General features: G+C 47.4%; 2 protein-coding genes across 8 annotated transcripts in view; one reads left to right on the top strand and one right to left on the bottom strand.

Moving 5' to 3' along the window:
- The window catches only part of ANGEL2 (angel homolog 2), a 20,226-nt gene extending 6,008 nt beyond the window's left edge, over window positions 1–14,218 (top strand). For all 5 annotated transcript variants that reach the window (XM_075530232.1, XM_075530218.1, XM_075530223.1 and 2 more), the window contains 7 exons: window positions 1,205–1,461; window positions 2,733–2,802; window positions 4,520–4,941; window positions 6,480–6,606; window positions 6,998–7,055; window positions 12,042–12,205; window positions 13,926–14,218. In XM_075530232.1, the coding sequence (XP_075386347.1) occupies window positions 1,205–1,461; window positions 2,733–2,802; window positions 4,520–4,941; window positions 6,480–6,606; window positions 6,998–7,055; window positions 12,042–12,205; window positions 13,926–14,077 (1,250 nt within the window). In that variant the 3' untranslated portion in view covers window positions 14,078–14,218. The remainder of the gene's footprint in view (window positions 1–1,204; window positions 1,462–2,732; window positions 2,803–4,519; window positions 4,942–6,479; window positions 6,607–6,997; window positions 7,056–12,041; window positions 12,206–13,925) is intronic.
- Window positions 14,219–17,502: 3,284 nt separating this feature from the next.
- VASH2 (vasohibin 2) lies at window positions 17,503–63,132 on the bottom strand. Of its 3 annotated transcripts, XM_075530200.1 has the most exons (10): window positions 62,980–63,132; window positions 61,897–62,397; window positions 54,537–54,625; window positions 48,784–48,840; window positions 48,164–48,238; window positions 40,272–40,653; window positions 37,396–37,511; window positions 34,856–34,912; window positions 34,053–34,163; window positions 17,504–20,502 (listed from the first exon to the last, which is right to left on the bottom strand). In XM_075530200.1, the coding sequence occupies exons 2-10, from the start codon at window positions 62,170–62,172 to the stop codon at window positions 20,430–20,432; spliced, it is 1,236 nt and encodes a 411-aa protein (XP_075386315.1). In that variant the 5' UTR covers window positions 62,173–62,397; window positions 62,980–63,132; the 3' UTR covers window positions 17,504–20,429. The 3 variants fall into 3 exon arrangements, with proteins under 3 accessions (XP_075386325.1, XP_075386315.1, XP_075386322.1); XM_075530207.1 differs by lacking the exons at window positions 34,053–34,163; window positions 34,856–34,912; XM_075530210.1 differs by lacking the exons at window positions 48,784–48,840; window positions 54,537–54,625; window positions 62,980–63,132 and having other exon boundaries at window positions 17,503–20,502; window positions 61,897–62,118.
- Window positions 63,133–71,031: the final 7,899 nt, after the last annotated feature.

Below are 71,031 nucleotides of genomic sequence, written 5' to 3'. Positions count from 1 at the left end.
TTTTTAATTGGTGGGATTTTAGGCATGATAGTCCAATCAATGAAGACTTCCTTGCAGGATGGAAGGAGAGTTTCTGAGGTTGAGATTTTTTTTTTAATGTAGCATAATGATTGCCAGATCTATTTCTTGTTTTTCTTCATCTGTTAAGCTCACAAACCAATAAAACTAGTTACTTTCCAGTTAGTTTGGACTCATGGCGACTAGATGCATAGAGTAGAACTGTACTGCCTAGGATCTGTAAGGCTTTGACCTTGCAGAGCACAGCCAGGTGTTTCTGATCTGCCCCTAGGTGGGTTTGAACTGCCAGCTTTCTAGCTCATCATGGAGTGGGCTTAACTATTTACACCACCCAGGGAGTTTCTAAGATAATAGACTCTAGATTTTCTAAAAGATCCTCTCCCCCACCCCACCCCCATGTCCTCCATAGTGGGGTAAGAATATATGTTATATGGTGGTCATTTCTAAATCAAGGACTGCCCGTAATTTCAAAAACTCATGGCTTTTGAATCTCTTCTATCAATGTGCAGGGTACATAATGCATTTGTAGACGATAAACTATCACATATTCTTTGCTGCTGCATACTAGGTGGATTACCAGATGTTATTGTTTACTACCATCTGTGACTGTGCCACATTTAATGTTTTTGCTTCCGTATGCATTAAAAGGACTCATTGTGTTTGTTTTATTTGCATTGTTTCATGTTCATGTTTTAGATAATAAATGATTTCATAGGTTGTAATTATATACCATTCATGTCTAAACCAGAATTCTAAGCTAAGAGTTATTTCTGGAACCTAGTTAACCATTTCAGGATCTTACTAATAGAATTAGATATAATGTGAAATTAGTTTACTGAAGAATGAACTGTGATGCACAAATGTAAAGTTGCTAACCATGTCTGTAGCAAAGCTACTTTTCAATCATGGAGAAATATGAAACCACTACCCCTTATGTTTCATTGACATAAACTCTCAAGGCTCCAGATTGACTTGCCTCATGGTTTGTCAGTATATTGCCAAACCAGCTATGGAACCAGCTGGAAGAACTTCAGTGAAATTTGGTACCATATTGTCCCTTCCTAGGGAAGAGAATTCTGTTCATTGCCTTTAGGAACTTTTTTAAAGGAAGGGAAACAATCTGTATACAGGAAAATATATGATCTACTTTTTCTCATTCTTTATTTTATTTAATCTATTTTGACAGGCACAATAGAACGACATTGGGAATATATATATAGCCATAATAAAGAAAACACGAAGATCCTAGGAGACCAAAATGGCGACCCCAATTGTGAAGACAGTGAGAACAAGTTTGACTTTTCAGTGATATCCTACAATATACTGTCACAAGACTTATTGGAAGACAATTCACACCTCTACAAGCACTGCCGACAGCCATTATTACACTGGAGCTTTAGGTTCCCCAATATTCTGAGAGAAATTAAACACTTTGATGCAGATGTAAGTGCCTAATACTACTAAAACTCTTCAGGCAAGAGAAGTTTGGGTCACATACTTGTTTGATCTTTACGCATGTGGGATAAGAACGAAAGGTGTAGTCTGTGCGATCACGAGGTGTCTAAAGGATGAAGTATCAGGCATCAAAGAACAAAAAATCATATTGTGAATGAGGGGAAGTGTGGGGTGGGGACCCAAAGCCCATCTGTAGGCAACTGGACACCCCCTTATGGAAGGGTCGTGGGAAGGAGACTAGCCAGTCAGGGTGCAGTGTAACAATGATGAGACATACAACTTTCCTCTAGTTCCTAAATGCTTCCTCACCCCTCCACTATCATGATCCCAATTTTACCTTACAAATTTGGCTAGACCAGAGAATGTACACTGGTAAGAGCTGGAACAGGGAATCCTGGATGGATGATCCCTTCAGGACCAGTGGTGAGAGTGGAGTTACCGGGAGGGTGGGGTAGAGAGGGGAAACCGATTACAAGGTTCTACATATAACCTCCTCCCTGGGGGACGGACAACAGAGAAGTGAATGAAGGGAGATGTTGGACAGTGTAGAATATGACAAAGTATAAATTATCAAGGGTTCATGAGGGAGGCGGGGAAATGAGCTGATGCCAGGGGCTTACCTAGAGAGCAGATGTTTTGAGAATGATGAGAGTAATGAATGTACAAATGTGCTTTATACAATTGATGTATGTATAACAGTTGTATGAGCCCCCAATAAAATGATTTTTTTTAAAAAGAAGGAAAGGTGTTTAAAAAAGCGATGGGGCAAGTGTCATGGCTTCCAGCATATCATTTGCTGTTGATACCATCTGACTTTTCAAAAAGGACCCCAAAAAATTTAAGTATTAATTTTGAAATAAGAACTGGAAACATTAAGTATCCAATAAATGTTCTTTGATTGGAATTTGGTGTTTAATAATTCGTGTAAAATTTCAATATGGGTAATGGCCTATAGAGAAATCCACCCCTTAAAGAAAGGCCTGGGGAAATAGTTTCATGCACTTGGGAACAATGTCCAGCCTGTCAGTGACAATTGTTTACTTTGTAAATATTCCTTTTTGGGTATGAAGTGAGCACTATCATTGAATGTGTTTGGAATCATCAAATTTGGAAATGTGAGTTTGATCTCTCTGTCAATAGTTAAAAAAAAAAGGAAACCATGCCCATTTTCATAATTTTTGAAATTTCTGAAGCCTGCTTTTTAAAGGTTAACTCCATTTTTTATTAATTCAAGTCATTCCCCCCCACTCCACCCCCAGGTACTTTGTTTGCAAGAAGTTCAAGAAGACCATTATGGAACAGAGATCAGGCCAAGTTTGGAATCACTGGGTAATTTTTCTTTTTGCCAGATTTAACTTCTAAGATTTACATGTATTAAAGCTAACAGAGATTTGTGTCCTCCCTTCAAAAACATCTTAGTAAAAAAATTAATACCTATTGATGTATTTCAAGTGGAAATTTTTCTGTTGCTATGTTATTTTTATTCAAATGTAAAGGGGTGTGAGAATCTCTCAGTAGGTTCCTTTCCAAGGTGATGCTAGACCTTTTAATATTCTGAACGCCATGAGGTCAGCTACCATTCTGTTTAGTTACCCATTTAACACCAGTGCCTACCAGTGCCTAATGGATAGAAGTTAAAAGCCTGTTGTAAGAACAGATCTAGGAAATAGGTTACTTGTGGTTACATAGTTTGAGAAATGCTGCCTACGTTGCCACTTCTTACTCATTCAGCAAATGTTTCTTGAGTGCCTACTATCTAACCATCCTCTGGAGCAGGCAGCAGGAGTGCTGCAGTGGGCCAGAGAGTTAAAAATCCTTGCCCTTGTAGTGCATATATTCTAGTGGAGAAAGACTCACAGTAAATAAGTAAATTGTATGTTATAATGATGGTTTTCTGCAGAAGAGTGAGAATAGGGAAGGCTTATATTTTAAACAAAAGGACTCACTGAGAACGTGGTGACGGAACAAGTCGTGTAGAAAGCATCCCAACAGTGGAAATCACAAGGGGAAAGGCCTTAAGGTGAGAGGCATGTCAGCAGGTCAACGTGCTTCGAATGGAGTGAGAGGAGAAGAGGGGCTGGAAGGTGAGGGGGAGATTGAAATAAGGCCTCACCGCCATCGGTGTGGCTGGGTTTTATTAGGATGGAAATGGGAGAGTGATAATGCACATTAAAGATGAGAAGCTTGCCCCAACCTTGTTACCATGCAACACAATGTTTTGGAGAAAATGCTTCGCTGAACATATTAGGTGAGTTATGTTTTGACATGTATGTGTCCATGTGCTTATATGTGTGTGTATGAAAATCCAAAAACTCGGGGCCATCGAGTGGATTCTGTACCAGAGTGACTCTATTTAGGGTTTCTGAGGTTGTAAATCTTTGTGGGAATAGACAGCTTCAACTTTGCTCCCAAGGAATGACTGATGAGTTTGAACCACCAGCCGTATTTGACAGTGTCAGCAAAGATCCCTTAGATGTGTGTGTGTATAGATCAGAATATACTGGGTTGTTGTTAGGTGTCATTCCAGTTGTTTGCAACTCACAGCGACCCCATGTACAACAGAATGAACCACTCCCCATTGTTGCAGCCACAATGTCAACTCATCTCATCAAGGGTCTTCCCCTTTTCCAGTGCCTCACTACTTTCCCAAGCATGATGTTCCCTTCTGGGACCTTGTTTCTCCGACAACATGTCTGAAGTGTATGACATGAATTCTTACCATCCTAGCATCTTAGAGCACTCTGGTGGCACTTCTCCGAGATAATAGTTCAATTTGCCCTTGTGGCAGTCCATGGTGCTTTCCGTATTCTTGGTCAGCACTATAATTCAAGTGCATCGGATCTTCTCTGGTCTTCCTTATTCATTGTCCAACTTTCACATGCATAGGAGGTGATTGGATATGCCATGGCTTGGGTCAGGTGCACCTTAATCCTCAAAGAAAACATCCCCTGGCTCTTCCAACACGTTTAAAGAGGTCCTGTGCAGTAGATTGTTCCAAAGCAGTTAGATGAAGGTAGATTCTCTTCAATTTCTTTCTTTCTTTTAGGTTATCACTGTGAATACAAGATGCGGACAGGAAGGAAACCCGATGGCTGTGCCATTTGCTTTAAACAGTCCAAATTTTCGCTCTTATCAGTGAACCCAGTGGAGTTCTACCGCCCTGACATTCCTCTATTGGACAGAGACAATGTTGGATTAGTGTTGCTCTTGCAACCCAGAATCCCATCTGCTGCCTCTCCTGCCATCTGCATAGCTAACACACATCTGCTGTATAACCCAAGGCGAGGAGATATTAAGCTGACCCAGTTGGCAATGCTACTGGCAGAGATTTCCAGTGTTGCCCACCAGAAAGATGGCAGCTTCTGCCCTATAGTGATGTGTGGTGACTTTAATTCTGTTCCTGGTTCTCCACTCTACAGCTTCATAAAAGAAGGAAAATTGAATTATGCAGGACTTGCTATAGGAAAGGTAAGTACTCCATTATTAGAGGGTGGACGAAGTTACTTTATTTATTGTTAGGATAGTCATTTTATGGCTGTTCAAAAACTGAAGCCTATCCTGTAGCCTCAGATTACTCAGGTAAAAAGATTATCTACAATTACTAAAATAATCTCTCCATAGCAACATGCAGCTTAGAGGAATAAGTAGACTGTAAAATAATAATAATAATACCAGTAATAATAACAATGCGAATTACAAATGGGAGAGAAGAAAATTGAAATACATGGCTGCTTCACAAATAAGGGCCAGTCCTTGCAGAACTTTTCAGTGTGTTGATATTTTAGTAACGGTAAATGAATATTGTATAATTTTTCTTTTACGTAACATGAGGGGTTACCCCCCCAAAAAAAACCCATGGATGTGATGGGATAGTTCATTTGGAGTTCATTCCACCAGGTGAGATTGTTAATCAATCTATTTAGAGGTTCTGAAAAGATTGTGTAACTGTGTGCGACAAAAAAGACCTGATTTGTGGCAAACGGGGAACTGGTTGGTTTTGCCATCATGACAGTGCACCTGCTCACACAGCCATCTCTGTGCCAGTTTTTGGCCAAAAAAAAGTACACTTCTCTTGCCCCACGCACCTGACTCACTTGACCTCAGTCCATGCGACTTCTTTTTGTTTCTGCAAATGAAGAGGGGCAAGAAAGGGTAGCGATTTGACAAGGTAGAAGAGGTGAAGAAAAAAACAAGGGAGGTACTGTCAACCATCCAAACGGATGAGTTTGAAAAATGTTTCCAAAAAAGGAATAACAGATTTGACAAATGTATTAAGTGTAATGGAGAGTATTTGAAGGTTTTTTTTTTTAATTTAAATACACAACTTTGAGGGAAATTTTTCTTCTGGAGGTGTGCCCCCCATATATTTATTTCTTTAGCTTGATATACTTGCTTATTTAAAATTTTTTATTGTGATTTCCTTTGCTTACTTAGAGCATGTGATCTGTATATGTAACCGTTATAAGCTCTCTACCTGTGGACTTATGAGTAAAAAAAAGATTTTGTAATAGTTGATCTTAGTATTTTATATGTGGAATCAGTAATGCAGGAGAGGAAGCCTGGTAGCATGAAGGACTGGTTTGGACCCACTGGTCCTCCAGAGGAGAAAGCTGTGGTAATCTGCTCTTAAAACATTCAACATCAAGCCCATTTCCATTGAGTTGATTCTGACTGAATGACCCTGTAGAGCAGTTCTGCTCTGTCCTGTAGGGTCACCGTGGTGGCAATGGTTAGCTGTAGATTGCAAGAGCCAAAAGGAGAGCACTGGTCCAGAGCTCATGGTCGCACATTCGCGTGTCCAAAATAAAGAAACCAGTGACATTTTCATGGGAGTGCTTTCTGAACTATATTTCAATAAGATGTTATGAACACACATAGTCTTGTAATAGAATGAATAAAGGGTAATATTCATCATACTTGGAAGACCTCTTATTTAAGATAAGCTTTTCAATACGTAAGATCTTTGCAGTCTCTTCACTTAAGATCCCTGTTGAAATTTTGTTTAGGTATCTGGCCAGGAACAGTCTTCACGGGGACAAAGAATTTTATCTATTCCAATTTGGCCCCCAAACCTAGGTATCTCACAGAACTGTGTGTATGAGGTACAGCAGGTACCAAAAGTGGAAAAGACAGGTAAGTGTTTGCAGTATGTTTTGGCAGTCTTCTCAGTAAGAGTGGTCCATTTGAAGACCACATGGTGTCTTTAAAAGGGTAACATTGCAGGGTTGCATATTCATATAAATATATAATTTCCATGTTCCTTTTTTTAATGCTGTAAGTTTACCTTTCTTTTTAAAGGTGAACTTTTAAAATGATTGGTCATTGATGAATTATTTGCATGTGGCTGGGGAAAATGTTTGCGTTTCAGTTTTGCTTTCCTAGTTCTGGAGACGATAGGGGTTCCAGGATGAAGTATCTGAGTAGGCCTCCATGTAAACTACAAATGCCATAGACAAGAACACTATCCCTGTAAGCTAGAGTCAAACTGCGCCAGCAGTCCTAATAGGTCTCTCTGTTTCCACAGATGACAGTCTGACCCAAGCACAGCCTGAGAAAACAGACATCATCGTGGCAGCTGGGAAGTGAGTTCTGACTTTAGCTGAGCTTACAAAAGCACTTCTCAAAGATCACTTGGATTAAAAAAAAAGAAAGAAAATTATTATAGTCTATGCTTGCACTTATACCGCATAAACCTGAGTTCAAAGCCTACTTTGCCACTTTTTAACTGCAGGGACTGTGTGTGTGAGATTCCATTTCCTCATCTGTCATTGGGGTTGCTGTGGGGATTAGATGAGGTAAAGCAAATGTTGGATTCATGATGAATGTTTAAGCATTGTGATTAAAAGGACTAGACAGCTAATATACTTTGAAGTTTATTTCCATCACATTTTAAATTAAAGGTCAAGATCATTTAACAAAAAAGTATCTTCCACATATCAGGAAGGTTATTTACCTGTTCTGATTGATTAGATCTCAAAACAATTTGAGAATTGATTCAAAAGAATGTCCCAATAAAAAAGAAAAATGATCGTTTTCACTTATCTTGTGTACTATAGGAAGAGATCATCAAGTGTACGGTTAAAACTGTATGGATTTCTTATTTAGAAAATGGGTGCTTGGAGTGAGTTTTGTTTCAGAAAGGAATGATGAGGGGGCTTCAGAAAGTTCATGGAGAAATTCCTCTATCTTCTAGTTCTCTTATTCAACAAACTTTTTGAGGTCCTCATTTAATACAAGTTGGAAAAAGAAATCTCATCTATTTGAGGGATTCCAGAAATATCTTGCTTAAATATTCTAGCCTTTTATAATTCTCATTTTTTTGTCTTCAACATTTTATTTTTAATCATTTTATTAGGGTTCCATACAACTCTTATCACAATCCATACATCAGTTGTGAAAAGCACATTTGTATATTCATTGCCCTCATCATTCTCAAAACATCCGCTCTCCACCCAAGCCCCTGGCATCAGCTCATTTTCCCCCTCCCTCCCCGCTCCCCCCTCCCTCATGAACCCTTCATAATTTACAAATTATTATTATTATTATTTTTACAAATTATTATTTTGTCATATCTTGCGCTGTCTGACGTCTCCCATCACCCACTTTTCTGTTGTCCATCCCCCAGGGAGGAGGTTATATGTAGATCCTTGTAATTGGTTCCCCATTTCCCCTCCACCCTCCCGGTATCGCCACTCTCACTTGTCCTAAAGGAATCTTCTGTCCTGGATTCCCTGTGTTTCCAGTTCCTATCTGTACCAGAGTACATCCTCTGGTCTAGCCAGATTTGCAAGGTAGAACTGGATCATGATAGTGGGGTGGAAGGAAGCATTTAAGAACTAGAGGAAAGTTGTATGTTTCATCGTTGCTGCACTGCACCCTGACTGGCTCGTCTCCTCCCCGAAACCCTTCTGTAAGGGGATGTCCAGTGGCCTTCATATGGGCTTTGGGTCTCCACCCCACACTCCCTGCCTCATTCACAATAATAGGATTTTTTGTTCTGATGATACCTGATCCCTTCAACACCTCGTCATTGCATAGGCTGATGTGCTTCTTCCATGCTGGCTTTGTTGCTTCTGAGCTAGATGGCCACTTGTTTACCTTCAAGCCTTAAGACCCCAGATGCTATATCTTTTAATAGCCAGGCACCATCAGCTTTCTTTGCCACATTTGCTTATGCACCCGCTTTGTCTTTAGCAGTTGTGTCGGGAAGGTGAGCATCATGAAATGCCAGTTTAATAGAACAAAGTATTCTTGCGTTGACAGAGTACTTGTGTGGAGGCCCTGCTACCTTAATACTAAATCTATACATATATGCACATAGAACTATTTCCCCATCCTCATATATAAATATATGTACATATGTACATGCCTGTATCTAGACCTCTATAAATGCCCTTTGCCTCCCAGCTCTTTCCCCTATTTCCTTTGACTTTCCTCTTGTCCCACTATCATGCTCAGTCTTCATTTCCGTTTCAGTAATTCCTCTTGGTTACATTACCCTTCATATCACGCCCTATCAGGCCTCCAACACCCTCCTCACCACCAATTTGGATCCCTTGTTGTTCTCTCATCCCTGGGATTAACACCACTACATTTCTCCACACCCACCCCCTCCCTTGTCCCCCCAAACTGTTGGTCCCATTGTTTTCTCCTCCAGATTGTTCATCCAGCCTTTCTTATTTAGACAGACCTGTGGAGATAATAACATGCACAAAAACAAGACAGAGCAAAACCAAGCAACAATATACAACAAACCAATGACCAAAAAAACACAACATGAAAGAAAAGCTTATAGTTAGTTCAAGGACTGTTGGCCTTTAGAAGTGTTTCCAGTCCAGTCTGTTGGGGCACCACACCCTGGCCCCAAAGTCCATCTTCAGCATTTCCTGGGGACCTTGCTACTCTGTTCCCTTGCTGTTCTGTTGCATCCCCTCCCTGTTTTGCCTCAGTGTGGCGGGTGCAGTTCCCACACTGTGTCTCCAGCATTGTCCCCTGTAGGGCTATGGGTCAGTGAGGGACTGATTTTTTTTTAACATTTATATTTAGGGGAGAAAAATTAGAACCGTCACATTTATTTGCTCTCTCTTTTATCTTAATTTATATATTTTTATTTTGAGAAAACATTCCTAATGTTTCCCAATAATTAAGGAAGCAATGTTTTAGAATTTTAAAAAACAATTTATGATTAAAATTTTCAAGTGTGAAAAAAACTTACCTGAATAATAATAAAGACTAACAAATACTTTGTTTTAAATAAATCATAAATCATTTAATAGGATATAAGATACTGTTAAAAAGAATGATTGTGTGTATAAATTATATCTCCAAAATGAAAGTGGCTAATAATAGTTTCTGAACCCATATTACGTCATTTAATAATACTGTAAAGATAAATCCTTATTCATGAAAAGACCCTCACAGTACTTTTAGGGTAATCCCCTCGTTCAGTACCATATGAACTCTTTACAGGCAATGACATCATCTGTATTGGTGTGTACTGAGGCCTAGTCAATACCTGGAACCTAGCTGATGGTTGGTTTTAGTAGATATCTGTTGGATGAATAAAAATAAAGACTTCAGAGGCTCTTAAGTGTGCGATAATAAAGATCACACAGTATTCTAACCCCCCCTCCCTTTTATTCCATGTATTCATTCCAACTCACTGCCAGGTCAACTCAGACTCATAGAGACCCGCTAGCACAGAAGAACTGCCCCAGTGGGATCCAAGGCTTTCCGTATTTATGCGAGCAGAGCATCCCATCTTTGTCCTGCTGTGTGTTCGTGTCTTCACACTGCTAACGTTATGGTTGTAACCCGACACAAGCACGCACCACCACCAGGTTTTCCTTTTATGACATACAAGTTAGGGTGAAGTTAGGGAGTGTTACCTTGTGTACCAAAGAAACCTTCCGCAAACCAAACAGCCATGGGGTTGATTTGACTCGTGGTGTAAATCAGCCTGTTTTAAGATGCAGCACAAAGTTAGGTCTGCTGTTGTGGTGGGAGCCCTGGTGGTGCAGTGCGTAAGCACTCGGCCGCTACCAGAGAGGTGCATGGTTTGAACCCACCAGCAGTTCCATGGGAGGAAAGCGTGGCGGTCTGCTCTCATAGAGGTGACAGCCTTGGAAACCGCATGGGGCAGTTCTTTCTCTTCCATAGGCTCTGTGAAATGAACTGGCATGTCACTAAAGACTCCGCATCTACTCCAGTTTGACGCTTTCCTTTTTGTTGACAGTTTCTTTGTTTCTCATCTTTTAATGACCTTTTTAATTTTAAATTTCATTGGGGGCTCGTACAACTCTTGATCACAGTCCATACATACGTCCATTGTGTCAAGCACATTTGTACATTTGTTGCCATCATCATTCTCAAAACATTTACTTTCTACTTGAGCCCTTGGTGTGAGGGTATGAGAACATTTTCCCCCTCCCTCCCCCACCCTCCTTCCCTCTTGAACCCTTGATAATTTATAAATTATTATTTTGTCATATCTTACCCTTCTGACGTCTCCCTTCACCCACTTTTCTGCTGTCCATCCCCCAGGAAGCAGGTTATATGTAGATCCTTGTAATCAGTTCCCCTCTTCCACTCGGTTCCCTCGTTCCACTCTACCCTCCCGGTATCGCCACTCTCACCACTGGTCCTGAAGGCATCATCCATCCTGGATTCCCTGTGTTTCCAGTTCCTGTCTGTACCAGTGTACATCCTCTGGTCTAGCCAGATTTGTAAGGTAGAATTGGATCATGAAAGTGGGGTAGAAGGAAGCATTTAGGAACTATAGGAAAGTTGTATGTTTCATTGTTGCTACACTGCACCCTGACTGGCTCGTCTCCTCCCTGCGACTCTTCTGTAAGGGGATTCTCAGTTGCCTACAGATGGGCTTTGGGTCCCCAATCTGCACTCTCCCTCATTCACAATGATTTGATTTTTCTTTGATGTCTGGTACCTGATCCCTTTGACACCTCGTGATCACACACGCTGATGTGCTTCTTCCATGTGGGCTTTGTTGCTTCTGAGCTAGATGGCCACTTGTTTACCTTCAAGCCTTGAAGAGCCCAGGCGCTCTGTGTCAGTTTACATTTTGTACCTATGTGGAATTCTACCCTGTTCCTTGGGTCATTATGAGTGAGAATTGACAGCACAGGACGAGGATGACACATTGCAACAGGAATAGGCCCAGAAAAATACAGCCCCTCCGACACCAAGGGTCTGGTGGATTCCAAATTGAATTCCTGAGGGCAAGTTTTTCTTTTTGGAAAAGAACACATGTAAATTGTTTTATAATGCGTGCTCCATAGAAGGAGAGGCTCATGAAGTGTGCTTTAAGTAATGACAATCCCATCAGTGTATTCGCTTTTGAGATTCCTCCTCACACTTGCATTCTAGCTGTGTTGTTCACGGATTTTGAATACCATCAGCATGACCACTTTGCGTTATGTTTGCACCAAGCGTGTCCTTGTGTCTAGTCTTAGTCTGGAAATGAACTGGAAAAAGCCCCCAGTAGGAGAAACTGTAGAGCTCATGAAGCTCAGTGGGTAGGCAGTAAGCACTTTTTCTTTTTCATTTAGGTTATCTTCAGATTTGCAGCACCATTTCAGCTTGTCGTCTGTTTACTCACATTACTTTCCTGACACTGGAATTCCAGAAGTGACCACTTGTCATTCCCGAAGTGCCATCACTGTGGATTACATTTTCTACTCTGCACAAAAGGAAGACGTTGGTGGGGAACCAGGTGCGTGCTGCCGCTAGTGATAGGTAGCACTGCCGTTTGCACTCCGTGAGCCTGAGAACTGCCCTGTTAGGCTTCCTAGACCGTTGTGGGAGCATATTGCCGGGTCTCTGCTGCAGGGCCACCCGCTGGTGGCTGCGTGCACAACTGTTGTGCTCCTTAGCACAGTAGTTAAATTCTGGCGGCTGAAGCTAAAAGAGGAGGCTTGTAGATGAAAGTGTTTTTATTTTCCACTTGGCAGACAGGTAATGGATTTGAATAAATCAGCGAATTGCTTGTGTCTGAGGAGGAGGCAGTGAACCCATCAGAGCACATTAACCCCCGGTATGAGGTCCTTAGCTTTTCCCCTCCAGGTTCTGCATAGGTCTTTTCATGCTGCCCTTGGTTTTACTTTCCGTGAATTCCCAGAAGCTTGCTGCCCTCGTTGTAAGGCCTTGTGTATGCTGCCGACAACTCGGACTTTAGTTGACCCTGCTGTGTTGGATCTTCCTGAAGACAAGCCTTTAATAGGACGACGTGTTTGCAAAAAGCAAAAGTGAAAACATGTTTCCTTGAAAGATTCAGTGAAAATCAGGTTTCAAACATTAACCAAAGGATTTAAAGTGGAGAAGTCAAGTTTAAAATAACTGAAAGGAAAAAATTCAGCATTTTCCCCCTTTTCCATTTGATTTTTCTTCCTTTTTTCTCCATTAACTAGATGACTTTACAAAATACGCTGCCTGCTTTACATTTGAAGTAAGTTCTGATAGTTGTCGTGCTGATAAAGTTCACTAGATGGCAGGAGAGATTCATGAACCAGCATTTGAATTCTCAACATTTGAGAAAATATAATTTTTTACACTTAGGAGCCCTGGTAGCACATGGGTTAAGTATATGACTGTTACCCATAAGGTCAGTAGTTCAAATCCACCAGCTGCTTCACAGGAGAAAGAGGAAGGGCTCTGCTCCCATAAAGATTCACTGTCTAGGAAACCCTAAAGAGCACGTCTCCCTTATCTGTAGGGTCAGGATGAATTGAAATACACTTGATGACAGTGATTGAGGGCTTATCCTTCCCTCTACTTCTGTGAGCATGATCGTTGAGCCCAGATTATCAGAGTTTATTCTCCATCACCTTGTAAGTTTGCTACTCAGCTGTAGCTGGATTTACCTGGTTTCATGCAGCGACAAAAGGGCTAATGGATAAATTGCTTCTGTAATTAGCAATTTTAAATTATTCTTCCCATGCTGGCATGTTATATTGTTATTTCTTTCTAAAGATTATTTTCAGACCTTGAAATAGAAAAAATATTTGATCAGGAAAATCATTGGAAATTGCTTAGTTGAGATTTTCGTTAAAACATCAGATTATTGGGAGTATGGGAGGGAAGGTTGGGAAATGGGGAGCTAATAACAATGAGCCTAAGAAGAAAATGTTCTGAACTGATTGTCGTGATGACTGTACAACTCTTTTAAATAGGACTGAACAGCTGAAGTGTATGGTATGTGAATTATATATCAGCAAAACTGTTTTTCAAAAATCACTACTAGAATCTTCCATAAAAATACCCTCAGTTTTATTCTAAAAAGTTTCAAACTTCCATTTTTTTCTAAAAAGTCTCATACTAGTCTTCTGGAGCGTTTCAAGTTCTTTATCGTTGTTGCTTAGAAAACAGTCTGTCAATTAAAATACAATAAGCTTCTGACAATCTTGTTAACTATGTGTGTGCTTGTTTTCATACAGGAACCGAAGTTGCTTTGGTTGGTGGCTTGAAACTGCTCGCGAGACTGTCACTTCTTACAGAACAAGACTTGTGGACTGTTAATGGACTTCCAAATGAAAATAACTCTTCCGATCATCTGCCTTTATTGGCGAAGTTCAGACTTGACCTCTGACTCTTCTTTCATTACCTACATAATTTTCTGTCTTTTTTTTTCAAAGACTGTACAGTTGTAAAGCATTCGCATGTTATTTTTGTGTTGAGGTGTTCCTGAAGAGGTTAGGTTAAATACTTAAAGCAGGTACTTTTTTTTTTTTCATAAAGAAAAAATATTTTGATTGTAAAAAATGTATTTTTTTTACTTCAAATTATATTTATTTGGTTGAGAAGATTGAACAGCAAAACACACAGCAACCGTTTCTGCATGTACAACGGAGAAACACTGACGACGTTCTTCAGGTTGTGCGGCCGCTCTTTTTGAGCCCTTCACTAACACAGATTCACTGCCCTCTGAGGTTCCTCTCGAAGCTTTCCAAGTTGCTGTCAATTTGATTCCACATAATTCTTAAAAGTGCATAATGCTCAAGGATGACCTTTTCTAACTTGTTAAGCTAAGCTATCATTATGTAATGTTTTTATTGTAAATCGTAGTAAAATTGACCGTGAGTTTTAAGTGGTATTCTTAAGTCCTCTTAGTAAAAAATTCCGTGTTTTGGCCAACTTTTGAGTGGATCTAAGTATCTTTCTGAGTTTTTGTCCGCCAGTGAGCGAGCCTGGTCGAGCCCATCAGTTCATCTCAGAAGTCACTGTATCAAGTGTCTGACTGTCCTAGTGAGTTGTGAAGGGACATGAAAATGTAAAAGTTGAACACAACGATTAATCCATTGTCTGACTCGCCTGCACCATTTGCTCTGCCTGCATTTTTTTGGGGGGGGGCCAAATAGGCGGGAGGTGTGGGCCATGGTGACTAGTGGTAACTAGTGAGTGGCACTTTACACAGCTCCCTTCTGCAGCTGAAGCGCGCCTGAGAGGGCAGAGATGCCAGGTTACACATGTTTCCCTAGCAATTTTATTCTTTTTCTATCAGCTTCAAAATAAGATCACTAGATTAGGGGAGTGTTGAACTTAACTGAAACCAATTCTATAGACATCTGTTTTATTAGGAAAATTGCCTTTGGAACAAAGTGGCAGCTATAAGATGATTTGTTATGTCTCAACAATGGTTCCGAAGCCTGCAAAGCTCTGGCAGGGAGGTAGTGACTTAGAGACGGATTACTCTGAAGTAGCGATTCCAATTCCTGGTTTCAGTGACTTGGCTTCTAGAATGTTTATATGCTTTCACAATGTTGCACCAGTGTGAGGAGATGGTGCTGGCACTTGTTACAAGAGCACTTAAAAGCAGGTCTAATTAGCTTGCAGTTAGTTCACTCTATGTTAAGTGTTTGAAACAAAAATTTGAAAACAGTAAAAAATTCCTCTATTTTAGGGATTGGGATTAAAAAATTATGGGAATTTCTAAGTTTACATGGAATTGTACAAGTTTTCACAATGTCTTTTCTTAGGAGAATGCAACATTTTAAGTGAGAAAGCTAATAGTTCATAGGGATTTTTAAAGTTTTTGTACCAAAGAATTTAAAATTATTTTTTAATGAAATTAAGACCCCAAGGATTGCATTGGGTGGATAAGAATTTGCCTAGTAAAGGTTGGAATAATTGAGTATTTTGAAAACTTTCTCACAATTTGATTTTTATTTACAGTATTAACTTATAGCCCTATGCTTTTAAACAATTTCTAGTAATGGTAGAATATTCTTATATGTCGTTCTAGTCATCAAATTCTAAGAGGTGGCCTAATTATCCTTCTTAGTGTCGGGAAAAGAAACATGGCACTCATTTGATTAATCATTGCTTTGGGATGTGTGAATTTATCAACAATATAGAGAACATTGCTCACAAATTAATGTCCCTCAAAATCTGTATGAAATTATTTTATATCCTAATATATGTGCTTTTAGGCCTTTTTGAATGTGTGTGTGCTTCACTTTGTGCTAGGAGAATGAAATGTTTAGGGACTGTAGGCCAAGAGAACAAGGTAGCATTTTCATAGGTTTTCCAAGCTCCATTAGAAATATTAATTCACCTGTCTACCTTTTTTGGTCAGCAAAGTTGGTAGCTCTGCTGGAGCTTTGTGTATGCCTTCCAAATGCCATTATAGCTCATCTCCACATTGTTTTTAAAGTGCCGGAACATACAGTTGGAATAGTGGAGTAACGCAACTCTGACTTGACCTTTTGATATTAAAAGTGTGGTCTTGTTTTAGAAGTTAGCAACTGTGTTATCATCCTTTGCCTTGTTAAAAAAAAATTAAAGTTACAGACTGAGAGAATTCAGAGTTTGGAAAACGGGATTTAAGTTATTAGCGGTTTGTATTATAAACTACCTAATAAGTTGTGGGATTAGTACGCTTGTACCGAAAGGTGTTGTGGCAGGTGTGCTTAGAGGTAAGCTGGCTTACTGCTTCTTCTAAAGTATTCTAATACCCACTTCGGCCTTTATTTTAAAAGGTAATGAGGAGACTTGATCAGACTCCTGTCTTGTCTCGTCTCCATTTTCCACGTCTCTTGCCCATCTTCATTCCCAGTCCCTCTTTCAGGTACCCACGCTGTTGATGACCCACGGGACGGGTCAACTAGGCACAATTTATATGACAGAAAACCGAGAGTAAATACATGAAAGTTGTATATGGCATTTGTTCCAGGGCTGAGGGACATGCAGTTCCCTACATGCTACCGTTTACCATTTGTGCTTCCTGTTTGCCTGATTGTTGTGTGTTAACCTAACAATGGAGGCCTAAAGGTGTGGTGGTTAAATATTGCGCTGCTCAAAACCACTTGCAGTTCCATGGGAGAAAGACTGGGCTTTATGCTCCCCTCTACAGTTACAGTCTGTGAAAACCACAAGCCTCCACTATGAGTTTGCATGGCCTGGCAGGCCGTTGGAGCACCTAACAAAATGACTGTTGTTGGTTCAGGAATCTAAGTAAAAGTAGCACTCAGTGACTTCTGGCAGAAAATATTAGTGAACAATTAACAGCAAAATGTTTACAATTAGGGTAGCAAATAGTGTTAAAATATGAAACTAGCATGCTTTCAATCAACGTTCCAGTGTCCTCATTCCCCACTCAATTCTCAAATCACCATGTTTAATATCTCTCTTGCTGTCATCGAGTAGATGCATAGTGACCCTGTAAGACAGGATAGAACTGCCCTAGTGGGTTTCGAAGATTAACTTCACAGGTGTAGAAAGCCTGGTCTTTCTTGGGGCAGCTACTGGTTTCGAGCTGCTGACCTTACAGTTAGCAGCCCAGTGTGAAACCGCTATGCCACCAGGGCTCCTGATGTTTAATACGGAATCTGAAAATTGTGAAGGGAGACCAGTGTGGTGAGAGAATAATAGATTGGTTTACTGAAGCAAGTGTGTAATGGGAGGACGAGGGAAAACGCACACCAGGGGACACTTTTAGAAGAAAAACAAATGGATAGTAAGCTTCAAGATGATTTTATTAAAGTCCATGCTGTATATAAACATACAAGCAAAGAGAAAAACATTAACTTGAAACATGCACGTATGTGACGTTCTCTAAAATACCATTGTACAAGTTTTCATTTACTTAGAAAAATACCACTAAAACAATCACAGTTTTTCTTAAAGATTTAACAAAAAAAAAAAAATGTACTGGCTGGGACAGAGTCCGAGAGAGTAAACAAATAAAGAATTGTGTGTCAAAAAAACTGTACAAGATTGTACATAAAACTATAGGTTACAAAAACCTCAAGTTTAATAATACTGAAGTAAAATTCCCAAAGTTCTATTTACCAATATCTAGTAATAAAACCTTATGAAATAATTGACTTAGAAAAAGTGAAATGCTCATGATTTCAGTATATAGAAAATACTAAATACCACTTTCTGAAATAAAGTGTACTCAAAACAGCACAACACAGTCTAAAATCCAGGTTTTTGTCAATCATTTAAACTTTGCATATATTGCCATAATAGCTTAAGCATAAATTTCTCTTGCATTTTTAACTTATTTAAAAGTATATTTCAAATCAGCTTCAGTTTTCTCTCTTCAATGATAGTCTTTAAAAAAATCAATATTTGGGGGAGTAAAATAGCTCATTTTGGTTTTTGTCTAAATAGTTCTTTAATCAAATGCACTAGAATTTATAGGTTTGGTACCTTTCCTTTAGCTTTTTAAAAATTAACATTCTGTAGGAAATCAAAATAGACAATGAAGAGCATTTTAAATGAATTTTGACATTTCTACGATTAACCTTTGCATTAGGAAATGAATTTTAAAGTCAAGAAATGATCATGGAAGAAGTTAGGTGTCTAAGTGGATCATGAAGCCAGCTGAGTTTTAAGGCTTACATATCAGCACACCAGAAACAGTTTTTATTCCTAATCTATCTTTCCTTTTTTAAGGGAAACAGCTGTACAACTACTCTTGACATCCTACATTTTAGAAGGAACAAGATTTAAGTAACATATAGCCAGTCCGATTCCAAGTTCTTAATATGGCTGCAAAGTAGTCTCCTTGCTGGATATAATAAAGCTTCAGATTGATAAACAAGGCATTTATCTACACAGAAGATGACTCAATCATTTTAGAATGAGAACGAAATGATTTACGGACTATGCGTTACGTCTAAGTGCATGTGGCATCTCTGGGTTTGTCTTGTGAAGGCAGACAATGGGAACTCATTTTTAGTTGTACCAACAGATGATAGAGTCTTGCAGAAAGTAAGATCAAGATTTTTAACGTGTACTTCGTTTTAACATAAGTGAGGTGTACACAAGCTCAGTTCTATTTGTGAAAAGGATGTTAGACTTCCTTCTTTTTAAAAGAACAGGGTACTTACCATTAATGCCATTGATTTCTAGGGCTAAATGCACAAGGCTAAAGGCCTTAAGTGTTTCAAGGTCACCAGCAGAGGCTGTTGTTAATGAATCTTCAATGAACTAGTTTTTCACTTGTTAGGCTTTTCACATACCCTTGCTATAACTGCCTGGGTCAAACAAAACCATAAAGAAGCAATGAGACTGAAATAACTTTGTCAACCAAGGAACTTTACTTAACATGCCTCTTGGTCTCAACAGTTGACATGGTTACTAAAATGAAACAAATGAAGTAGCTGTATGCTCGGTAACACACAGACAGTGTATGCTGTTACAGAGTTACTCTGCATGGCCAGCCAACAGAAGTTACACTGTAACTAGCAAATGCAGGCCAGATATGGATACTGTGCTTCCTGGATTAATCACATCACACTATAAGGTGTAACACTGGACCGGAAGAGTTTTCCATTAAAAAAAGTTCTGATTCTTTAATTCATTGTATTTTCCACTATTTGTTCCTAAAAGTTATGAAGTGGTACCTAAAAGGCAAGGTACTGAGAGAAAAAAACAACACATTGTCACATTTGGTCTTAATATAAGACATTAGAAAACATCTCTTAGCAGTGAGTCCTCAGGATCAAAGTGTGCCTCAAAGAGTTTAAACGTCAGGGGAAATGTGAACCGCACGCCTATCTGGTTCCCCAAACCTGCTGACTGCCTCCTGGTCTCCGCTGTCTGAGGGGGTATTGCCAGGGGCGATCACAACACTGGTAAGCCTGTGCGGCAGTGCCTGACCTCTTGCGCCTTTTGTTGGAATCTGCAAAGTTTCAATGTTAGTGACAGAACATACATTAGCTTCTAAACGTGGTCTTTAAAGTTTTATTTTATTTTTGTTTGGAAAGGACAAAAACCTGCTGTTGGTGAATGCTTTAGAAAGATTAAGAAGGAAGTAACTCTAAGATCCTGAAAATGGTTTCCCTTATTGCCAGGAAAATTTCAGTGCTTTTTATTAAAACCCTTGCATAAAACACCAAGTCTCCTATGTGTGTGCACCAGGAAAAGAGGGGGGAGGGGGCGGGGGTGCCAACTCCCAACTTGTGGAGATCTCCATGAGGAATTCTGGGGAGACAATACAAATAGAATCTTAGAAAACGAAAACACCATTAGGTTTGCATATCTGATGTCAAGATGCTGAGGTAATATTGACTGCTTAAAAAGAACCCACCCATCTTCTGTTATTGCTGAAAAAGACATTAATACTGGTTGAGTTACCTTACTGTCCCCAAAGCGGGGGAGAGGGCTTCATGAACATTGGCTACTGGTGAGGCGTGAGAACGTTCAAAAGTAGGAAAAGAAAACAGGCAGACGGGGAAGTACAATGCTGCCGCTCTAAGGTCAGCCTGCGGATCTTGAGGGGGCAATCGGACCCCAGTGGGGTGTGCTTCTTGAGTGTTTTCATGGTGGCCCCTTGGTGAATTTTGTAAGGTTAATTGTTATCACCTGTTCATTTCCAGGTGACTCCTGAAAATAAGATCCACACGCTCTGAAGAAATCGCTGCCATTCCTGGTGAAGATGCTGGTAAAGCACAGAGAAGCACCACAGACGCTCTCCTCCGGGGGGAGAGCTAGATTCGGATTTGATAGCCCACTTCATTCAGAGTGCTGAGGTCCGCCCCCTTCTTCTCAGGCAGCGCAGGCCTACGGGTGAGGACAAGGGCAGTGGGGAGAGGGTGGGTCAGGCGAGAGGAATGAGCATTTTCTAGGGCCATGATGGTTTTCCTAACCCGTCTGACACTTGGTCCCCTGAGTAGCCTTGCGCTCCCCAACTGGACTTCTTGTTCTGAAGCCTACCTTTAGAAGTTTGTAAGGAGCACTTTAGCCAAGAGTTCCATGTAGAATTTAAAGAATTCTGCAATTAGCTAACGGAGCTTGTACAACTTCAAGTCTGAATTTGGTCACAAAATTAACTTTGAAACCCAGTATTTATAAACCTTTCAAGGGTCTAAAAGAGACATAAAGGCCACCTATCCTGTAAAACTAAGTCTTGAGCCAATTCCTCCCCAGACACTGGCTTTCCATAGGACTTGTGTCCTGGGGGTAGGCCAGGAACTACATGCCACCCAGTTTCCTAGTGCAAGATTCCCAGTTATCTTCGATAAGAGGTTAGTGTAACCGCCTTGAATGTATCAAATCAGAGTGGATCTTTAAGAATTGATCTGAAAAATGCTTAACAACATGAAAAATCATTTCAGTAGAAAATATTTTCCTACCCTAAAAACATGCCTTATATAGCTCTTGCCAATATAAACACACCTACACCTGAGAAGCTATGTGAAGCAGATATGTAAGAAAACACTTCAAACTGTGAAATAATCTTTCAGAGCTCATCATTTCTTTAGTAATGGCATTTCTAAATGGCTTCCCAATATCAAACTATGTCTAGGCTCACAATTTACCTTACAATAATTACATTTTTTATTATGCTGCTTCTAGCATTCTTTGATTAAGAGATACCAAGATTGTAAACCAAGTTTCTTACTTCCACTGAGTCAGTTCCAACCCGCAGTGGCCCTAAAGGGCAGGATAGAGCTGCCCCTGGGCGACCCAAACTGTTTACCGGAGGAAAAAGCCTTGTCCTTTCCCACGGAAGCGGCTGATGGTTTCAAACTGCTGACTGGGTGGTTAGCAGTTGTTTCATGTTTTTAGTGAATTCTAACCCAATGTTTCACCTGTGGCCACTTCGACAAGATCAAAGACAGTTTGAGGCCACACATGAGCTTTGTTCTTAAGTATTAAAAATAAAAGTTCAAAGTGGAGGCACGACTGTTGGAATGTTTCTTGGTCTTGAACTTTTAAAGATTTCCTCTTAGCAAGTGGATTTTCCCTGGCATGAAGTGGTCCAACTGATTCAATGATGATAGAACTAGACGTCAATAACTAGCTTCTACCAGGGGAAGGACCTTAGGGGCTTTTGGCAACAAATTCCACCACCTTTCGCAAAACCATACTAACCACGAGGTCAGTGGTTTAAACCCACTACACACTCTGCGGGAGAAATATGAGGCTTTGATAGTACACACACACATACACACTTTCAGAAATGGGAAGAGTGGGCATCAGTAGTCTGTGACCATCCCATCTGAAAGGTTATCATTCAAAGTGGTCAGGAAACCTTCCCTGACTTGTTACTCCACCCTCCTAAAGTGACTTGCATTATCCTGAATTGTCTCTTTTGTACGGGGCTCACTTACCTGCCCTGCTTTTGTACTTAGACTAAATTTCTAGAATCCAGAATCATGCTTGGTACTGTGTGTCTGTTCTCACAGCACTTAAGACGCACAGATGATGCTAACCAACTGCTGGCAGAAGTCCCAACACTTCCTTACTTGTCCACACCGGCATGCTTTACCCAAGCCCTCCAGGCTCCTGGCCCACAGAGTGATGGTATCTGTCCAGCGCATCCATGCCCTGGATGCTCAGTTAGTCCCTTTAACTGGAGCCACTCTCTACGGTCCTGAGGGGCACACCTGGATGGTGACTAATGGAGCAATGTTTTTTTGGGGGTTCACATGACTACCCTAACCTTCAGCTCACTAAGTGGACACCCTGGGGTTCTTGCAGACCATCGAGTTTAAAGAATCCATATGTATCCCGTTCTTTTTGCCATAAAGCCTCAAATGAAGTCTCCTTTTTGTAGAGAAGTTATCTGCTCAACTAAGCTAATTTGGGACTTCCCCCCTAAATTTTAGGCAAATGTAGTTTGAGGTAAATCTATTCCCTGACACTCTGTGCTTTTACAAAATATAAATTATGATTGTACTATATATTTCTTTTGGGCTGACCTTAAAATTATCTGTGTGCAGCAGAAGGAGTCTTGGTGCCATAATGGTTACAAGTTGGGCTGTTCAATGCAAGGTCAGCAGTGTGAAACCTCCAGCCACTCCATGGGAGAAAGATGGAACTTTCTACTCCCGTAAAGAGTTACTGTTTTGGAAACTCACAGGAGCATTTCTACTCTGTCCTATGGGATCAGTAGCAGTGAGTTTGGTTTTGATGTGGTTTTGATCTGTTAGTTGACTTTTACGATCTACTCTCCCTTTACCCCTTACTTTGTTTTGTTTCTTAACCTAGGCATCAAACAGACAAACCAAACTCACTGCCATCAAATTGATTCCAGACTTCTGTGACAAAGTGGAAATAGCCCTGTGTGTTTCCAAAACTGTACACCTTTTGAAGTATAGAAAGCCCATCCATCTTGTCAAGGGTGTCCCTATTTTTAGAGGCCTCCATACTCTACCAAGCATGATGGCCTGATCCTAACTGATACCATTTGCTGGCATGAGCCCACAAAGATGACGCTAGTAAAGGCGTGATCCTAGCGCAGGGGATGTTTGGTCAGCCTGAGCAAGAAATTAGTGTTTATTGTATGTCAGTTATTCTGACTTGTAGCGACCCTGTCAGGACCACGGAGAACTTCCCCATAGAGATTCCAATCTGTCATCTTCCCAAGAGCAGACCACCAGGTCTTTACTCCTGAGGAGCTGCTGGTAGATTTAAACCAACAATATTTCTGTTAGCAGCTTAACCACCAGGGCTCTTCGAAGAACAAGGCACAAGGAGAGAATATTTCTAGCAAGTTCTCTACAATTCCACTCAGCAGTCACTTCTAAGTGACAGACTCCTTATTTACTAACCGCTATGTATGACCTATGCCTGGTGGCTCTTTAGAGCTCTGAATTGTCTTGGAAGATCATCCAACTGCTACGTGAAAGACTGGCAGTTGGAGCCTGCAGAGGCACCTGGTGGAATATTATAATGGCATGTGCAAAGACTTGGAGTTAGAGACTGACGAGGACAACATGCTCAGCCTATCTCAACATCAGTGCCAGCTAATGTCACACAGTTCACCTCAGAGAAGCAGTTTTAGCCATCACATTAGGGGTGAGTTAATTAAGTGTTTGACTAGTATGGACTGCGAATGATGTTATCAAGATCCAACTGGACCTTGGCAGAAAAAAATAAAAGGTTCCCCATCCCTGTTTTCAGCTATAAGACCTTTAAAAGTTTTCAAGTGTTGAGTTGAAATATCCTCTGGGCAAAATACGGACCCATGCAGGAAGCATCAAAAGTAGATGGAGAGACTGTACAATTGCAGTTCCCAAAAGGACTGGTCACTGTTTAACCATTTTAAGAGGCAGCATATGATCAAGAACCAGTTGTACTGAGAGCAAAGCACAAGCCGATGGAAGTCCTTAGTGAAAAGCAAGATTTTGGGAGTCGAGAGGTAGCCCTGCCTGGTGGTCCAGTAATTAGGCTACCCGCAGGGTCAGCAGTGTGAACCCACCAGCGGCTCCACAGGCGAGAGACAAAGCTTTCCACTCTCAGAAGGAGTTGCAGTGCGACCCTGCCCTGTAGGATTGCTCGCTATGAGTCAACATGGACTCGATGGAGGCACTGAAAGATTTCAACAAGTGACTGAAGCACTGGAAGCACTCACTCATTTATGCCAAGAAATTTGGAAGGCAGCTTACCTAGCCAGCCAACCTTAAAAGAGAGATATTTGTGCCCATTCCAAAGAAACGTACCACAGAATGAGATGATCGAACAATAGCATGAATATCACATGCAGGTCAAATATTTCTGAACATCATTCAAAAACAGTTGCAGCAGTCGAGTGGCAGAGCCACTGGAAACGAAGTGGATGAAGAGGAGGATTCGGTGAGAGAGAGGTCATTGCTAGCATCAAACGGATCTGGACCTAAAGCAGAGAACACTAGAAAGATGCTTCCGTTCGTGTTATTGACGGTGAAAACGCATTCAACTGTGAATGATAGCAGACTTTAGGGCGACATGGCAATGGGGACTCTCTTCACCGTGCTCACTTGGCACTTGAACATGGATCCAAAAGCGGTTGTGAGAAAAGCACAAGGAAATTCTGCATGGCTTAAAAGCAGGAAAGCTGTGTCAGGATTGTAGCCTCTTACCATACTTATTTAATCTGTATGCAGAGCCAGTCATCTGAGAAGCTGGCCTATATGCAGAAGAAATGAGCATCAAGATTGGAGGAAGGCTTATTAACAACCTTTGACATGCGGATGACACGACCTTGCTTGCTGAGAGGGAGGAGAACTTGAATCATTTGCTGATGAAGATCAAGGATTGCAGCCTTCAGTGTGGATGGAAAGACCACCCAAATCCTCACACCTGGACCCATAGGCAACATCGTGATAAATGGAGAAGAGACTGAAGTTGTCAAGGATTTCAATTTACTTGCATCCACAACCAATGCTCATGGAAGCAGCAGTCAAGAAACCAAACGCTGGTTTACAGTGGGCAAGTCTGCCACACAAGACCTTAAAGTGCTGAAGAGCAAGGAGCTCACTGCGAGAACTAAACCGTGTGCCTGACCCAAGTCATAGTTATTTTCAGTTGCTCCGTCTGCATATGAAAGGTGGATAATGCATAAGAGAGACATAGTAAAAATGTTTCATGAAGACACTTGGATTATGATGTTGGCAGAGAATACTGCAAGTCCTAAACACTGCTAGAACAACAAACAAATTTGTCTTGGAAAAAGTACAGCTGGAGTGGTCCTTAGAAGCCAAGGTGGCAAGACTTCACCTCATGTACTTTGAATATGTTATTAGGAGGGGACAATCCCTAGATAAAGACATCATGCTTGGTGACGTAGAGGGACAGGGGAAGGGGAAGGACTGACATCGCGGCTACAACTCTGGCCTCAAACCTAGCAATTGTGAGGATGGCACGGGACTGGGAAGTGTTCTGTTCTGTTGCATATAGGGTTGCTATGAGTCGGAATCAACTCGGTGACACCTAACATCAACAACAATAATAATAAAGGTTTCTTAAAAAAACAACCTGGCAGTCTACTTCCCCAAAGTCACACAGAGTGGCCAGGAGTTGGAATCAATGCAACACAAACAACAGCAACTGGTTTGGGCTGTTTGTCAGTTTTGGTGTACTTCACAAGAATTCTTTGTCCCATGATTCTTGCAGGGCCCAGCAATGAGTGTCTGGGCGAATGGCACCTCCATCCCCTCCCCGGCAGGCCTGGTTTCTGAATCTTACTTTTCTAGTACATGCTTTCTTCCTGGGCGGCCACTATCCTCTACACCTAATCATAGCTGTCTGTTCCTTGCCTTCTGTGGTAGTTACATAATCTGTTGTCAATTTGAGACTTGAGAGTGAAGGGGTAGAGTTTAGCCTGTCAATCAGGTGTCAGCTTGATGACCTCCTTTGGAGACATGAAGCAGATAAATAGCTCACTGGAGGCAGGACACACGTTCACTCCCTGGGAGACATTGCAGCTGACAAGACACATGGTGCTTCGCTAGAGCCCTGGCGCTGAAGAAGTCACGTGGAGCCCCCTGCCAGCACTAAGATGGTTACAATGTAACTGGATCCACAAGACTTTCTACCCACTGACCTGTGATCTTCCTGCATTCGGCATCATCGCATGTGTTTCATGTGAAGAGGACTTTATAGATTGGTATCAGACATATGAGCTAATATCAGACTTATGGACTTGATCTGGGCTGGGACATTTTCTCAATATTCAGTTGCTCTTGTATATAAAGCTCTTTCTTACACACATATGTGTGTTTATGATTTGTTTCTCTAGTCTACCCAGACGAACACACCTTCCTTACATGAGAATAATGCCAGCAAGGCCCTAGCTTGCAGTTGTTTCTCTGAAGTGTTAGGACACATCTGCACTGAGCTATTTTCTCACCCTCGGTTCTGTGACCAGGAAACAGCATCTGCTGGGAAGGCGGCCAGGACCCAGTACAGGGAAGGAGCAGGTGAGGACAAAGCCTCTGGACCCACTCCTGCAACGTGGACTTCAACAGGCCCCTTCTAGCTTGCCACAGTCCTGGGTCCCCCACGGAGAAGCTCTTTGGCCTTTGGCCTGAATCCTTCACGTGGGAGCTCTCAGTGCTGAGGAACAGAATCTCCACACTTCACATGGCTGTGTGCTCCCAAAGCTCCCCCTTCTACTGCCACCTGTGTACTGATTGGCACCCATTAAAATACATGAGATGCAACTTGAGGCCTTTGGCCTCTTTGCTTCTCAAAATCTCCTTAGCAACTCTACCAATCTCCCTACTCTCTCCAGGTAACAGGGTATTATAAGCAAACACAAACTCGCTGCCATTGAGTCGAGGCCGACTCACCATGACCCTGGATAGAACACGACCCTGAATAGGACAGGATAGAATTGCCCCAATGAGTTTCCGAGACTATAACTTTAAGTGGGTAGAAAGCCCCATCTTTTTCCCACGGAACATCTATCTGGTGGGTTTGAACTGCTGCCCTTGCAGATCACAGCCCAATGAGTAATCACTATGCTTCCAGCGGTCGTAGGATATTCTGTAGTTGTTGTCAGGTTCCATTGAGTCGGTTCTGACCCATGGTGACCGTTTGCACAACAGAAGGAAACACTGCCTGGTCCTGCCCCATCCTCACCTTTGTACCTGTGTCTGAGCCCATGGTTGCAGTCGCTATGGCAACCCATCTCGTGGAGGGCCTTCCTCTTTTCTGCTGCCCCTCCACTTCACCGAACAGGATGTCCATGAGGATGGTATACATAGCCCTTAGTAAGCAGCAGCTCTTCAAAGAAGTTCACATAGATGCATTGTTCCTCACCACAGCTGGATGGGTCGATAATGGGATTACTTGTACAGGGGAGGACATGAAGGCCCTGAGAGTTAGGACATGGCTAGCAAGCAGATAAGCAAAAACTCATGCAGACAAATCTAATTTAGAGCCCATGCCCTTAACCATGATGAAAACTATCCCCCCATTTCCATCCAACTAAAACAGCCTCTTAAGCATCTGAGGGCATGCCCACAGATAGGCCTGCCTCCTCACCTTGGCTTCTGCTGTTCTCTCTACTTGTCCTGCTTCCAGGTCCAACCCCGGGGCCACATCATCCATGAGCTGTTTTCTGACTCCACCTAGAGTCCATTGCTTGTTGCCCTGTTTTCTACTGCACCTTCTCATAGATCTGTTCGAGAATCCTATTGATGTATAACCCTTGTAGACAGCTGGACAACAGGGACCAAGCAAATCCATCTATAAATCCCCACTGTTGAATAGTACCTCTTAGTAAACTTTCATTCTCACTAATGTGTAAATGGTGGATAGGGTTTTTCACATTACCTTTGTCAAGTATTTTCATTTGGACAGAGACAACATCCTAAGCTGGAAATTCAAGGTACTGTGACATTTACTTAGAATTGGAAAACAGGAAGTTTGTTTCTTTATGGGTTTTTTTGTTTGTTTGTTTCTGGACAAGAGAGACCTTTACCCTGGCACAGCCCAAAGTATGAAGTTCAATCTACTTCTATGCTAGGTCTTTCCTGCCTCCTCTGCTTGTCTTAGGTACTCAAAACATGGTAGAGGGAATAGGTTAATCCTAGGAGGGAAAGTCAGATGGAAACTCTGCATGCCACCTGGCTGAGGACACTGCCAGCAGAAATCCCGCTCAGGCCTTGCCAGAGCTGGGGGCACCTCTGTGTGCGGAGCCTCCTCCCGGTGCTCCCCTGCTATAATTAGGACATGACAAAAGGGGGTTATTTTTAAGAAACACAAGCATGCAGAGGATGACTCAGCTGGGCTCGCACTTGCCCAGAACCTCTCACCAGATCCAGAACAGTGTATTCTTCCAACCCCTCCCCAGTGCCAGCAAGGGGGGACATCAAAGAGTTTCCTTTTGGAAAGCTCTCGGGTGGCCCTCTGTGGGGGGAAGAGGAGGACCAGACATTACTGAGGATTTCTTTGAACTCACTCTGGCCTTTGAGCCCCACCCACATGGAGGAGCCTGGCCCCCCTGTCCTCACACAAATGCATCTAGGGGAAAAGCCTCAGGCCTGGCCCTAGACTCCCCTTGACTGTGCCTAACTGGTCCGCATTCGGGGAGCCGTCGGGCTGCCCAGAGGGGAAGGCAGGGTGGGGAGCAGTGGGGTGCGGGGTCCATACAGAAGCGACTGTATGGCGCCTACTAGTTGCCACTGCTATCTGAGAAAGAGGAAGCCCCTCCCGGAGATGAACGGACCCCGTGTCTATCACAGCAGGCTCTGATGGCACCATCGTGCTGCGCATGCCTGTTGTACACGGAGCCACTATGAGCTGGGACCTGGCAGGGCCTCCAGAGCTGTGGCTTCAGAGGAGACAGGAGCAAGAAGCTTGAGTGACTACAGTGTGGGGAGTGTGCCAGGTGTCCTACTGAGTCTTTCACACTCTGAGGGGGCCTCCCTCAAGGCTGAGGCTGGAGGTTGGCATCCAGGAAGCCACTAGGTTCAGTACCAGAGTGATGGCAGCTTGGGGGGCTGGAGGGAGGGCATTCGCCTCTTGCCCCTCTTCCACACAGTGGGGCACTTTAAGGACCTGCCCCACCTGCCCAAGAGGATTGTCCAAGGTGCGCCCACACAATAGAGAATCCCAGCCAGCAGCCAGCCACTCGGACTTCTTGCTACTGCCTCCCCTCAAGTCACAGCTCTGGAGGGTGGAGGGCGGGCAGGGAGGTCCCTAACACTGACCTCTCAGCCCCCACGGTGAAGGGCCTGGGGCAGAATGAAGGCGGTGGGGGGACAGTGGCTACCTAGACTCAAGGTCAGGCCTGCTTTATGATGGGGCGGCCTAGCTGGGTTGCTAGAGGCCGTGTGGCCTGCAGGAAGGAGCATTGTGATGGGGTGGTTGGATCACCCCATCCTCATTCAAGGCCCTCCCTGCTCCTCATTCCTCACTTCTCAGGGCTGTAGGCACCAGCGGCAGGGCAGACAGCTAATGTTATGCAAACAGACAGGCCTTGGCCGGAGAGACTCAGCTCTGGAGAGAATCCCCAGCCTTTTGCCCTTCCCTTAGGATCTTTTCCAGGCAGGAGGCTCTGGCTCCAGATGGAGAGGCACAGCCCTCCTTTCTGCTGCTGAGAAGCCCTCTGCTCTGGGAACTCGGCCCCTGCCTGGCCACCTACAAGGGTCAGATCACTAATTTTGCCTGAGCCAGTCATTTCAGATAAGGCTGACCATCTCTATTGGGTTCTTCAAGCATCTCCGGACACCCTGTTAATGTCAGCTACTGTGGGACCAGCCCCCGACTCATAGAAAATGCCGCAAAACGGGACACCCATTCTCATGATCAGTTGCCTACCAAGACTGTGTTTTCACTGGCTGACTTCTGACAGGCCTTTCTTCCTAGTCCCTCTTAGTCTGGACACTCTGTGGAAACACACAAGCTTCCACTGACATGGATGGGTGGGTGGTGGCTGTGGGTGAGGTGTGATGTCCACGAATCAGACCCAAGTTCCTTATAAGGACGGCGAGAATTCCACTACTGGATAGAGCTGCCACCCCAGATGATATGTAATTCCATGGGGGAACTAAAGCTCCAGTTTCCATCTGGGTGGAACCTGGACCTTGCCCGGGCTTCTGGGGAGACATCCCCTACTACCTTGGAGGGTTTTACTTTTCTCTCCATAGTCTTCCTTCTTCTTGCTCGTATTTTTTGTTTCCTTCGCTTCCTTCCTCATCCGCGTTTCCACCTGGGGCTCCCCTGGCTCCCACCCCACCTGAGGTCTAAGGAGTAATTGCGTTGAGGCCCCATTCTAAGTCTCTTTAGTGTGAGTGCGCCCGGAACCAAAGCACTGTCTCTGATTTCCCTGAGGATGTGGCGCACCTTCCGGTCTGACCGGTAACACCTGGTGTTGCCATGGGCTGGAATTCAACCAACAACAGCTGGCTGGGTTTGGGGTGCTTGGGGCCCCGCACTCAATCAGGCGCCTGGCTCTCGACAATCCTTCATGACAGAAGGCAGCAGGAATCCCACCTGCCACTGTGGCTCGCAGGCTCACAGACTTCTTTATCTTAAGGCAGGGCGACGGACCTCTCTCTGCAAGCCTGAGGGCTCTAGGAGGGAGAGCAAAGTCCCCTGGAGCTGCCATGGAGAAACATGACGAGGAAGGAAAGCCACGAGGCAGGATACGGAAGGAGCCTCAGCAGCCAAAGAGGCAAGGAGAAGCAGTGGGGCGAAGGAGCCAAAGGAGGGAAGACAAGGGTCGCATGAGTCCGCAGGGACTCTGACTTGAGTTTAGAAAAATGTTCCATACGGTCATTCCAATGGGCTTTCCTGCTCACGCAGGCAGCAACCCACTGTCCTCACATCCCTGCCCGCCAGGCTGAGGTCAGACGCAGCAAATCAAGGCCACCAGACTGTCAGAGATGAAAGAACCTGCCAGGAGAGCTGCGCTCCCGGGACGTGTGTGGGGTTGGGGGGACGGACACATGGTGGCCTTTTATTTTGATGTTGGTTGGTTCTACAGTGAGTCTTCGCTGTACTCTAGCCTTCTGCTCCTGTGTGGACTAGCCCGTATCTTATGATCCAACCGTGCTCCACGTTAGGCGCCATGAGCTTGTGTCTTACTGTTTGGCCAAGGTGGGTTGATCCTGACCCCATGGTAACTCCACACGTGTCCGAGTAGGAATGCGCTCCACAGCACTCTCTGCCCGCTTGAAAAGAGACCATTTATTTTGTTCTTTTGTTAACTGCTGCAAACACACCTAGCAAGACACTGCCAACGATTTTGACACATACAACACAGCAGCACAGAGCACATCCTTTAAGTGGTGCAACCAATCTCACCCTCTTTTGCTAAGTCCTTCTTCCTCCACGAATACGAACTCACTGCCTGCCAACTGCCTGCCCCACCTTTCGAGTTGCTCTTGTTAATTTGATCCGATACAGGCAGTTCTTTAGAAGCACACCATGCTCAAAGCAGACATTCTTTACCCATTACACTCAACTCTTGTTTGCTTTACACGGATGGTTTTGGTTGAAAGTTTAAAGATGATCTCAGGACAGCCTTGTTGGGAGTTCATCCTTCCACGCTGGGTTTGGAAGCCTGGATTTCATGAGGTTTTTTAAATTCTGTTCGGCACCTATCCTTCTTGTGATCAGGGTTCGTCTACAGAACCTTTGATCTACATGTTCAACAGGAAATGGTATCCTGTTGGCATTTTAGGTGGAACAGTTCTTTATTACGTGAACACGCCTGAGCCTTTGGGGACATTGACTATCTTTGGCTTCCGGACCCTAGTGGGAGCACCCTCTATGACTTTGATAACCAAAACTCTGACCTTCCTCTAGAGGGGGAGAAGGAGGTGGGGAGAAGGGTGTGGTGAGTGGATAGTGTCATGGACAGGGGAACAACTAGGGAAGCAGAACCAGCATCCAGGAGAGGGTAGAGATCCTGTGAGTACTAGAGCAACACCAAGCTAGTGGAGAGGGAGCACTAAGAGGTGGAAGAAGGGAAAATGTGATAGAGGGGCAGGAGGAGGCAAAAGGAAACAGGCAAGCTCTAGGAAGCAAAGGCATAGATGAGGAGATTAACAGAGGTGTGCACTTATGCAACTATATTAATCCATACAATAGTGATATTGGCCTATGTACATATATTTATAAGGCAATGCACTGAAGCTGCAGACAGGCTTTGGGCCTCGGCTCATACTTCCCTCAATACGAGAACACTCTGTTCTAACAAATTGGAATTCTGTGATGCTCACTCCCACTCCCCACACGATTGCTGAAGACAAAAATGGGTGCATAAGCAGATGTAGTGAAGACAGAGGATGGTGCCCGGCTATTAAAAGATATAGTGTCTGGGGTCTTAAAGGCTTGGAGTTCAACAAGCAGCCATCCAACAGCGAAGCAACAAGCCCACATGGAAGAAGTACACCAGCCAGTGTGATCATGAGGTGTTGAGACTGGGCAATGGGCATCAGAAGATTCACAACAAACAGTAAACCAACAAACAAACATGCATTGATGAGAATGGAGAGGAGTTGGAGCGGAGACCCAAAGCTCATCTATAAACAATGGAACATCTCCCCACAGAGAGGTCGCAGGGAGGGGGTGAGTCAATCAGGGTGCAGTAGAGCACTAATGGGTCATGCAATATACCTCTGATCCCTGGAGGCCTCTTCACCCTCCGCTATCATGACCTCAGTGTGGCCTCCCAATCTAGACTAGACGGGAGTATGTACTAGGTATAGGCAAGAGATAACACTCACAACACATGGAACCCAGGAACAATGGGAATAGTGATACCAAAAGGGCAGGAGGAAGGCGGGGAGAGGTGGGGAGGGAGGGGGCACCAATCGCAATGAATGGCACATAACCACACACCCCTAGTCAGGGGGAAGAACAATAGAAACCAGAAGGGAAGGGAGATGTCGGTTGGAGTGAGATTTGAAAATAATTAACAATCTATAATCTATCAAGTGGCCATGAGGGTTGGGGGGGGGAGGGGAAAAAAGAGGTCTCAATGGAAAGTAAATGTCCAGAAAAGAACAATGGAATATATGTATGAATGTGTTGGATACAATTGATGTACGGTTTGTAACAAGAGTTGTAAGATCCCCGGATACAATGGTTAAAAAAACCCCAAAAACTCTAACCTTCCTCCCCTAGAGGGCTGCCTTGGCCCTAGTGGAGAATCACCATGAATTCTCTTCAGTGGAGAGCCTAAAATACACTGAGGTCCAGAGTTAGGAAGGAGTTGGTTTAAATCCACAGAAGCTGTTCTATACTTGGGGTCTCAACCTTCAAATTTCTGTCTCTAAGAACCACAGTGGGGAAAACACAAAACTTGCTGGCTGTGTGTGGGCGATGCTTTTAGCACTCCAGGGAGGCAGAGGATAGAAAGGCCTCATGTGTGGAGTGGGAGGGAAAGTCCCCTCTCCCTCGTGAGAGTCTGTCTCAAGTTGATACTATGGCAGTTGTTGCTGCCTGACCTCCCCCTCAGCTAACTCCCTTTTGTCAACCCAATGACACTGATCCTCTTTTTTAGAAAGATTATTTAGACAAGTGCAAAAATGGAGAGGAATTCAGGGCTGGAAATAGCCCCAGATGAAGGGAGGGGGTGGAAGGCAATACAAAGGCACTAGAATGATGTAAACCCAGAGGATGGAGGCCCACAGCTGATGGACCACTTCCTATTTCAGTCATTTGCCACCCATGAGGCCACTTCTGAGATTCATGACGGCACCCAACACACTTAGAAATGACTCGATGGCTTTACGTAATGCTGAAATGGTGACACACTGACCGAGTCACCAAACCTTTCCTTGTCTTGACCATCTTGTAGGATTCCCAGACTTTGGGGGGTTGTTAGGTCAAAATCAGCATTAAGAGGGGTCACTTTCTCACTTCTTTGCCCGAAGCTAGATTACCTGGAGAAAAACAGGCTTGCTGAAAGCCCTGGGCAGAAGCTGAGTAGTTGCTTTTCTCCAGGAGCCAGGGAGTCCTGGGTTCTAGTCGGACGCAATGGCGGAAGCAGGCATCTGGGGAGGAAGGAGGGGCTTGGTGCTCTAGGTCTCACAAATCTTCATTTCTCTCTCATTGTCTCCATTTCTCCTGCCTTCCCCCTCCTCCAGGTCTCCTGCCTAGCCCTGTCTCTCAGAAGTCGGACCATTTGCCATCATGAGTTCCCACCCGACCTCGAAACACCGGGAAGACCGAAGACAAATGGCAAGGGTCCTGCCACTCCAGTGAACCACGGTCTCACCGAGTCTGCTCAGGTGGAATTATCCACAGGAGCCCCAATCGACATATACCTATATTATACATGCCTCTCAAATGTTCTGACCTGCTTTCCAATTCTAGGAGTTTAACAGTTCTCTCTACTCAGGAGAAAGGGCTAGAGAGCAGATCACAGGTTTGGGAGATTCCAGAACTGGGTGGAGCCATTCCTCACCATTGTGGAAAGCGTGTTTTGACTGAACCATGAGAAATCACCTCTGTGCTCCTGAGGCCTCCCCCCACTGCCCCTGGGATCCACTTGTTCTGGGCATGGAGGGAGGAGGGTGATGGAAGAGAATCCCTCGCCCCCTGACCCCTCTAAGGACCACTCCTTTTCCCTTATCTTTCTCCCCACTTCCCAGGCCCACTCTGAAGCTTTGGGCAGTTTGAGCTCAGAAGGACAGGAGGGGGAGGGTACGTGGGGCCCCATCACTAGGAGGTTCTTTGCACTCACATCTTTGGCCATCTAACAGCTGTGTTCTTCGGGTGTAGGGGTGACTGCTGGCCTTGGCTGCGTGACAAAGTAGCCAGAGATTAGGGTGTGGAGTGTGATCTGCAGGAGGGGGGTGGGGGTGGGGATGGGATGGAGAGACTGGATTTCTCCAACTCCATGGAGAATGACCAAGGGGACCCTCCCAGAGTGACTTCAGGGAGATTTGAACATGAGAGCCAGTCCAAGGCCAGACTCTCACTCTACCTCATTGTCTGGAGGTGCAGGCAAGACCAGACAATGCTGGCCCGCTGCGTTATCAGGCCCGATTGGCCTTCTGTGTCCCCCTCAGCAGATCCTGTCCCTTCCCCTTGTCATTTTGTTCTTTTCTTGGGTCAACCCAAAGGAGGGGCTATCACGTGATACCTTTCATAAAGTTTATAGAGTAATCCGCCCTAACCTCTGCCTTCCAGACAGGTGAGAAAACGAGGAACACACAGGTAAGTGGCTTGCCCAACTCGTTTAGGGCCTCCCTGGGATTAGAAACCAGGCTTCCTGGACTTCTGTGCTCATTCTCAATAAAGTCGTCCTTGCCTGCTTCCTCCCATCCTGCCACACTCCCGCCTCCACTGTCTGCTTCGACGCTGTGTCCCTCAAAGTCACGAGATGCCACAGCCTGTTCCGCTTCTCCCCAGTGTGTCCAGGACCTGGCACTTCTGCCCTCCTCCTCCATGACATCCCTGCTATCTAGCAGCAGCCTTCTACAGACGCGGGGGGTGCTGCTTCACACCCTGGGTCCACGCGCTCTCCCTGCTGATTCCTTCATCGCCTGCTCCGGTTCTTCTCTGGACACCTCGGTCCGGAGGACTTTTCTTCACTTCTTTTTCTCTCCTCATAAACATATCTAGCTATCACTGCAACTGTCACCCCAGTTTTGCCTTTTCAGCCCCCCTGAGGCACTCCTGCGGTGCCTAGGGAGCACCTCAGATCCCAGCCCCAGCTGAAACCCACGTGCTTCCTCCTCCTTTCTCAGAACTTCCACCACCTCAGTCAGCATCCTGCTGACTTTCAACCCCACCCCGGGCTCTAAGCCCTTATTGACTTGGCCTTCCCGGCCGTCCCAGGCACTTTCTCCGGTGAAAAATGGAACGTGCCTCCGAGCCTGCAGGTCCCGTGGAGCCAAGGAAAATGGATCCAAACAGGAACCATCTTAAAAGACCCAGAGTCCCTGTTCCATGCCTACGCCTTGGCAGGTAGAAGAGTTGGGCTTTCCCACGCTCTGGCGTGGAGAGTCTCAGGGAAGAGCCTGAAGTGGCAGGGCACTCAGCATCTGCTGGGAGGGAACGCAAGGAAGGGGATGACTCAGGCCCTTGCTGCACAGCAAGGCTGAGATTAAAACATCCCCTTCCCTGGCTTGATGCATGGCCAGATGCCTACTTCTGGGCCACTCATCTGCACTAACTAGCCTTCAAGAAGGAGGGGGCTTCAACAATTTATGGAAAAATGGAATGAAAAGATAATGGAATTCTCCCAAGAACTTTTGGAACCCCCTCGTATGCTCACAGTCTTCAGAGGCAACTGCCATCTTGTCCAGAGACAGCAGTTGCTGGGTGCTTGACTCTGAGAGGGAGAGAGATAGAATTGGGCCAGGGTCTGAGGTCAGAGGCTCAGGGCAGTGATCAGCACAGGATAAGGGTCAGGAGGCCATTAAGAGTCGTCTGAAGCTATCCTAGTCCCTAAAGGGCCCCAGCTTCTGCAGAAGGATGGAGGACTGGCCCAGGCTGCCTGGGTACCATGTGGTGGTGTGTGCACCGTACCAAGTGGGGCTGGCACAGGGAGATGCTCATATGACACAACATGCTGCTGTTATTAATGAAAGCTCAGTTTATTATTAATAAAAGGAGTATCCCCCCCCCCCCAGTATCATTCTGGGTCAGATATTTGCCAGTGAATTAACCCTGGTTACTTTGGGCCACTGAAGAAATCTCCAATCTGCTGTTTCTTCAGTGGGTCACTTTGACCCGGCAGCTGACTCACTGGGAGGGAGGTGTAAGCCAAAGGAAGAGGACTGAGACAGTGGCCTCTGATAATGCCACAATCGAGTGACGGCAGTCGCCCTTGCTGTGGGGCTCCGAACGATACAACTCTGGGAAAGTCACACATTCTACCAACGCCATTGCAGACGTGGAAAAACGTGAGCACACAAGGACTCCGTGACATGCTTACGCTCCTCAAGCTCCTAAGTAGCCAAACAGGTTCCCGGTTTCTGGCTTCTAGGCCCTGTGTAGCCTCCCTGCTGCCTGTCCTGCCAGCTGCCCTTCCTCTCGTGCAACCTGAAGCTTCTCCCTCCATTTTCAGTACAACTGACAGTCCACAGGGGGTAAGAGCCACAGTGAGGGATATGCACAGTGGGGCTCCTTTTCCATAGGTGTTCCTTGAGGAAGGAGCCATCTGCTTAGAGATCAAACGCCAAGCCCAGGACACGGCTTTGTCCCCTTGGGTCAGAACAGCCCCACGAGTGTGTGCCCTTGGCTTTGAGTTGGGGAAGAGGAAAGAGTACTCACGATTTGTCTCGTCTGCCCAGTCGTCTCGGGGGGCTGGCCTGCCTCCTTCGGGGGGACAGGGATTTCCCTCGGCTTCTCACCTGGGTAGGAGAGTGGGCACTTGCAGGTTTCAGGATCTGAAAGAAATAGGAGGCGTCACCACACTAGTTCCTACAACACACCCCCTAGCTCGCCATGACCCCATCGTTCAGGAGGCTGAGCAGAGAGACATCCAAAGGCGGAGGGCTGAGGCAAGGATGGTGCTTTCTCATTCTGCACTTGCAAGAAATAGGGTGCCACTTCCCTGAGGCTTTCCAGGGTGGAGAAGAACCCAAGGTTTCGTCCTCCTGGGACTGTGTCTAGCAGTCTGGCCAGTTCCTCTCCTTCATCCACTCTTCCCCTGGAACCAGCTTGCTCTTCCTCCAGCCTGCCCATCCACACTCATGCATGGAGTGGTTTCAGCTTGTCCCGAATCTCCACACCAAGCCCCACAGAGGGGCAAGGACAGGTCCGCAAACGTGTCCAAGCTTGAAGACCCCATACTAACCTTTCTCCTCAGTATGCACAAGCTGTCTCCCAGTGACTCTAGCCCTGGAAGGACCAGGACAGAGAGGCATCATGTCCCCTTGGAAATGATACCAGTTGAGAGATGAGGTTTTGAGCCTGGTCTTTATAGGGCATGTGTAGGAGATGCTTCATTTGTTACTGACACATCTTAACTTTACAACAAAGGGGGTTCGAGCTCACAAAGCAGAGCAGACCTATCATGTGACTCTGGACCCTATAAACTCCAACTTGCCAGGGATTCTCCTGGTTTTAATACTGAAAACTGTCCTGAGAAATGCCTCTATTCTGAAAAAATGAATGACTGGTCACTGAATGATCAGGTCAAAATAGGGCAAAAGTAAAGTTACATTATAAAATGAAGCTCAGATTTTCCATCTCATTTTCAAAAAGAAATGCAGGCCCAGACATTTAAGTGTAAGGTCTATTAATTATTTTAGCTCTGATTTTTTAAAAAAAACACAGCAATGATTGTGATGATGGTGCAGGACCAAGCAATGTTTCATTCTGTTTTACCAATTGCAGGGTTTCAACAAGCTAATGAAGTACTGAAAGCATTCATTGGTCCATGCCAAGAAATTTGGGAGATAGCTACTTAACCCACCTGACTAGAAGAGATTAATGTCTGTATCATTCCAAAGAAAGGTGACCCAACAGAATGGGCACATTACAGAAATGTATCATCGATATCACATGCAAGTACAATTTTGCTGAGGATTATCCAACAAGGATTGCAGATTACACTGACAGGGAGCTGTCAGAGGTTCAGGCTGGATTCTGAAGAGGATGTGGAACAAAGGATATCATCGCTGGTGTCAGCTGGATCTTGGTTGAAAGCAGTGAGTACTGAAACGATGTTTACTTGTATTTTATTGACAATGCAAAGGCATTGGATTATGTGCACCTTAGCAAACTGTTGACAGCCTTGAGAATACTGGGAATTCCAGAACCCTTCACTGTGCTCATGAGGAACTTGTACATGGATCAAGTTCTGTGAAGAGAATAAGGGAAACCAGCACGGTTTAAAATTCAAGGAAGATGTTTGTCAAGGTTTTATCCTCTCACAGTACTTATTCAATCTGCATGCTGAACAAATAGCAGAGAGGCTGGGTTATCTGAAGAAGAACGCTGCATCAGGATTGGAGAAAGGCTTATTAACCACCGCCAGCTGCAGATGCCAGCCATGCTTGCTGAAAGCCAGGACTTGGAGCACTTCCTGATAAGTATCAAGGACTGCAGCGTTCAGTATGGGTTACAACTCAATGTCAAGATGATCCAAATCCCCACAGCTGGACTAATATGTGACATCAGGATAAATGGAGAAAAGATTGAAGTTGTCAAGAATTTCTTCTTGCTTGGATCCACAATTCATGCTCGTGAAACCACCAGACAAGAGATCAAATGATACACTGTGCTGGGTAAAATGCTACACAGACCTCTTTAAAGTGTGGACAAACAAGGATGTCATGTCGAGGAGCAAGGTGCACCTGACTCAAGCCATGGTATGTTAAACCGCCTTCTACACAGGTGAAAGTTGGATATTGAATGACCAAAGAAAAATCCATGTGTTTGACGACCAAAGAATCTATGCATTTGAATTAGGTAAGATGCTGGCAAGGTCTGCCAAAAGAATAAGCAAATCTGTCTTGGAAGAAGTACAGGCAGAATGTTCCTTAAAGGCAAGGATGGTGAGTATTTTGGACGTATTACTAGAAGAGACCAGGCCCTGGAGAAAGACCTCATGCTTGGTAGAGGGGCGTTGGAAAAGTGACGATGCTCAACAAGATGGATTGCCACAGTAGCGGCCACAGTGGGCTGGAGCCACGGCAAGGGTGGCGCAGCATGGCCAGGCAGTGTTTAGTTCTGCTGTGCACAGGGCGGGCGGCTCTGAGGGGGGCGGACTCACAGCACCGAACCACAACATCAGCAAAAAGTCAATGACTTACCTTTTTCGTTTCATGAGGGTGGCCAGTTGAGTAAGATAATATTAAGAAGCTTTAGACCATCAGAGAAACATGGGGCATGTGACAAGAGGGAGGGAGGAAGAGAGGAGAGGGGGAGAGGCAGAGAGTGGACGCAGAAGGCGCTCTTTTGCACCCACTCCTTTGTCTTCCCGACTGCTGTTGTCCAGCATGGAGACAATTCCAACTCTGAGTGACCTCACAGGACAGAGATGAACTGCCCGATACCATTTCTTGGCTGTAATCATTATGCAATCAGACCACAAGATATTTCCTAGCAGAGCCATTGCGGGGCGGGAAGAGGTTTGGGTTGGTTAGCAGCTGAGTGCTTAACTGTTGTGCCACCAGGGCTCCTGTCTTCCTTGCACTTACCTTCATTCTCATGTCCCTGGCATATTTCTCTAACTCCTTCCTTATGTCGGCCCTCAACATCTTTGAGACATTGAGGACGATCTGCTTCCACTCAATGGGCTGGAAGCTATGAGGCTCATGGGGAACGTACAGTCCAATCTTGACCTTCTTGACTGTATGCAGGTACTTCTTGTAGGAGTCTTCAAAGTCAAAGATGAGGTCACTCAGAGTCCGAAAGGTCAATGGCTTGTCCATCAGCTCAGCCCTTCGGCTCATACCCAGGGAGCCATAGCGGCCATTGCAGTAAATCCCCAGCACAACATGGTGAAAGCAGTTTCCTGAGAAGTAGGTTTTAAAGCTGATGGGGAATCGCTCAATGGAAGGCTGCCCGTTGGTTAGGTATCTTAGACCATCTGAGTCAAGGAAAAGGAGGCCTTGAAGACGCAGAGCTCTTGGCTTCCCCGGAAAGGAAAATGGCCCACATGGGTCAATGAGTCCATCCCCTCACCCCAAGGAGGCCCAGAGCATACCTTTCCAGACTAACACTTTTATAAAAGGCTTACATGATATTTTCAAGTACTTACTACATGGTGCACACCAAAGTCCACTTCATGCATGAAAAGAGAACACTCGGTCTTCTCTCCAGTATTTAAATAAATGAAAAATGAATGCTAAGAAGGTACTCTTCTCCCACGTGGCTTTCTACAGGAAGTGAGAGGCCACAGTGAACCTAACAGAACCGCCTTCTCTTTCTGGGTCTCCCACATTTTCCACCATTGACAGGGTGCAATCTTACCACGGCGCTATTGCTCTCTGTTCGCAGAAGGGATCTGAGCTTTCCGTCTCTGAGAGGATTCCACCTCATGCAGGTTCTGGGGTTCACCGACTGGATTCTCGTGAAGTTTTTTACCCAGTCAGAAGGATGTGACCAGACCTTGTTTTGGAACATCAAACCTGGCTGCTGGGAGGCTATGGGGTGGAAGCTGGGGATCTCCTGGAGGCCACTGTAGTGGTGAGGGGACAAGGAAAAGTAGACTCCAGGCAGAGGTGGTAGTGACACAGAAGAGGTGGCAGACTTGTTGATTATCTGGTTGCAATGGTAAGGGTTAGGCAGAAGTCAGAATAGGCGACATCTGCATCTCATCGGCCCCTTTCACTGGTCCTGGCACGCCCACCTCCTAGCCTTCGTACCACCAGCACTCAAACCTCAAGGTGCCCTTCATCCTCCACCCTTTGGCTCTTTCCGCTAATTAACCCAGCTGGGGACAGGGACCTAGGCTCTTACTGTTACCTCACTTTGAGTCAAACAGCGGGGCAGGGCTGGGTAAGCGCTCCCTGACTCCATGCCCTGGACCTCTGAACAACAAGCACAAGCTTGAACGCATCTCGAAGGGCCGGGGCAGTTTGGCTAGCCCATCTTGTTGTTCACTGGAGAGAGTGGGCCCCTGACTCCCAGTGGCCACAGGTGCTACAGAGGGAACTGCTCCTCGGCAAGGTCTTGGCTCCTAATCTTTCTGGAAGCACATCACTGGGTCTTTTCCCTAGCCATCGCTGGAAGGGTTTGAACTGCCAACCTTTAGGCAAACAAACCATTGGCTCCGCCCAAATGTTTTTAGTGATCCTTACAACCCAGTTTTTCTGGAGCTGGTGATATGAGCCAGTCGTCTAGTGATTCTACTGGCTTGACACAGTAAATAATAAGCCAGGACAGGAAACACAGCCCTTCGTGCACAGTGTGTGCTCCATTAGGGGAAGGGGAGTTCCCCACTCTCTTCTGCACCAGGTCTTACTCCCACTCAAATCTCATTTCCACACAGTGGAATCAAACGTTGGTATAGGTCACTTTTCTGTCTCAAGATTTTCCAGCCTTTGTCATCTTCTGGAGGACCTGGTCCCAGTCCCTTAGCAAAGTCCTGCCATGGCTTGGGCCCTACTCATTTACTTGGACGGTCTCATTCCCTCATGCCCTGGACTAGCAGCAGCCAGCCCTAGCAGACCTTTGGCAGTTTTTTGAGAATACACCCTGGTGACCTAAAGAACCCACTTCCCGTTGTCGGCGGACCTCAGCACATCAAGTCTCTTCTAATCTGAAGTCATACAACACTGAAAAACTTAAGTCACCTTGACATGGCAGGGTCATTTATGTTACAAAGCTAAGAGACCAAAGCGATGTATGAAATTAGAGGGGGGGAAATGCTATCAAACAAATGCTATGTTAAATTGCATTCATATTGTAGTAACAACTTCCTGTAAGGCTTGACTCACACATCCGCCTTTTTGTGTGGGAGACTCACAGTGGGCAGAAATCTCTAGGAGTCTCCCAAAGATGAGGGAGGGAACATGGCACATTTGGCTACCGGTTGGGCTGCTCACTGTAAGGCCAGCAATTTGAAACCACCAGCTGGCCCCTGGGTGAAAGATGAGGCCTACTACTCCTGTACTGCTTTAGTCTTGGAAATCCACAGGGACAGTTCTACTCTGTCCTTCAGGGTCGCGATGCATCAGAATGGGCTCAATGGCAGTGAGTTTGGGAAAGATTGTGGGACCTTGTATGTTGTGCTCGTGAATGGTAAGGGTGCTGTGTGCTTGCTCAGCCTGAGTTAGGGATTCTCTACCGAGCCCTCCCAGAGCACTCGGTGCACCTGCAACCTGTGTTGTCACTGTTTCTATCTCGTGAGGGAAGGGGCTATACTCCTCATGAGATCCAGCCTCACACCTGGATGGGTCCTTAGGGATGACTGTAATTGAAGAGAAGAATTTAGGGGCAGACAAAAAATTTGGGGTGCTGACCTCCACCATGGCTTCAGGAACCAGGCCTGAGCTGAGAGAGAGAGACTGTATTCTCCCATCATCTTATATACTCTTGGGGCATGCAAGCCCCCTTAATTACAGGTAACCACATGTGTCACAAGGTGGGCTGTACCCTAACCCTAGAGGACCCTGAGTTCATTGAAGTGCTGGGGGCAGTTAAAGGGAGTGACTGTCCCCTGAGCAGTGAGAACAATATCAACATGGCTTATCCTATTGATCGTGACCCCCTTTGGGGGGTTGTCGAATAACCCTTTCACAGGGGTTGCCCGATTTATAACAGTAGCAACATTACAGTGAGGAAGTAACAACAAAAATAATGTTATGGTTGGGGGTCACCACAACGAGGCACTGTATGAAAGGGTCGCGGCATTAAGAAGGTTGAGAACCACTTTTATCTGTAGTATCGATAAAGCTGCCAGGCAGATAGCAATCAGCTAGGTGCTTGTAAGAGGTAACATTCAAGTAGCACTATGATGGGAGGATATTGTGGGGATTCATCTCAATTATGAGAATGTGATCAGGGCTCATCGCTAACTCACAAGGGCAAAGGGCTCCCGCCACCCCGAATCCTGGCCTCCCAGGCTTCTTAAATATGAGAATAAAGAATTTGTCCGCATGCACTCTCTTCCCATTCCTCTGTTTCCCACATTCATCCTGCTATTTCCTGGGCAGAGCAGAGTTCACGAGGTGTCTGGTCAATGGGGAAACCTGGCGGAAAGAAAGACTCCTTCGGCTTGAGAACAAAGGCCTGCACTCAGCAGAGGGCTAACCCAGGAACTTTGAAGAGAAAGACACTCGGGGACCCCAGCCTTGAGGCCCTGAGGTCAGCCTTGCTCTGGGCCTGCTCTTTAGCACCCGTGGTGCCTCTCTATCACAATGTCTCCACACGCTCTTCCATCCATCATGTGAGGCAACGGGGCCAGAAGGGTGTGAGATCACAACCCCGAGTCCTCTTACATCAACTCGGACTTGCTTTCTGGGGCATTCCTTAGTTGCTTAAGTCAGTGTAACAAACACTTCGTGAGTAAGTATGGATGGTGCCAGACGCCCTGCTGGGGAGGGCTGTGGTGTCAGAGATGACGAATGTGGCCCTGGTGTGGGAAAGCTCACAGTGGCAGGGCAGATGGCCTCAAAAGGAACACGTGACACACAAGTGTGTAAGTCTGGGAGGAAAGAGGAGCCTTGGGGAGGCGGAACCAGGACAAATGGAGTCAGCCGGTGGGCATATGGGAAGGGTGAGGGGGCCAGAGACCACTTGTCCATCTTGTCTATGGAGTTTTCTGTCATGTGAGACAACTGGGGCCCTGACATGGAGGTGAGGGGTAGCGCAGGGAAGTGGTTCCAGCTTCTCCAGGGGCGGGGGAGCAGCGGTGCCGCCACCCTCCTGGGAAACGTGGGCTCTGGTGGTTCTCATCCTGCCTAATGCAGGGACCCTTTCACACAGTTCCTCATGGTGTCATGACCCCCAACCACAAAATCATTTTCATTGCGACCGCATCACTGTAATTTTGCTGCTGTTATGAATCGGGTGACCCCTGTGAAAAGATTGCTCGACCCCCAAAGAGGTCGTGACCCACAGGTTGAGAACTGCTGCTCTAAGGGTACCCTGTGACTCTAGTAGGCCTAGTACTTCAGCACCATGAATCAGCCACCAAGGTCAGTGAAGGTCCTTAAATAGCTGCCGTGATTCAGAAGATCAAAGAGCTGTCACCCAACACATCAGTGCAAGCATCCACATGCACTCGAGCAAGACACAAAAGAGTGGCTCTTTGGGAGAGTCCTGAGCTCACAAACCAACCCCCCTGGGTTAAAGCTGTCTCTGCAGTACCTGGTCGGTGACCTGCTCGAGGGCCGGCTGGAGACAGAACTGAGGGCCCTGCGCTATCCCCAACAGGACAGCAGGCCTCAGGGACGCTGAGCCAGCGAAAAACCAAGCGCCCGCCTCTCCACCTAGGATTCAGCTAGGCATACAGACTGATAACGAACGGGCTGCCCCCAGCAATCCCAAACAGGCCAGACAATTCCAGGCACCTGATGCCTGGATTTAATTGACACGTGCAGGGACAAAACAAAGCGAATCAAGTAAGATGTCTTACATAGCCAGGTCACTCAGACCTCCATGAGCCCATGCGTCTACCCCAACCAAGACCTTGGGTTCTCCCTCTTCGAGCCAAGTCCCAGGCCAATTGTCCGCCCCCATTAAACTTCCATGAGGGCTGCTGAACAGCTGTATCTGACTCTTGCCACTGAAAGGGGGCTGTGGGCCCCAGCCATCTGCTACTGCCAGCCCTCCCCGCCTCCATTCCTGCTCCCTTGCTGGGCTCCCCAGGCGCATGGTTCATCTCCTTTGTGGGGAGTAGGAGGGGCTTCAATAAAGCTCAAGGTCCCAGTTTCCAAAGGTCAGCCAAGGCACCTGTGGGCCCTGTCACCACAGCCTGTGAGTGCTCCGCAGACGACCAAGAGGCTCAGAAATTGGCCTGCCTGCGAAAATGTCCAGAGACCAAGAAAGCTGAATAGGCCTTGGATGTTGGCAGTTCAACAGGAGCATTGTCGCTTTACACCCAGGAGTTCAATTCCAGGCCATCAGGCTGCATGTACAGTCACCCCCACCCCCACCCCCCATTTGACAGTGGAGGCGGGGGTGCTGCTAGGTTGGCCAGCAGGCTTTCGCAGAGCTTCCAGACTGGGACCGTCTAGGAAGCAGGGCCACAAATTAGGCAACGACCCCTGTAGATTGCTCTGGGATCATCTGCCATCAAGGAAGGCCGTGGCACAGGGCAGGGCCTCAGTGGCTGACCTGAGGACAGCTAACAACCACATCACCGACAATGGTTCCCAGCTGTTCCAGCGGATTCTCAATCACCTGTCCTGCTCCTGGTTTTCTCCTCCCTCTCCTGATCATCCTCCTACCTCCCTGACTGGCCTTCCAAGTCATATTTCTTTCACCAAAGAGCACTGAGCTTTCTTCCATCTTTTTCCTCTTCTCAATCAGCAACTAACCCAAAACACCAAACCGGTTTCTGTAGAGCTGACTCAGATGCATGGCAACAACCTGTTGCCCAGAGTGTGCCCCATAGGGCTTTCAGGGAGTGATTTTTGGGGGGGAGGTGTGGGTTGAGGGGAGTAGGTGAAGTCAATTGTCAAGTATTCCTTTTGAAGAGTCTCTGGGTGGGCTTCATCCACCAACCTTACAATCAGTAGTTCAGTGCAAGCCATTTGTACCACCAGATACCTGAACAGCAAGGAAGACCTCCTCCAACACTTGAAAGTCAGAACCAAACCCACTGCCATCGAGGTGATGCCCACTCATAGTGACCCAACAGGACAGGGAATTGCTGCCCCCGACGGTTCCCAAGACGAGAACTCTTCACGGGATTACAACGCTTTGTCTTTCTCCCATGATGGTGGCGCCAAGCTGCTGGTCTTGCGGTTAGCAGCCCGATGCGTGACTACTCTGCCACCAGCACTCCCCCAAACACCAGGGCTCTCAGATGATTCTCAGTGTTGACCTTTCCCTGGAGTGCCATCCCCCGGCGTCCCACTCCAGCATGCCACAGCGCCTCACGTTCAACGTGCCGTCTTCCCTCGTCTCCTCTTCAGTCGGGTCCTCCCCTTATGCTCTTGGGTTCAAATGATCACCTCCCATTCCAATGTCCCATAGTTAACAGTCCACAGTGTTGTTCACGATTCCCCCTTTCCCTCCACCTTCACGATTTACCTTGTTCAGATCTTAGTTGAGATCTACCCTGAAGAACTTCACCCCTAGGTCCCTCTCCTCCCTCCACCCCCTCCTCCCAACACTGTCTTCAGTCCAGAAACCTTTATTCCTTCTTCATCTTCGCCGGCATCCAGAGGGCCTCCCAGTCTGATTAATTCATTCTTCTTTCTTCTTCTTCTTCTTCCTCTTTCTCCTCCTCCTTCTTCTCCGCCCTTAAACTGATATGACTTTATTAACATAATGAAAGAAAGGCCCTATTTCCAAACAGGGTCATATTTACAGGTATGTTGTTATTGTTGGGGTCAGCTCCAGCTCCCAGTCACTCCCTATACAACAGAATGGCACACTGCCTGGTTAATTCTGCTTACTTGACGTCACTTGAAACCATCTCCTCAAATCCACCCACTGCCAGGACCTTGTTTCACGCATCACCATTTCTCTCTGTCACACAGGGTCGCTATGAGTCAGAATCACCTCCATGGCATCTAACAACAACAATAGCAAGTGCTTCTGTCTTTGCAGACCCCAATTCCAGCCGACTCCTCAACATCCATCCTAAGATCATCTGTTTATGCTTATACCTGGTCCTTCTGCTTCAAAGCTTTCAGTTGGGTTCTTGACATTATTTTGGGAAGAGGTTACATCTCTTAGCATAGCACTTAAAAATCCACCAATCTTACCTGGAACCACCTCACAAGCTCATCACCTCTCAAACTCATGTCTTCTTTCCCTCTGACCCTGTCTCTTTGTCGTCCCCCCAGACAACTAGGTGTGTCCCTTGTTCTTCTACCTGATCCTGTTCTACCGCCATCACGGTTGTTAGTTTGTGCCACCATGGTTTTTTCCTGGCTTGAATCCACTTTACTAGAGCCAGGAATCTAGTGGAAAATGAAACAAAAACTTAAGGGAGAGACCAGACCCCTTTTCCAGCTCTGTTTCTTATTCCTTATAGCTAGGACACAAAGCTCAAGGGATTCTTCAATCACGCCACTATTTGGTCTCCTCAATTCACACCTACAGGTTTCCTGAGATCTGTTTGGATACCAGTCTTCTCAGCCCTGTGAATACATTTGCTCGCAAATTCTGTTGCAATGAATGCAAGCAATGATCACATAGGCTCTCTCTACTCCTTTCCTTTAGAATTCTACTGTGACAGTGAATCTGCAGCACCATGACCTGGAGGCTGGCCCTGATGGAGAGGAGAGCTGACAGGTTGATCCAACTCCAGGTACTGAAAGTTAAAGAGAAGCACCAACAAAGCGTGAAGGTCTTCTCCCAGGACAGGAAGGGCCATCATCACAACCTGGAAGATGAGGAACAACCAGCCCCACGGGGCGGCTGCCGTCAGAAGAGCACAAGGAAGCCTGTGGAATCCAAAGGATACATGCCCAAGATGACAGCTTCGAGGCATTTGATAGGCAGGGACTCTCTGGTCATTTCCTTTGCAGTTTCCATTAACCTGTAACGAGAGATCACATCAGAGGATTTCAATGTCACAACTTAGGTAATTTTGCAGGTTGTCAGTCTGTCTGCCGTTCCATCAGCATGCCTGCCCCCACCCGAGGCACCATGCAGGAATAAAAAGGGGAGAACTTATTTTTAGGGGTCGAGGGGCATGAAGCATGCCTGCGCTTGGCCAAACTAAAATCCAAAATGCTCTACTCTTCTCACCAGGAGTTCATTCCTGGAAGTTAGTGCTAAATTTTCACAGCTCCCTCCCATTGCCCCAGGTCAGGGTCATTTCCAACAGCTTGCGAGAGAGCAAGAAAAGGAGGCTCATGCAAGATGTCACAGGCCTCCCTGCTCCCCTGCAGGAGTCCTCACCATGAAACTTCATGGTCAGAGTGACCAAGGCCACCTCCTACCTGGCCCTGGGCAACACTCTCCACCCCACCCCACTTTAGAGACCAGGACATTCATATACTGGGCAACAGGGGCAGGGATAGGAGTTGGCAGCCCTTGGCGGGAGATGGGCCTTTGGCCCCCACACCATGCATCACTTACCCGCTCAGCGGTCTCATTTTCCTAATTTCAAAGAACTGGGTCCCTGTATGATTGTATCTGTGTGGAGTTAAGTCAAAGGAAAGGAGCAGGACATGCCAGAGGTTCCAGTAATCCAGTAGAGGAAATGACACATTCTGACTTCTCAACTGGATAGGAAGTTGGGGTGGGGGTGGTTGTCCAGATGTGTCCAGTAGCCAACAGCCTCTAACTCCTCACCGCTCTGTCCTGGCAAGCTCATTGATCACTTGGATCCATACCACCCTGTATCTTTCACAGTGGCTCTTTCTGATCAGCTTGGCCTTTCTAGTTAGTTGAATCCATGTCTTAATTCACTTACTAGGCTCTTAGAGAGTTGGGGCCATTTCTTAATTTTTATAACGCCCTGAAAGCCTGCCAGGAGTTATAATGTATGCTAGTTAGCGAACACGATGATGTAAAAATCAGTAATGGATGGATGACTGGCTGGCTGGCTGGGAGGGAGGGAGGGAGGGAAGAAAGAGGAAAGGCAGGAAGGACAAATGGATGGGTGGTGGTAGTAGGTTTTCTTCATAAAGCACAGGCAGGAAGGAGCTCACTGTGGAGGGACTTACCCTGAAAACTGAAGGTGAGTAAGTGACACCATGAACCACAACCTGGGAGTTAGCTGGCCGCCCCGTGCTATCCGCGACCGGCAGGCAGGCACAGGGACATTCTCAAGGGCACCGAAGATTCCTGGATGTCCTGTGTTCTGAGACGGAGTCCTGCACTTTCTGAACCTAAAGAAATGCTGCTTGTGCATTGCCTTCTCTTCCCTCGGACAAAATCCCACGGAAAAGTGGGGCGGTCGAGCTGGAGCGTGAACTTGTGTGTGCGGAGCAGCTGCAGCCTGGGTGGGAGGTGGGAGAGTAGCTGTGCACCCCTAGAGGGTGCCAGGCAGCCACAGGAGGGGGTGCTGAGTTCCTAGAGGCTCCTAGGCATTAGGGGCTCAATAGTAGAATCTCACACTTCTGGGGAAGGCTGTAAGGCACCCTCGTGGTACAACAAATTAAGCACTGGGCTTCTAGCCACAAAATCAGTGGTTCAAACCTACAAGCTGCTCCGAAGGAGAAAGAGGAGGCTGGCTGATCCCGTAATGACTGAAAGTCTCAGAAACCTTAAGGAGCAGATTTTCTCTGTGTTATCCTGTCATCATAAGTCGGGATCAACCTGATGGCTGAGGGTTTGTGGGAGGACAGCAGGAGTCGCCCCTCACCCCCGAGACTGACATTCCTGGCTACTCAGACATGAGTGTGCACAAGGACGGTCAGGGGAGCTTGTTACAGCAGATTCTGGGCTCCAGCTCCAGGATCAGAGATTGATCTGGGTCATAGCTTTGAGTGCCTTACAGTCTCCCCACTTCAGACTGCTCAATGGTAAACTCCAGGTGAGGGGAGGGGATGGATTTTACCAAGCTCGCTGGTTGAGGCGTTCCTGCCTTAGGTCATTAAAATAACCCAAGTTCGCCCCCAGAAGCCTCCTCCCCATCCAACAGAGCTAATGTGGCATCTCTCTTTCCATCCTTCTCCGTGTCCAAGGCCGGCTGTGCACGTCTATAAATAATCCAGCCCGGCCCCTCCCAGGCCCCCAACAGCTGTTCTCAGCTTTAAAAAATACAGCAATACCCCAAATCCCAGAGGTAAATATAAAAACAAAGGACTCGATATTCTCATGGTGAAGAAACCTTTTTGTTTGTTTAGTTTTTCTTTCCTAAAGATTCTTTCCAAGCAGGGAACTTTCATTTAAGGTAGAGACATATGTAAAATAGCAAAGTTCAGTTTTACGCCCGACTTTCTCTCCATGGATACGTAGATGTAAGGCATGATGTGAAGTGAGGCCATCGTAAACAAAGCAACCTTCAGATTAGCTAACCATCGTGGTGCCGGTCCTGCACAGGAGCCGGCCAGAAAGAGACAGCTGCTTCGAGTCAGTCCCGACTCCTGGCCACCCAGAGCGGAAGCCTGCTCTTGAGGACTGGCAATGGCAGGTTTTTCAGAAGGAGCTCACTGGGCATTTCAGAGTAAGCTACTCACCACACAGCCCAGTTCACCCCAGAAGCCTGCTTTCTCCCCATCCTGCCCAGAGAAAGTGGCACCTCTTTGAGGAACCGCATGCAAGACCAGCCCTCCTCCTAGCCAATGTATTCAGAGGCTGTCAGAGGGACAGACAAGGTTTGCCCTTCCACGCTTCCACTGCCAGCTGAGCCTGTCTACAATCAGGGCTGGCCCCAACCAGTCCCCATCCTCTTGTCACCAGGCCCAGAACAGACCAGTCAGCAGCCTGGAGAAACTAGAAGGAGAATCTGGTCAGAAGGTGGGAGCATTCACATGCCACCTGCCTTTGTGGTGGCCCCGTTCATCATGTGACCAGAAGCACACTTCCAGCAGCCTTCCTGGGCTTCCTCTCCGCTGGTCCTCACTACAAGTCCATAGTGTAGAAGACCCATGACCATCACATGGGGTCAGAACCACCAGAGAACCTGACGGAGAAGGAGCTACAGGAGCTATGGCAGTCTGAGCCAATGCTGTGGAAAGCTTACGCAAACTTGCCCTTCCCACCCAAACCTCTATGCCTGTGGTTATAATCCAGTTTGGGAAGGGACTGTCTTTTTATGTTAATGAGGCACGACGGGAGTCTCTTGGGGCAATGTCTTGAGATGTAAAAGAGATGGAACAAACAGGTTAGGAAACAGAGATGGGAGGCAGAGATGCCAAGTCACATGATTATCACTCAGCAGCAGCAGTTAGAGAGACAGGGACCTCCTTCCAGAGCCCTGAATTCACATGTGCAGCCTGTGACAAGATCAACTTCTGCCTGCTGGGTCACTAATGTTTTATTTCTGTTCTAGCAGCATTATATAAGAAAGATGCCTTTATTAATGCATGCCCGGCCAGGATCATTCTCTGAAATCTCTGGCCAGATAATCCTTGTGGAGACAATGTCGTAAAAGAATTGGCGGGGGTGGGGAGGTCTCATTCTAATTCCTCTGGAATATTCTACGAGGAGCCAGTCACTTCCAGAAATGGTTGTCTCCGGGGTCCAGATTTACTCTGCAAGTTTGTGGAACTCCCCTCATGGGTTTCTGGCTTGCAAATCAGCAGCAGTGCCAGCTGGCCTTCCCACCTCACCCCTGGAGGCTGGTGTCCCCTTCTCTAGAGAAGGTCTTTTCAAGATTTTGCTAGACAACACCATGCACAGAAGCTCATGATCCTAAAAGTGGAAACTAAGAAGCTACTCAATGAACCTCTCCACCATCCTGAAAGTACGACGGACTGCCAAAAGAACCAGTAAAATCTCTCTTGGAAGAAGTATAGGCAGAATACTCCTTAGAAGCAAGGATGATGGGCCTTCACCTCATGCACTTTGGACATGTTGTCAGGAGAGAAGAGTCCCTGGAGAAGCACATCATGCTTGGAAAAATGCAGAGGCAGCAGGGATACAAGGGAAGACCCTCACGGAGATGGATTGCCAGTGGCTCCAATGATGAGCTCAAACATAACAACGGTGAGGATGACCAGGATTGGGCAGTGTTTCTGTCTGCTATCCACAGAGGTGCCATGACTCAGAACCGGCCATGGGTATCTAACAACAGCACAAGCAGCAACAAGCTTTACTCTTGCCTGGCAATGCAGAGTTTATAGAGGAGGCACTGGCGCTTGGTCCCTTCAGGGAAGACTAAACAATTCCCAGGAAAGATCCTTGTCTATAGCACAGAGAGGAAGTGCTCTCTCCAGGCTTGTGAAATATAAGTGTGGAGGCTCCTGGAATCCTTTCTGACTCAGAACGGCTGGATTTGGAAAGGCCAACAGAAATCAAGTCAGTCATTCTGTAAGGCTCACCTTCCTGACATGATCGCTGGAGTCAAAATGGGTGCATAAGCAAATGTGGTGAAGAAAGCTAATGGTGCCTGGCTATCAAAAGACATAGCATCTGGGGTCTTAAAGACTTGAAATTAAACAAGTGGTCATCTAGCAGGGAAGCAACAAAGTCCCCATGGAGGAAACACACCAGCCTGTGCGATCACAAGGTGTCCACAGGATCAGGTATCAGAAGACCGAAAACAATCATATCAATGAGAATGAAGGGTGTCAGAGTAGAGACTCATCTGTAGACAATGGACATCCCTTCACAGAAGGGTCACAAGGAAGGGACTAGCCAGCCAGGGTGCAGTATAGCACCGGCAAAACACACAACATTCCTCTAGTTCTTCAATGTTTCCTTCCAGCTTCCTCCTCCCCACTATCACGACCCCAGTTCTACCTCACAAATCTGGCTAGACCAGAGCATGCACACTGGTACAGATAAGAACTCTCGACACATGGAATGCAGGACAGATTAAACCCCTCAGGAACAGTAATGGGAGTAGTGATACCACAAGGGTAGGGGGAAGTTGTGGGGAGGAGGAGGAAAAAGAGGGAACCAATCACAATGATTGATATATACACCCTACCCCCAAGGGGATGGACAACAGAAATGTGGGTGAAGGGAGACAGATGATGGTGTAAGATATAAAAATAATAATTTATAATTTACTAGGGGGTCCTGAGGGTGGAGAGTGGAAGAGGAAGGGAAAAAAAGAGTTGCTGACACCAAGCGCTTAAGTGGAAAATGTTTTGAAAATGATGATGGCAACGTATGTACAAATGTGCTCGATACAATTGGTATATGGATTGTTATAAGAGCTGTAAGAGCCCCCGATAAAGTGATTTATAAAAAACAAAAACAAACAAAGAGCAAGCGATCTAAAGAAAGAAAAGAAATTAAGCAAGTGTGCTTGGCGCTTTGAAGAACAGGTTTTGTTTCTTTATAAGACAAGCACAGAGGCCAGTGAAGTCCTGGCCTCCTAGACAATGTACTTGGGCTGGGGGTGGGGCAGCTGCCTCAGTAAGAAGTCTGATCCGGGGTTAATTCTATGGGGCTTGCTGACCTGCCTGGGGCAGAGACCTGTCCCTCACATATGGCAAAATGGACAGTTTCCTTGAACTTTCTGAAGCCCCACCTACATCTCTGCTCCCCAGCTGGCCCCTGTCTCTAACAAAATACCACAAGTGGTGAGTAGACTGACCATCAGTTGCTACAGCAGTGTTCTCACAGTCTACCTGGGAGGGCCGGAGGGAGTAGGGTCAGAAGTGAGCTCATGCCGACTGCAAACACCATGGGGACAAGACAGAAGGACAGGGCCAACAGCTTGGACCCACAGGGCTCCTCAGCTCTCCTTCAAGCTCCAGTGGGAGCTGAAGCCTCCATGCCGGAGCCCCGTCCGTTCTGGAAGAACCGAGCCAGGGCGTCAGCCCGTGGCATCTGGTCAGTGTCCGGTCTGGGGAGAAGTAAAAAAGTGAGCAAGAATGGAGGAGGAAGCGGCAACCAGGAGGAAAGAGAGATCACAAGGGAAAAAGGAAAGGAAGATGGCAGAGAGGATGGAAGTCGAGGAAGGGGGGAAGAGGAAGGCATGGAGTCCCCGAGGGAAGGACAGGGAAGGATGGGGGAAGGACGGGAGGAGGGTCAGATTGGAGGACACCGCCCATGGAACTGCCTTGCCCGAACCCGCGCGAAGGGAGAAAGGTTACTCCACTGCCATGGAATCGATTCTGACTCAGGGCAACTCTAGAGGAGGGAGCAGAACTGCCCCTTTGGGTTTCCAAGACTGAATCTTCTCTGGTGGTTCGAATGCCTCCCCTTTCGTTTGCAGCTCAACGTGTGACCTACTGCACCTGCTCGGCCGCTGCTTGCAAGGATACTGTAGAGTCTTCATGTAATTCTGGATCGCCTGCAGCCAGTCGGGCATCGTCATTGGGAGCCTGTAGTTTGGAACCTGGGGTACGGATGGCTGTGGAGAGACAGAAGGTAGGGCTTGGGAACCACGAGCTGCCCTGGGCTGGACACTCCCGAGGGCCAGCAGCAGCTGGCCATTGTGATGCGGTCGTGTGTCCTCCACTCACACGTGACTCGGGGTCACATGGTGTCTCTGCCGTCCACCAAGTGTTGTGAGTCGAAGGAGAGCCGATCTCCCTCACAGGAGTGTATGCAGGGTCCACCAAGCCCAGTGCAGGATGGGTTTAGAAATGCTGGCGACTCCCGTGTGCTCCACTCTGGGGCACGACGTCCTACGGAAGTGCCGCTTGTGCTACTGGCTCCTCTCCTCAACACTGCTCCTTCACTGTGCCCCATCACCTGGGACCGGCCCCAAGGGGGGGTGAAGAAAGACTCCCCTTTGGTCTTGACCCTTCCCAGCTGAGCCTTCCTCCTCTGACTTCATGTGCGCCATCCTTCCCACTTACCGTCCCGTGCGGCCTAGGGAGCTCTGCCTTTGGGTCCCCACTCTCCTTGTAGCAACCCCGTAGGGCAGAGTAGAACTGCCCCACAGCATTTCCAAGGGTGTGATCTTTATGGGCTCAGGGTGCCGTGTCAGTTTCCCCACGGAGTGGCTAGTGGGCTCGAACCACTGACCTTTCAGTTAGCAGCAGAGTGCTTAACCAAGGTACCACCAGGGCTCCTGGCTCGGTGTTTACAAATTGAAGCTCTAACTGGAGCTCTGATCTCTGTTGGGAAGAAAGGGTATCGAAGGCAGGCCAAGGCTGGAGAGGGGGAGATAAGCACCACTTCTCTGGGATTTACTAAAATACCCACTCAGCTCCTCAGCTCTGAGCAACCCTGCAAAGCAAACCACGCGCCGACAGCACAAGGGACACTAGCCAGGCGAGCCTTCTGGTTCATTTCCCCTGGGAGATGTTTCTCAAGTCGCCTGGACCGCTACCTCTCTGGTGGGGCAGGAGTCCTTGGTGAAAAGAAATTCTGCTCCCGGGGGCCTGGGCCTTTAGTAGGCCGGCTGCTGGGGAAGGGAGGGAGGAGGCTCCTCCAGGCTTAAACCGCTTAGGAGGAGCCCAAGGGACAGCAGAACAGATTAGTTCCATCCTCAGGGCAAACAGGGAAAGGGGGGTCCTGGGGGTTTAGCGCTTAGCTGATAGTAGAAGCTGCTGGTGAAGAGACTAGGGGCCAGTCCTGGAGTGGGACCAGGAGGCTGGCTGGGCACCAAGGCCAGACCCTGCCCAGGAGGTTCCCTTTCCACACTGTCTCTTGGCTCAAGCCCCCAGGGTTGCGGGAGGGGATGCCTGCCTGCCCAGGAGTCAGTCAGTGGCCGGCTACAGCTTTTCATGCTTCTTATATAGAAGAACCATTTAAGTAAATGAACGGCTCGTTGGCATTTTTTCTCAGTGCCTCTAGTCTCTCCTAGTTTTGAAATGTCTTACTTGACAGCATCGCCCCTCTGCCGCCTAAAGGAATCTGGTCACACTTCTTGCTTACAGCCAAAGCAAGTGCAGGAGAGACAGAGGCTGGGGCGCCTGAGCGACACACCCGTGCACTTCTCAGCTGGCATAGATTGCATGCTCATCTCGGAGAGTCATTTGGGGGCGCAAGAAGGTTGTTCCTAATCAAACTGGTGTTCGCACAGCCCTCCCCCATTCCCACAGACACAAAATATCAAGTGTCATGGTGTTTCCATCCTTGCACACACCTAGTCTGTCCTGATTTTATAGTGTGTTTTCAGTAACACCTTCGGATCACACAGGAGTTGTGTGGAAGAGGGTGCTGGAGCGCCCCACCCCCAGAGATGGAAGAGAAGGGGAGAGGGGAACAAACACTGTGTCCCAAGCTCTATGCCAGTTACAGAAAGAGGAGGGTAAGGACGGAGAGGCATTTGACAGCTTATTAGGACACGAACTAATAGCTATACGGAAATGTGCTGCTCACACCTATTTAATAGAAAAACTGCTGAGTGTGAAAAACCATCCCCAAGACTCAGCAGGTACTTACGAGACTCCCATCTCTGCGCTCCCACGGAGTGGGGCCGGAATGATTCGGTTCTGTCGTGGGGCCAACCCCCCAAGTAGTCCAACTCTGCACACGTGCAGCAGAGCTCACAAGAGTTGGGGGCTGGGGGTGGGAGACAGGAGGTTGCTGGTCCTCAGAATAGCAGCCCAGTGGCGCCCAGTGGCTTTTAAAAACAGCTACATGGTTACCTCAGCCCCAGCTGTGAGCAGAGTGCAGGAGCTATGGCCCCCTTCCCGTCCCACTGGTAGGACGAATGCAGGCATTCCCCAAACCCCGGCTGGGGAGCAGGGCTGCGGTGGAAAGAGGAGCACAGACTGCTGAAGGCATGATGTCATCCAGCTGCTACTGGACCGGAGGTCTGGGATAGCTGGCTGGGGCTCAGCTTCCAAACAGCTCCCCAGACCCCCAATGCTCACATCAAAAACGGGGCTATCAACCTGGGGGCCTACGTTCAAAGACAGACACGACTGACTAGTTGTGGATGCCGGCCAAGCGGCATGATCTCGCCAAGCCTCAGTATTTTAATATTACCTCCATCAGACCTGGTTTTGAGGTTGACATGACTGTAATGCAGGCAGCCTGGGGCTTGGCATACAGTGTGCATTGAGTTCATCAGTAACGTGCTCTCAGGAATCTGAAGCCTGAAGGATTTGCACTTTTCCGGAACCAGAAGAAGCGAATCAAGAGTGTCTCGATTCCTTGGACACTCTTGCCCGGGCTCCGTGTCAGCAAGAGGATGAAGACATATTCACCTCCCCTGGCAGACTTGGGACAGCAAGGAGTTGAATCATTATTGGGACAAGAGCTCATGCGCAGTGTTCAGAGAACTCTTCAGATCTCCACAGGGGCGGGAGTGAGTTGGGGTGGGCTGATGGCCACGCAAAGGCAATTCACGGGAGAGGACATTTCCAATGGTGAGTAAACCTTGGAGGGAAATGTACAAGCTCCCGAAGAACCTAAGAAATGGCATGAAAGCCATGGCTAAATGGAGGTCCCTGAAGACAGTGAGCAGCTTCACAGTGCATTGCTTGGCACAACCTTTCTATGCAAAGCCCTGGCCTGCCCTTCCCCACCTCCCCAATTTGGGTCCTCAGAGTCCCTCCTAATGCGTTTCTCCCCCCCCACCCCCACCCCCGCCCCATTCCATAATTACCTACCGCCTGAAACCTCAAGTACTCTTAAGGTGCCCACACCCTGCCTCAAGTGCAGAGGCAGAAACTAAGGGGAACTGACCCTAACCAACCCTAACCACAGAGGCCAGTGCCCGCAGCGTGGGGTTGGGGCCCTGGGAAGCATAGGGGTTGTGGAGTGGAACACTGGTCTCTTAAGTTACGCAACGTGGTGGGATCAGCGCTTCCCTGAACAATCACTTGGTTGCTGAAGGCAAACAACGATACAAACCACAGGCGAGACTTTTGCAGACAGTCTCTTCCTACACGCCCCCACCCCGCACACACCCCTCCCCATACTTGCCAAACACAACTGACCTCTCAGAGAAATCCAAGAAGTGATGCAAACAGACCCGGGGTGTAACAGGCACCACCATGTGGGAGACGACAGGGGTGCGGGGCCTGGGGGGGTGAGAGCCTCAAAAGTTGCAAGAAGCTTTGACATGAGGGAGCAAAGAGACAGCAGGATGTGGTATGAAGGCAGCAGAACCCTGTCTGGCAACCTATGGGGTTGAGGGTAGGGGCTCAGCACAGCAGCCACAAGCCTAGGCTGAGGCCTCCACACCAGAAACCTATGGATGCTGGCCAGGGCGGTTGGGGTCACAGCCTAGAGTTGTGCAGGACAGCTGTCAATCTAGGGGTGGAGACCAGTGAGTTGCCCAGGTGAGCCAGCAGGGGGCAGGAGTGCTCACTGGGGAGAATCATTTCTCAATTTGGAATCCGAGGGAGAACAAAGCATAAAGCTGGGGGAGCTACAAAAACCCCGCTGAGGTTTCCATCCTGGTTTTCTGTCCCGAGGAGAGTTGGGCTGCAGCCAGCAAAGAGCAGTAAGGCTGTTTCCAAGCACACCCTGGCTGGTTTTGTCTGAGCTAGCCACTGCCCCTGGTTCCCCCCACCTCCCCTCCTGTATTATCCTCCATGACTTTTGCTGTTTTCTTAAACTGTCCCTGAGCCAAGTGGTTACCTTGGACCCAGGAGTTCTTGGGGGGAAGGTTTGCACATACAAGTGTAGAGGGAAGATCCCAGAGAAAGCAAGCTCAATTTGGGGAGGAGTGGGGGTGCCCCTGGACCTCTGGGCCCACCCAACCATGGTTGTGGGTGGAATATCCTGCAGTCCAAAGGAAAGCCATTCTGGGCACCTCTTAGGCTCCTGAAGCCTCCTAGTCCACATCCCTTTTGCTTCTTAGCCCCCATGCAAAGGCCCCCCAAGGTGAATCTCCCGAAGCCCTTGCTGCTTCCTACCCACTGCTCTTCAGTACAAATTTCTCAGCAAGAGCCGGAGGAAAGAGCTCAGCCAGAGATGCAGAGGAAAGCTTCCTAGCAGGCTGAGAGCAGGAATGGCTCAGGACTCAGAGGAGACCCTGGTAATGGGTGCTCTTGAAGTTGCTCCCATCTCAGGGCAGGTGTGGGGACCAGGGCTTAGGGAGTAGGGAGGGTATGGTATGGTGGGGGTTGGGGATGGCAAACCAACCATCAAGATGAAAGGTTTTTTAAAAATTTACTGACATCATGTAAATTCTGATTCAGAGCAACCTTGTGGACACCATAGAACTGCCCTTCTAGGTCTCTAAGACTCTAAATCTATACAATAGAAAGCTTCATCTTTCTCCCATGGAGCAGCAGTTGGTTGATTCAAACTGCTAACTGGTGGTTAGCCGTGAACGCATAAACCACTGCTCCACCAAACTCCGTAAGATGCAAGGCAAGAGCAATAAATGGTCGATTCTCTTTCTAGTTCAAAAAGCCGCCGGTCCAAACTTGGGCTTGGGGAGTCCTGGCTTGGCAGTGATTCTTATATGAAAAGGATTTGGAAGGTTAAAGTGGCCTTCGGCATATTATGAGAATACAATATGATGTGGCGGCTATATATTTAAAAAGGTGAACAATGTGTTTATGACTACAACATTCAGCAGCAATGATGGAAGTATCAGGTACGGTCACAGGAAGTCAGCGTCTATGCTCAAAACCGATCAGACAATACTTGGAACATTGTGCACTTCGTGGGTTTAGGCTTTAGGGGGCTGGATACAAACTAACAATTTTCCTCGAAAGATCTTGACAGAGGGAGGTGGTTTGGAAATGACACGTTAAAAAGGGACTGAGGGGAGGGGTAGAGAAGAAAAGCTGCCTGTACATAGAGAAACACAAGAAATACAAGAAACACGCAGAAGGTCAGAGTTCCCAGGGCTCATAATCCGGTCACCCTCTAATGACACAAAACCAGAAAACAAGGGTCAATAAACCAGGGATTCAATAGTGAGGAAGAATTGTATATGCACTCTGATCTTGGCTCATTTGATAGATGAGAAAATTTAAGGCCAGAGCTTACCTCCGGACTCAGCTAGAGGTAAGAGAATCAGGGCTAGTGCATTTAGGTTTCAGGTACTTGATTTTAACTCCACATCCTTTCTGTCCTAAGAGCGTGGTGGAGATGGGATAGGGAAGCTGTGCGGAGAAAGGACGATTTCGGTTTGGGGGATGGATGGTTGGCTGCGGGATGTCCGAGCAGAGGAGGGGCTGCTGAAGGTGGGCAACTGTCTCCCTTCTGAAATCCCATGGTTCCCACACAGAGAAAGGGGTCTCTATACAGAAGCACAATTAGGAGCAGGGTGAGTGCCGAGGGTGCTGAGTCAGAAAAGCAGCATGGGACAAGGAAATAGATCCCTTCTCTTCTAGGACCTGAGGCGAGCCCCGTTTGGTTCCTCACCCACTGCCACAGGGGCAGACCCTTGATAGGGTTTCTGAGACTGTCGATCTCTACCAGAGTACATAGCCTCATCTTTCTCCCAGGGAGAGGCGAGTGGGCCCGAACACCAACCGGGCAGTTAGCACCCAGTGCCACCAGGACTGCTGAGGGGAGGAAACAATCTGAAGCCAGAGCTGTACACCAGGACCATCCACGTTCTCAGGCTCAGCAGGGGTAATGAGAGCAGTCAAGATCCTGGCCGGACAGAATGAAGCTCTCCAGTAAGCAGAGTACTAAAAGACTCCCGATGGCAGCAGCAAGTTTATTGGGTAGGCTACTTCCTCAAGGGCACACTTAGCCTTCTGGCCTGCTGGCTTGGATGCTCAGCTGTCACCCTGCTGGGGACTTGACCAGATGCCCAACCAGAAGGCCTTCCAGGTCTCAAGTCTGGCATTCCTAGCCCTGCCCAGGAATGTCCTCAGCCATGCCAGCACCCCCAGGTCCAGAGGAAACACTCCACGCTGCCATGCTGTCACTCCAGGCTCTGCGGCAGTCCTCCCCAGTTTGCGTTCCTTCCTTCCTTTTCACACAGCACTGCATTTCACACAACACACCATTCATTCCCACTCCCACCAGCACACCTCCCTCACAGGGCCCTTGGCCATTACTGGTGAGATCCTAGCTGTGGACACAGCTCATTGGCCTCTACCCAAGGAAAATATGTTTCTCTCCTCAGGCCCTTTGCTCTATCCGGTGAGACTAATTTATTGTGTGTACTGGAAAGCCCCTTTCCCCGATGAAGCCAAACTCCTCTCTTTCCTTGGAGCCCAGATAAGCTGGGAAGAGGCAGCTCATTGTTTTTGCAAGTTTCAAAGGTGAAAGTCACTGTCATTAAAAAAAAAATTGGCAAAAAGTCTGGAAATGATTCATGCTGAGCAATCTGACTGGGTAATTTCAAATTCATTCATAGCCCGATAAATCATTTGTAAGTGGGGGGTGAAAGGAGAAGCAAACAAAAAAAAAACTCCCGAGGGGGGGGGGAACAATAGTGGGGCGGGAAGTCTAGCATTCTTGTATCACTGGTTGTGTGTGGGGCTCTGGGCAGCTTTTCAGCAGGCGGGGCCAGGTAGGGGTGAATAAATAATAGACTTTGGCCCTAAGACTGAAAAGAAAAACGTTGGCAGAGCCCCAGGGCCTCAAGCTCAGGGTCTTTCCCTCCCCCATTTATAAGGTTTCCACAAAAAACATCTCAATTAAGCAGGCGAGGAGGGGGCGGGGTAGCGACAGGTACAGAGAAGGAGGAGGGAGTTTGTAGCCGATCCAGGAAAATGGGATTTGCTTCTCTGTTCTGTGTGCAGGGTGAACTGGTCCCATCCCAGCCTGCCGCCCCTCCTCTCTCTCAGAGCCACTGACCTTAGCCAAGAAGGCGGCGTTCCTGATGGCGCCCACCATTTCTCCCCCTTTGGGGTGCACCTTGGCCACATGCATCCACATGCGCTCCCAGGTGTGGCTGTCGATGGGGAAGCCGCTCTTGTTCACGTGAAACAGCACCCCGCCGTCTTTGTCCTCCTCTTCCGAGCCCCCGCTCGTGGCGAGGCTCACGGGCCGCGCGTGGCTGCTCCGGGACCGGGTGCCTTTGGCGCCTTTGGGGTGGGGGCAGTGGTGAGTGTCGGCTGCCGAGCCCGTCATGGTGGGGGCGGCCCGGGCCGGGCCGGTCGGGGAGCGGGGCGCCCAGCAGGCGCGGCGGCGGCGGCGGCGGCGGCGGGGGGCGTGTGCGCGCGGGCGCGGCGCGGGGATCAGCGCCCCGCGGGGGCGGCCTTCTCCATGCTGGCGCTGTCGCAGGGCGCGGGAAGGGGGAGCGGCGGCTGGACCTCCACGGAGGCGAGCGGCCGGGACCCGGCTCACGGGCAGTGCCTGCAAACGGGGCAGACACAGCAGACAGCCAGCTCAGCGCGGTCCAGCCGGGATCAGTGTCCGGGGGCTGCGGGGTTTCTCCGCACCTCGCCCCCTGTGCCCTCTGACAGCACCCCTGCCCACCCCCACCCCCACTGGCACGGAATCCAGCCGCCCACCCTGCAACTCCCTGGAAAGCTGGCTTCGCCATGGCCGCGAAGCTTCGGCCCCGCGGGGGCACGGAGCCCGCCGGCCCGCAAGGCGCGTGGGGGTGCGGAGCGGCCGGTGCAGGCAGAAGGAAGGCAGCTGGTGCCGCGGGGAGAGGGAGGAGGTCCCCCCAGGGCCCCGCGCGCGTCTCGGTCCCAGGTTTGGCAGGGAACCGAGCGGCACGTGTGCGCCCGGGGCTGGCGCGAGGGTGCAATCGCCGCTGCTTGCGCATGCGACCCCGGGGCTCCCTTCCAGGAGTCCCTCCCGGAGCCCCGTAAGCCCGACCCCCATCTGCAGCGGCAAAGCCTCCACCCGACCGCGTCCCCGAGTTTCAGCGCCCGGCGCCCGGAGGGACAGTTGCGGGCGGGGCGCGCCGCAGTCCCGCGCACACCCTACCTCGCGCCGGCCGGCTTCATCCCTGCAGAGCCTCTCCGGGCGGCGGCGGCTGAGGCTGCGGCTGCGGCGGCTCCTGCGGCTGCGGCCGTCGCCTCATTCCATTTTCCATTCTCGAATGTTATTCTGTGACATATAACCGAGTCACCCGGGCAGCCGCCGATGTTCCGAATGCGTCCATTGGCCACCGCAACAAAGAGGGGCGGGTCCCGGGGCTCGGGACTCTACAACCCGGAGCTTCCCGACGCTCTGATTGGCTTCGGGGGTTCCCCGGGCGGGCGGGGAGAGGAGTTGGGGGAGCTGGGCGGCCACGCGAAATCCGATCGCTGTCAGTCCCGGGAGCCGCGCGGGCCTGGGGCATTTGGTCACCGGACTTCAGACCGAGTTTCTCCCAGGGTCCTGGCACTGCGAGGACTTGTCATGGTGGATAGTGGGGGTACTGGGTGGAATGTCAGCAGAGAAGTGACCAGGAGTACAGGAGGGTTTGGCCTTAGAAGTATATATTTCCTGAGGGATGGATGGTGGTGTCTTTATGTACGCAAAAAAATTAGATCTTAAAAAAAATCCGCCTTACAAATACTCACAAATTAAGTGGGGACATTAGCCATGATGTACGACACCAAACCCTGACAAGTCTATCACCACAGCTGATATGAGGGTGGGCTGGAGAGAAGCTTCCCGGCCATGGGGAAGTGGATGGCCTTCCCCACTGAGTAAACATGAGTGGGCCCATCTGACTCCCCCAGGCGACACCCAGAGTTAAGACAGGCCTCCTCCATCCCTTTTGATCCTATTCTGACACAACCTTTCCTCCCAAGATGCTCCATTTTCCTGTTGAGTTCATTAATCCCCTGCAATGGCTAACTAGAACTCACAGAAAATGCTCATGATGAAGGGGGTTTAGTAGGGAAGTTAACAAGCCAGGGTCAGGAAACATGAAGGATACAATCATTGGTCCACAGCACCACTCCTCAGCCAGTAGCCAAGTCGCACTACCCTGGGCCTCTGCCTCCATGGTTTAGGAAGCCAGCCCGCTGCTCTGCCTCACTGTCTCAGTCTTGGTGTTGCTCCTCTGTTCTGGCTCATGGTTTCCATGCGGCAGCTTCTGGGGCCTCTTGTCTGGGCTTCTGCCATGACAGGCGGAGATCTAGAACCTGCTCCACTGGTGTATCTCCCCTTTATGGTTCTGGGGTTTCTCTGAGTTTGAGATGGCCCTTGTACACCAAGGGATGGTTTTGATGGCAGTGTGGCTTTTGTCTTTCAGCAGACCATCTTCCCAAGGAAGCAAAGGGTGATGACTTGGCTCATATACTTTAGTAAGAGGGAGACTGAGAACACATCCCACCTTACATTCATTAGCACAACAGAGAACTCTCTCCAAAATGGGATTATAACCACAGACATAGTTGAGAATTTATAATACATCACCAAAGGGATTACAGGCCGTGGTAATTGCCTATCCCTCCCACAGTCACCATTGAAAAACATTCCCCGTAAAGTGGAAATGGGGGGTGATGGACCAGGCTACTGACCTGAGGACCCTGCTCTAAATCCCAGTCCGTCATCACTCAGCTGAGCTGTGTAACCCTAGCGGCCCGAAGGTTGGCAGTTTGAAATTACCAGGCGCTCCTCAGGAGAAAGACGGGGCTTTCTATTCCCGTAAAGAGTTCCACTTTCGGAAACTTGCCAGGGACAGTGCTACCATGTCCTAAGGAGTCTCTCTGAGTCGGCATCGACACAATGGCAGTACGTTTGATTTGGTGGTTTTGCTCTTCAAGGTCTTTCAGACACTAAGTTTCTGCAAGGCTTAGTTTTCGAATCGGTACCCAGGAGGATGGGCATATAACAGTCTTTAGACTTCAGGTCAGCACGCCAGCTTTGAGAGGTTAAGGACACAATGCTAAATGAGCCTGGAACTATGAGTAGACTCATCAAAGCAATATTGATGGCCGAATCAGTTTCTGGATGCTTTGGCCCACAAGTTGCCCTTGGTAGAACTGGAACTTCACTTCTAGGGAAGAGTACATTGAGGGCCCAGCCCCAGCAGGAGAAGGAGAGTACCGCTGAGAGCCTGGAACATAGGCGAGGAGCTCTGGATTCCAGGCTACACCTTGCCCTGGTGCCCGAGTCAAACAGAACTCAGTATAGAGTCAATAATGAGAACAATGGGTTAGGTCCAAATAGACAAAGAAAATTATCTGAAGGATTTATGTGGAACAAGCACATCAGAAATAATGCACAAAACCAAAAAAGAGCGGTGTCCCCTCCTTAGATAATTGCCTCCACTGTCGTTCCCTACAGAAAAGGAAAGCATGCCCCAGAGAGGGCTCTCTTCTTATCCTGAACATGCTTCCTCCCTTCTTGGTTTCATTCATCTCTCAAATCTGTCCCTTCTCCACACTTCCCTGGAGTTCCAAGCTCTGGAAACAAGGGTTTTCGTGTTAAGGCCCATATGCAAAGGACGAGAATTTGGCCTTAAAAATCCCTCAGGAGAAAACTGAGCTCTCAAAGCTCAGCCAATCAGATCAGATCGAAGAATATCTGGCAGGTGTCACCTTTCCTTGGAATCACTTCCCAGTGTCACTGCTCAGGCCAAGTCCAGAGAACTACAATTACCCTTTGAAAAGAGGGCCAGGGTTCTACTTTCCCTGCATTGAAATCCTAGGAATCACAGAGGCTATTGGTTCATCACCTGGCCTGCAGGCATCCCTGGGATCTCAAACAGTTGACGGGAAAACCTTTGTTGTTATTTTAATCCAGTCCAGTTGTCTGCTCTCCTGTTTCCCAAGAAGTGGGAGAGGGCCAGGTGACACAGCCTACGAAGACAGCTGTGAGATTTGGTGAGCTTTCCAGAGAGACGGTCAGGAGGCTCCTGAAGAGTGCTGCTGAGCCCCAACAAAGAACTTGGGATACAGAAAGACAACTTAGTTCAGCATTTCTTTGCATCTGAGAATTGGTCTACTACCCCTGAGCAATATGATGACTCTTCATCTCCTTGTTACATGGCATGCCAGTGACTCAGACCAGGCAGAACACGGGCTTGGAAAGATCGGCAAGAGTGACGAAGCCTTATATACACACAGGGGCACAGAGTCAACTTGTGGCTTGAGCAGGGATACATGGTAGTTAAACACCCACCCTCTGAGAGCATTCATTGGCATGAAAGCAGGCACAGCAGAGAAATTATAATGGAAAGGTTTGGACAAGAGTATCTGGGTTCAAGTGCTAGTCTATTCTGCAAGTGCCTGCAGCTGGGGTCACCAAGATAAATAAGACAGTATGTACATATGCATATATATGTATATGAGGGGGCTTCCAAAAGTTCATGAAAATACAATGAAAAGATCATGGAATTTACCCACAAAGCGTTTTAAACTAGCCCTCCCCCCACCTTTGTATATAATTTCAGTCCTGCTAATAGCAAGGATGTTAATTTGAGGACAAGCCATGGTGTTTTCATTTACCATATATATATATATATATATATATATATATATATATATATATATATATATATATATATGAGGTAAATGTTGGACATTGAATAAAGAGGCCAAAAGAAAACCGATGTGTTTGAATTATGGTGCTAGCAGAGAATATTGAAAATCACACAGACTGCCCAAAGAGCAAACAAATCAGTCTTGTTTTGAAACACAGCCAGAATGCTTCTCAGAAGCAAAAATAGCAAGACTTGATCTCACTCTGGTCATGGTATCAGGAGAGACGAGAGGCTAGTCCCTGGAAAAAGACATCATGCTTGGTCAAGTAAAGGGACAGGGACAAACAGGAAGACCCTTGACAAGAGGAAGTGACACAGTGGCTGCCATGATGGGCTCAAACCTAGGAACCACTGTGACAGGACTGGGTGGTGCTTGATTCTCTAGTACATAGGTCGCGATGTAATGAGTCCTGGGTTTGGCGTCTCTCAACTCTGTGGTTTTCAGTTACAGTCAAGGCACCCTAACTCACAGCAGCTTTCCATACACCCGAAAACACATTGCCTGGTGCTCTGTGAGCTTCGTGTTTGGGGGTGTTTGGGTCCCTTGTTTTGGCTATTGTGTTGGTCTATGTCATTGGGGGCTCCCCTCCTTTTCAGTGACCCTCTACTTTACCAACCACGAAGTCCTTCTCCAGTCATTGAGGACGTGTCCGAAGTAAGCGAGTTGGAGGGGGATAAGACAAAATCCTGCCCTCTTTGATCCTGTCTGTCTAACCCCAACACATGTTATCAGTACAATTTTAGGAGTGTTACTCATAGTCTTTGGGCGTGCTTCCCTCACAAACTAGGAACAGTACTACCCAAGAGAGACATCCAGAGTAGTAATCCCTGAGAGAGACATTGGAAAAATTCAGAGAGGGTTACATGAAAGCACCTGCTGTGTGCTTACTATGTGCTGACAAGACCCATGAGAACCAGTTGTCATCTCCAAAGGGATTGGCTCAAGATAAGCCCGACACTAATGGTCACGTGAACATGACAAATGCAATCCATTCCCAAATGGAATTACAGGCACAGGCAGAGCGGCTAGGGTTTGTCATATACATTTGGGGAGGCACAGTTCAATCCACATTATGTGTTAGAAACAAAATAAAATAAAAACCTATTTCTAGAGAGTCAATTCCAACTCACAGTGACCTTATAGGAGAGAGCAGAACTGCCCTATAGGGGTTTTTTTTTTTTGGTAGTTAGTTCAAGGATTATTTGTTGGCCTTTAGAATTGTTTTCCAGTCCAGTCTGTTGGGGCACCACACCCTGGCCCCAAAGTCCACCTTCAGCATTCCCTGGGGACCTCGCTGCTCCATTCCCTTGCTGTTCTATTGCACCCCCTCCCCTTAGTGTTTTTGTCTCGGTGTTCTGCTGCACTCCCCCAATGCCCTGCCTCAGTGTGGTGGGATCAGGTGGGGCGCAATTCCCACACTGTGTCTCCTGTGCTGTCCATCGCGGGGCCATGGGTCAGTGAGGGACGTCATGTCTCATAGTGGAGCTGGCCATGTGGTCCTCTCTGTGGACTGGCTTCTCTAATTGGGAACATCGTCCTCAAGACCTGGTGGGCCAGGAAGCGCTCCACTATCCCCTCCTCACCCTTCATCTGCTCCCTGTGCTCAATCAGTTATGTCCCTCTCCGGGAGCTGCAGACTCAATGCCTTCCCTTGAAATAAAATCTTCTGGGGGGTCAGCCTCCCAGACCTCTCCACTGGCTCCCCACTCCATGCCAGGATGCCACACCCACACCTTGGGGCAACTTGGGGCACTGGGTCTAGTCCCTCTTTCCCTGTGGAGACACAAACAATACCCTCTCCTTGGACGGGTCAGCGCCCCATGCCCCCGTCACCCATCTCTTCCTTATTTTCATCTTTGTTTTCCTCCATTCCCCACCTCCTCCCCAGTTGTCTACCATGTGCATCCCTGGATTTGATCTGGTCCCTGCCATACTACACGGTCCTCACCCCAAGAATGTTTGTATACAGTAGCTTTTTCCCTATGCCCCTTTTGCATTTTTTCATTTAATGCTTATCTCAACAGACTCATGTTGTACTTGTCTTTTTGTGCCTGACTTACTTCGCTTAGCATGATTTCCTTCAGTTCTTCCCATGCCACTATGTGCCTCATACGTTCATCACTGCTTTTTAGCGATGCGTAGTACTCCGTTGTACGTATATACCACAGTTTTTTAATCCAATTGTCAGTTGATGGAAATTTGGGTTGCTTCCAACTCCTTGCAATTGTGAACTGTGCCGCAAAGAACATTGGAGCACAGATATCTGGCCTTGGTTTGTTTCTTGCCTCTTCTGGGTATATGCCCAGTAGGGGGATTGCTGGGTCATATGGTAACTTGATTTCCATCAGGGTTTTTTTAAACCTCTAATTTTTACCAAAGCAAACACACATCTTTCTCCCATGGAGCAAGCGGATGGATTTAAACTGCTGGCTTTTTGGGTTAGCAGCTCACCTACCACGCCACCAAGGCTCCTTCTGATATACACGAGACAGCTACACAAACAGATTTGGAGACATCGAGTCCCACTTATTCTCTGCCTAGCAGTCAAGTCTGGAAAACCACTTCCGTTGCCCAGGGAAAGAGGCCTTTTTTAAAAGCCACAGATCAATGGAGGTGGGAAGAAGAGGACAGGCAGGGACAGGGCTAGCCAGCTGGCACATGGGATGTGGACATTTCTTTCTCTCATTGGCAGCACCAAGGATGGCTCACGCCGTCAGTGTAGCACATGCCCTGCACTGAGTCTCTACGTGTCGCCTGATGAGGGAGGGTCCCGGTGGCTGCACGAGTAGGCTGAGCTTTCCGCTAGAGTTTAGCACTAAGAGTCTGCAAAACACGAGAGTACGCAGTCCAGATCTCTCGGACCCCAGAGGGGGAGCCCAAATGAGGCCCCCGGTGTTGTTGCCAGGTCTCTCAGAAAATAGACGAGGACCTTCACTTCTTCTTTTTTCTTTCTTTTTTCCCTCTTTTGCCTCTTTTTTTCTTTTATTTAGTAGTTTTCTTTATTATTTATTTATTTATTTAAATCATTTTATTAAGGACACATATAACTCTTATCACAATCCATACATACATCAATTGTGTAAAGCACATTTGTACATTCGTTGCCCTCATCATTCTCAAAACATTTGCTCTCCACCTAAGCCCCTGGCATCAGGTCCTCTTTTTTCCCCTTTCCCTCCCCCCCTTCCCCCTCTCTCATGAGCCCTTTATAATTTATAAATTATTATTTTGTCATATCTTGCCCTGTCCGACATCTCCCTTCACCCCCTTCTCTGTTGTCCGTCCCCCAGGGAGGAGGTCACATGTAGATCCTTGTAATCGGTTCCCCCTTTCCCACCCACACTCCCTCTCTCCTCCCAGTATCACCACTCACACCACTGGTCCTGAAGGTATCATCTGTCCTGGATTCACTGTGCCTCCAGCTTCTATCTGCACCAGTATACATCCTTTGGTCTAGCCAGACTTGGAAGGTAGAATTTGGATCACAACAGTGGCGGGGGGCGGGGATGTGTGAGGAAGCATTTAGGAACTAGAGGAAAGCTGTATTCTTCATCTATGCTGCATTGTACCCTGACTGACTTATCTGCTCCCCTAGATCCCTCTGCAAGGGGATCTCTAGTGGCTGACAAATGGGCTTTGGGTCTCCACTCTGCACTTCCCCCTTCTTTCACTATGGTAAGATTTTTTTGTTCTGATGATGCCTTATACCTGATCCCTTCGACACCTTGTGATCACACAGGCTGGTGTGCTTCTTCCATGTGGGCTTTGTTGCATCTGAGTTAGATGGCTGCTTGTTTATCTTCAAGCCTTTAACACCCCAGACGCTATATCTTTTGATAGCTGGGCACCATCAGCTTTCTTCACCACATTTGCTTATTCACCCACTTTGTCTTCAGCGGTTGTGTTGGCAGGGTGAGCATCATAGAATGCCACTTTAATAGAAGAAAATATTCTTGCATTGAGGGAGTACTTGAGTGTAGGCCCAATGTCCTTCTGCCACCTTAATACTAAACCTATAAATATAGGCACATAAATCTATTTCCCCATCCTCATATATAAATATATTTGCATATGTACATGTCTTTGGCTAGACCTCTATAAATGCCCTTTGCCTCCCAGCTCTTTCCTCTATTTCCCTTGACTTTCCTCCTGTCCCATTATCATGCTCCGTCCCCGCCTGGGTTTCAGCAATACCTCTTAGTTATATTACCCTTGATCATGCCCTACCAGGCCTCCCACACTCACCTCACCGCCAATTTGGATCACTTGTTCCCTTGTCCCTGGGTTTGTTAACACCACTTCCTTATCCCCAACCTCCCCTATCCCATTTTCCCCTGAAACTGCAGGTCCCGTTGTTTTTCCTCCAGATAGTTCATCCAGCCTATCTTATTTAGACAGAACTGTGGCGATAATAACACGCACAAAAACAAGACAAAGCAAAATCAAGCAACAATATGCAACAAAACAACAACAAATCACTGACAAAGAACAAAACACAATAAGAAAGAAAAGCTTGTAGTTAGTTCAAGGATCGTTTGTTGGCCTTTAGGAGTGT

The sequence above is a fragment of the Tenrec ecaudatus genome, chromosome 1 (genome assembly GCF_050624435.1).
Source record: "Tenrec ecaudatus isolate mTenEca1 chromosome 1, mTenEca1.hap1, whole genome shotgun sequence".
Taxonomy (NCBI): domain Eukaryota; kingdom Metazoa; phylum Chordata; class Mammalia; order Afrosoricida; family Tenrecidae; genus Tenrec; species Tenrec ecaudatus.
The sequence above is the reverse complement of the archived record's forward strand: the minus strand, read 5'-3'. Positions and strand labels throughout refer to the sequence as shown.

What these genes read in the sequence shown, in the direction of transcription:
- VASH2 (XM_075530200.1), bottom strand. Translation starts at nt 62,172, where the DNA reads ATGACGGGCTCGGCAGCCGACACTCACCACTGCCCCCACCCCAAAGGC. An exon ending in AATTACATGAAGACTCTACA is followed by an intron (nt 48,841 to 54,536) that starts GTATCCTTGCAA and finishes AACTCCACACAG; the next exon opens with ATACAATCATACAGGGACCC. An exon ending in GAAGCTGTCATCTTGGGCAT is followed by an intron (nt 40,654 to 48,163) that starts GTATCCTTTGGA and finishes AGATGGTCTAAG; the next exon opens with ATACCTAACCAACGGGCAGC.